Here is a 72,089-nt window from a genome sequence, read left to right on the forward strand (position 1 = left end):
ACTAGTACTAGTCGGATGGAGCGTGGTCCTCGATGACATGGAGACTCGTTATTAATGTAGTACTGTAGGATGAGGAGTTAATTATCTGGTTCTGGTGGTGGTGGCTATATAAGGAAGTGGCCGCTGAGCTCTGAATGCATTGCAGTCTACATGATACACTCTTTCTGATCATCTGATCAGTGCAGCTGCATTGCAGTCTACATGTATAGAAGAGAGCTTATATATCTCGTCCGCCAGCTCATGTGTTGCGTGCTCATGTGTTGCTCGCGGCTTACGTTAACATAGTCTTAACGGATGGCGCTCGCGTGATCAACTCTATCGCCAACAGCGGCATGATCGGTAATTACTTGCCGCCGTTAACATAATTCAATAACATCATATGCTTTAATGTCGTAATTACTGGCCGCCGTTAACATAATTCAATCACATCATATGCTTTGATGTCGTAATTACTGGCCGCCGTTAACATAATTCAATCACATCATATGCTTTGATGTCGTAATTACTGGCCGCCGTTAACATAATTCAATAACATCATATGCTTTAATGTCGTAATTACTGGCCGCCGGTAACATAATTCAATCACATCATATGCTTTGATGTCGTAATTACTTGCCGCCGTTAACATAATTCAATAACATCATATGCTTTAATGTCCTAAATTTTTATTTATTTTTAGTCTCTACATTGAATCTTGTTGTGTCCGCCGCCGCTACACAACACGCGACTGTGTACGTCTCTAGAGGGCCAACCTTGCTCAGTCACATTTCTCATTACTCCCATGAATTAATTTGTGATGCACACAAGGGCCGGCCAGTTGTGGTTAATTCATGCAAGCCCCTTGCTAGCGTTGGCACAACGGACAAAGAGTGTTGCAGCGAGGGACAGTTGCCTTCTATTTCTCTGCGTCTTGCTGCTGCCAGCCCTTATATGAGAAGAAGGAAATGGAGGGCCTCATGGGGAACGCAGCGCAAATGAGCAAGGAAATAGCAGTCCAAGGATAATTACCCAATCTTCAGGATAGTGATGCGATTCTACTGACAGCTTAAACAAACTGATCATGCGTGCATATTGCTCATTAATCTCTACATCTTTATTGATTCATGCAGACATGACGAAGAAGGCACCAACACCTTGCAAAGCCCTCGCTACTGTGTGCGTATCGGACAACGAATGTTGCAGTGAGAGCTGCCTTCTATTTGTGTGTGTTTTGCCTTACGAGAAAAAGGAAGTAGAGGGATTGGTGGCAATGGCTAGTACGAAGCTAGCCCTCGTCCAAGGTGAGAAATTAAGACATATAAAACCATTTCGAATGTTTTCAAAATTTGTTATGGTTCGTAGAGTTGAAATATATTTCTACACACACCAGTGTTGTCTCCGTGCACAGAAGGCTCCTATAGCTTCCTCCAAGTACCATGACACATTTACTGTGCCATGTCTATATCGTGCCTAGAATTATCGATGTAGATTAATAGGAGCCCAATATTATTATTCCACAAGAGTTTGCGTGCTTACAAGCAATGTTGTGCTCTCTGTGTGTGTGTGTGTGGTTGTGTCATGTGCATGTACACACGAAAACTCCAATCAGAGGGAGGCCCTACTTCTTGTTTACCCATCGGAGGAGTTTGTTCAAAGGACAAAGACTGCTGCAGTGACAGCTGCCTTCTATTCCTATGCACTTTGCCTTACAATAATGAGGACTACAAACTCGAGGCGGTTCCAATTATAATGGACAACAACAAGAAGGTAGCCATTGCAGGTAAATCCTTACACCATGACCATGATAGTGGTGGTCCTTACACCATGACCATGATAGTGCTAGAAAAAAAAGATGAAAGCCATCGGCATGGGCAAGAATTACAGCAACACTATGATCATTTATAGTATTGAAGGGTCATAATATTAGTTCGCATCATTCCCACATGTATTCGGTATTGTTAAAGTATTATTTCATCAAAAAATAATAATAATAAACAATACTAATGGTGATGACGTCATTTGTAATAACGTCCAAGGAACAAGCGTCCATCCGTATTATTAGGACTTGTTAAGTGTTTATTCAAAGCCCGTGGTGAGATAATTTTGCACCTTCAAAGCCAAGCCGCCTTCTTTTCCTTATGTGTGAAATGCAGAGAAAGCCCCTACTTGTCTGCCCATTGGTGGTGTTTGCTCCAAGGATAGAGATTGCTGCAGTGACAGTTGCCTTCTGTTCCTATGCTCTTTGCCTTATGAGGAGAAGTACGGCCCCAAGGCTCCCATGATAGTGGATACAAAGAAGGTAGCAATTCCAGGTAATATAAATATAACCATCCTAATTAGTAGTTGTACGGTTGTGTGCTGCAAATTCAAGCCCACTTATACTTTCTTCTTCGATAGCTTTTGAATTTAATAACATGCTATCTTTACTGTTGTACAATATGGAAGCACATGAATCATGACATGCCTTTGTGGGCACCTACTTGCAACAAAGACTAAGCTAAGCTATAGGTGCGGTATGCTAAGTTGTTTAATTTTCTATTATCTACATGTGCACCTATATATAATGTGGATATCAACACGAAACTCCGTAATGATCAAGGTTGAGCTTAGCTAAGGGAGTTTGCTGAGCTTTCTATTTTGATGATTATATGTGCACCTACATATAATGTGGACAACATTTGTGCAGACAAAGCTGCTCCTTCTTGTTTACCGTTTGGGGGGGTATGCTCAAAAGACAAGGACTGTTGTAGTGATAGTTGCCTTCTATTTGTGTGTACTTTGCCTTATGAAGAGAAGAAACTTAACGATAAACTTGATGCTAGCCAGAAGAGGAAGATAGCCATACCACTAGGTAAGAAGCTCAATGATTAGATACGTCATACAACATTGAATAGTTTCTATTGACATTGTTTCGAGTTTACTGATCATTACATGTTTTTTGTGTGTGCAGAAAAGGCATCAGCCCACTCAAATATGTAGAGTAGGGTTTAGATTTTAAGAATAAGTGTGCAGCATGCACATAACAATAAGCTTCTATTGAGATGATGTCTAGTGTCAATTCAAGTTGAATCTCTAACACCTAGATTATAATTAGAAGCTCACTTCTATTATCAAAGCCCATGGTATCTATGCCATGTAATCGACTTGTTTAGTGGGCTTCAAATACACGGATGAGTATTTAAATTATTTTTCATCTTCTCATATGTTTATGAAGGGTATTTAAATTATTTTTCGTTGTCGTATATGTTAATGAGTATTTAGATTCTTTCTCGTTGTCTGAAATATGTTTAGTTCTTTTTTTCGTTGTCTAATATTTGAAGGGTAAAACTTCCTGCACTTAATTTCACACTAAAATCTCCCCCCCACTTGGAGAGATTAACATCTTATTTTGTACTAGTGTAGTTCCCAATTCTTGATTATCTTAAATTTCCAATCCAAAATTCCTTGGGGATTTTTTATTAGATATTTTTTATTTTTTCAACCCAACTGGTTTTACTAAAAATATAAAGAAAATGTTTTCAATGTCTTGGGAGTCCTTTGTGGATAGGTCCATATGAAATTTTTGATGGAGTAAAGATACGCTTAAATATGTTGTAGAAATATTGTTTTAATAAGGTTTTTGTGAATATATACATAATAAACAGTCTTTTTTTACAAGACGATCATTTGTAAACATCAAAAGAAAACAGTAGGGTTCACTTTAAATTACAAATCCAATTTTCAAATGGAAAAGAAGAATGGACGTTGTTGCAAACTGTTGTAAGAAAATTGAGCAGAATTTGGAAAATATTAAACATCCCCAAAGTCGTCTAAAATTGTGTGTAAAACCTCACTTATGTGATGTATCATTATTATCATACATGCATAAATCGATTGTAATAGATATGTCTCCACATAAATTACTGCCAACATTATCGAATTGGTCTCAGCACACGCAAGAGGTAGGATCATTTGTTAGCTTAGTAGTAGGAGGACTACATGTGGGTAGGAAAGCATAGAGCCTTTGATTTACATCAATTTTGATTGCAAAGGTATATATTTATTCATAATTAAAGGTTATGGTTGTATGGAAGTTGATTATTTTGAGTTGATATCTATCTTTAGATAGAAAATATGGACATGTAAGTGGATGGCCTCTTTTACTCGCTCATTCATAGCATCACTTCAAGTTATGAGCCCCATGTTGTTACATTAATACATGAGCTAATTGGGAGTAGATCTTGGTTAGCTTGTTTCTCCTATATCTACTACAACAACATCTCCTCCTCCTCTTTGTACTTGATATAGGAGCTAACAAGAGAATTAAGGCTTAGTCATATCCACAACTACGACTCAATAAAGGAATTTGGGAGTTTTGAAATTATGTTATCTAGCTTTGGTCAGGTTAGGGGAACGTGGCACATATAGCCACAATCATAACTGTGTGCCTAGTGGTGATGGAGTCTATGTAAAAAAAAATGGGGAGGATAGAACATGAGAGAGCAACATATATCAGATCTAATTTCTCTCTGTCCCATTATCTCCCCCCCATTTACATAGTCAAGTCTATAAAATATGAAAAAAACCACACATTTATATGAGAAAATTACACATTTACAATATATTATAAAAAGTTAGTGCTGTGCCTACAACCATGATAGGAGCCCCCTATGCTCGTTGTAGTTTTCTACAATGCATACAAGGGGAGCCCCCTGTTTCTTACTTGTGCATGTGTAAGTGAACGTGAAGATAATCATAGTAATGTATAAACATTAAGAGGTGAAAGACAATGAATCTTACACAAGATTGAGTCTAAATATAGTGTTCACTTCTTAATCACTAAAGAAGTACATCTTGAATTACGGGCAGCAGAAAGTAATCCCCTTATCATAGGCAAAAAGGACTAAAGGAAAAATAAAAGGATAACAAAAAAAGTATAGGGAGTTGGGCTCTCTCATCATCATCTTTAATAAACACACTCTCACACATTCTGATTGTTGTCGCTTCTTACAGCTTCAACCTCTACTCTCACATTTTTTGCTTTTGAGTTGCACATGGGCACACTTTGTAGTAACATGATCCTAAAACACAACAAAACTAATACAATTGAAACCCAATTTAGAAAAAACAAAGTGGTTATGGGTTTAGGAATGTACGTACTTTGCCATACTTCCCAAGTAGGGCCTTCAAAATAATAATCCATCCTTCTTCTTACACCCTTTTGAACAGAGCTTCCAAACCTCATTGTAATGCAAAACCATATTCATCCTCCATAGAGGGTGGTCCACCGCTTCAAGATACAGACATACAAACAAGTAAAATTTGATTTTATATTGTGATAGGGAAATCTTTCTTTTGTAAATAATAAGGTATAACTCAAGGTTATATACTTACAAAGAATACCATGATATCTATTCATCCTTCACATGTAACATCGCGCTACAAGTTGTTTGCCATCTATCCATGCACAAACATAAATACTTAAAACTCCTATACATAAGACTATGCATAAAAGACTCTATGCATAAAAGACTCTATGTATAAGACTATGTAATAGACTCTATGCATAATACTATGCTAAAGAGTCTATACGTCATAGACTCTATGTATAAGACTATGTAATAGACTCTATGCATAATGCTATACAAAAGACATAAGACTATGCAAAAGACTCTTATCTATAAGACTATGCAATAGACTCTATACATAGAGTCTTATGGATGAGAGACTATGTGTAATAGACTCTATGCATATAGTCTTATGCATAGAGTCATATAGTCTTCTAGGCTTTAACAAAGATTATGAAATAAACTTTATGTATAAAGACTATGCATAGAGCCTATGAATAATATGTGTAAGAATGGAATATTGGATAGAGATGGAGATTGTACTCATGAAGGGAGTACCAGCATAGATCCACTGCATCATATGGAATAGGACCTAGACATGGGAAGTCTACCATGACATAATACATCCTTGTACTCATTAGCATGAAGTACACACATGTGCTACTCATATGAGCAGCAATCACCATAGAATCTTGGGCCATAGTCTCTAAGAAATATAAAGTGTATCTTATTAAAAGAAATTAAAAAGTACAAAGTACATAGGCCATGTTCCTTTTATGGTCCCAAGGCCACATGTACCCTAGTCTCATATGCATAAAGATGCCCTAAGTTCCAGGTGCTCAGGCCCATGACCCATGTGCACGTGCATAGTAAAAATCCTCCCCTCCTACAATGATTTCATCCCCAAAATCAAAGGGTGGTCATGCACAAACAACATATAGAAGAGGCTACATGCAAAAGCCAAATGTTGACCGTAACTTAGTGTCAAACGATGTCAAGGAAAATGGATGCCAAAATTATGATTTGCATGATGGCACTACCAAGGTTGCATGATCCCCTAGATCAAATAGAAGGGAAGGTGAAATGATGTTACAAGGATGTTGGGTGATAGCCTCTATAACACCACCAGCAGACACACAAGATGGCCCTTATAACACCACTAGTAGAAGGGAAGGTGGAATGATGTTGTGAGGATGCTAGGTGATGGCCTCCATAACACCACCAATAGACACACAAGAAGAAAACATAAAGGAACGAGAATCATGGGATACTAAAATCCCAGCTCCAAGGGCACCAATCAACTCTATTCCTATCCTCACCCCTTCAGCTCACAAAATCGCACACCTCAACACTCCCCAATTCGACTCAACTGATTCCTCCAATTGTCCTCCCTAGTATTATCTGGCTCCAATACCTTTGATCTCCAACTGGAATGATGTTGTGAGGATGCTAGGTGATGGCCTCCATAACACCACCAACAGACACACAAGAAGAAAACATAAAGGAATGAGAATCACAGGATACTAAAATCCCAGCTCCAAGGGCACCAGTCAACTCTATTCCTATCCTCAGCCCTTCAGCTCACAGAATTGCACACCTCAACACTCCCCAATCTGACTCAACTAATTCCTCCAACTGTCCTCCCCAGTATGATCTGGCTCCAACACCTTTGATCTCCACTCACCTCCTCTAACACTTAGTTGACTAGAATCCTTTACGAGCTCACAAATAGCTTACTGTAAATTTATTCAAAAGATTGACGCTGACCCCTGTCCGATATGAGTCCTCTCTACTCCTTAATTATGAGTCCGATATGAGTCCTCTAGCATTAGCTAACCTAAAACCTATAACCTGGCTAGAATCTTACCTACTGACCTTCAACTAACCTCAAAAGCTGATAATTTGTTGATTAGTCATTGACTATAACCTGAGTTAGATGCTTGCTCTACTGATTCCAATCAGATATATGTCCGCTAAGCTCCCTAAGTGTCCTCCAAGCTCCAAAAAGTGTTCTAGTATTAGCGAACTTCAAATTCCCTGCTTCAGAACTTCACTGACCTTATTAGCTCTCCCTTGCTGCCTTCTTGCTGATCACCAACCTGAAGTAGCAGACCCAGCTAATTTAGATGATTCAAATCTGACTCACTATACATCAACCTCAGTGTCCTCTAACACCACTACACTATCAAAAACCTCAGAAAACACGAAGAACCAACACAACAAACCTAAGACTCACAACTAATTGTGTGCTAACCTTGAGACACCTGTCAGGGCCGAGTTTGCCTTAAATTGACTCAACTATCTAAAATAGACTCAACTGATTTAACTGAATCATACATCCTCTCCTATGTGTCCTCTAACAAATGAAGACCCTCAAAAAACTCAAACCTCGCATGGATCCAACACTCTCGACTCTCAATTGATTGTAACTAACTCATAGCTGACTCTAAATCACCATTAAGTTCATTAACCAGTCTATCTGACTACTAGCAGCCCTCTGACCGTCAGACTTGACTTAGAACTAATTCCCTTCAACCCAAAAAGATCATATCTACCCTTCGATCTCTCCAAGTACTGTAGCTGACACCCTTTTGACCCTATCTAACACCAAATCCTCTCAACTGAAGGTGATTGATTCAGCAATGAGTTAGCTCTAATTCCTAGGACAATTATACACCCATAGTTGTTCTATCTCAACAACTGAACAAAATAACAAAAATAAAATTGTATATCATAAAATCATAGTAATCTCAACAATAGATTCAAGCTCTGAACTCTCAGCCTTCTTCATGAAAACAAAACTAGACCTTGTCTCAACATCCCTAAGACATGGGCTTAAATGTAAGAGTAGAAAAAACCAAAAACCTAAAGGATCCTCCCTAGGGAGATCCCATCAACAACTTATCAAGGCAACATTTTCACTCACGACTTAGAAGACCATTGAATTCAATATAACAAAACATCATGTCTTTCTCAAACACATACAAATCATCTTTCATCTTATATAGCTGAAAAGATATGAGGTTAAGCCAAGTCTCTAATGGAGTTGCCACTTAGAGATACTCGACAGCAGCAACATCGAGAGCAACATCCTAGCTGATACTCTAGTCCTCAGCACTCCCTGAGCTCTAACTCAACCAATTCCACTCCCACTGGGTTGATCTTCATTCTGCAACCTTCAAGATTTGTAAGACCTCTCATCTGCTACATGTAACCTCCTCTTCATAGTCCCTCTACTCTCTCTCCTCTCAAAAACTTCAAAAAATTCCCTCTTCAACTCGTCGCCACCTTGTTTTCTTCCAAAAAGTTGCACCGCCTGCTTCCCTTGACTTCCCATGCCCTTGTTCTTTTGCACCTGCACATATCCGGATACTTGCCTGCCACACGTCGCTTTTTGGACACCAAGCATCTTCTATATATTATCCTATACATATTTCTTTTATCTATTCATCATGTTTGAACTCGGCTCCGGATTCCTCTCACATATTGCCCCAACCCATTAGTGAAACAGTTTCAAGTGTTTCACTCTATGTTTCCTACCTTACATGATTCTAATATGGTATGGCCTTAACCTCAAGCCATTGACCTTGCTAGAATGCATCTGACCTTCAAGATCTTGCAATTTATATGCTCCATTAGGAAAAAGCTTCATGCATAATGAAAGGATCTTCCCATCTAATCCTGAATTTGGTCTGAAATGGTGTATCAAGAGCATTGTTGTTTCTAAAAACCAACATTCCCTTCTTTAGATCCTTACTTCCCAACTTATCATTAAATGCCTCAAACCTCCTCTTACCAGTCTCTTCATACCATTTGATGACATCTTGTTGATCATAAATTAGAGAGTATAAATTGGACCATCTCTTGTTCCTTGTAGGTCATATTATGCTACAATAGAAATCAAGTGAAGGAAGCCAATGATATGGGGTAAAACCTGTTGCATTCTTCTCAGACACTCTTAATGCCCACACAACTCTATCCAAGTACAAGTCCCAATCATTGGGGTGGTCCTCTACAATTTTTGCAGCACCACATTAAAACTTTCAACCAGTCCATTGCATTGGGGATGATACGGTGTGGTAAAACTATGTGTTATCCCCAACTTCTTGGTAATACTTTTGACCACATTAGCCTATGAACTCTCTTCCTTGGTCATTGACTAGCTCCAAAGGGACACCAAAATGATAACAAACAATCACATAAATAAATTTGAAAAACTTGTTGTGTTGTGGCACTGGTTGTTGCTCTAGCTTCTAGCCACCTAGTTAGGTGGAGTGATAATACAATACTTTTTGTTTCTAGTTATTGGAAGAGGCCCAATAACATCTATTCCCCATTTTTCAAAGGCTCCATAGCTCATAATGTGATGCATGGGCTCAGGAACTAGCACCCTTTTCTAAAATGCTTGGACCTCATGATGATAACTTTTGCACCAATGATGGATGTCTTTGTTCATACTAGGCCACATAAGTTTTGATGTTAATACTTTTCTTTTTGTGATGTCAGATTCATAGTGACCTCCACGTCCTTCTTCATGGCAAGCTTTTGAAGAAATGTTAAATCTTGTTCTGACACAAAACCCTTCTCGTAACACCATCAACTCGTTTATGATAAAGTATGTCACCAATCTACACATACCTTATGGCTCTCTTGAAAATTGCCCTCCTCTTTGAAGAATCCAATCCTTTTCTTGCAAAACCTATAAGGACATGCTCTTTCTCAAAGAGATATTCTCTGCCGCCTTGATATAATGGTTTTTGGACTATCATAGCATGATGAAGACTTGCTCTACTAACTCATGTGCTCTTATGTTGTCTTCCTTAGATACATACCAAATCTAAACGGCTTGAAACAAATTAAGGAGATTTCTCACCTTGAAAAACCGAATTCTCATCTCATCTTTATTAACCCTCCAAGTGCCTTGTACTTGCCTTATGATCAGCTGAGAATCACTGTTTATAACCAGTCTCTTAACCTTCCTTTGTCTACATTCCTCAAGACCCAAACTAAGGCTATAATACTCAACCTCTATATCCAACCTCTTTAATGGGTTTGGGTTTAACCTCAACCTCCTTTTAGGTTAGCATGTCTGCCATGTGAGAGCTCACACTATTTGTCTCATGCATGCTATGATTAGACTTGTTTTTCAACATCTTTAATGGGTTTGGGTTTAACTTGAACCTCCTTTTAGGTTATCATGTCTGCCATGTGAGCCCTCACACTATTTGTCTTTATGAGACTCATGTAATGTCATAATCCATTTTTGTACGTTTGGGTTGTCACCTTCAACCCAAAAAGAGCATATCTACCCTTGTATCTCTCCAGGTAATCACCTTCGATGCACAACTAATTGTACTTAACACCCTTTTGACCCTATCTGACACCAGATCCTCTCAACTGAAGGTGATTGATTCAGCAATGAGTTAGCTCTAATTCCTAGGACAATAATACACCCATAATTGTTCTTTCTCAAACAAACATGAACAAAATAACAAAAATAAAACTCTATATCATAAAATCACATCAATCCCAACAATAGATTCAAGCTCTGAACTCTTAGCCTTCTTTAAAAACAAAACCAGACCTTGACTCAACATCCTTGAGACATGGGCTCAAACATAAGAATAGAAAACACCGAAAACCTAAAGGATCCTCCCTAGGTAGAGCTTATCAACAACTCATCAAGGCAACATATTTACTCACGACTTAGAAAACCATTGAATTCACTGTCACAAACATTATGTCTTTCTCAAAGACATACAAATCAGCTTTCATCTTAAATTGATTTGTATCTACAGAGAAAGCTTTGTGTTCTGCTCTAATGGCACTGAAATAGTCTTAATGCCTATCATACCATACTTGGACAGCATGTCTGCCATATTGGCTTTGTAAGAACAAAATGCCATGAGGTGAGCTCACCACATCTATACCCATGAAATACCACAGCTCACCCAAATCCTTCATCTCAAACTTTTTATTCAAAAGCCTCCTGACATCATGTATGTCAAAATCACTATCACCAATAATAATCAAGTCATCCACATAAATGACTAATAGCATGATCCCTCTATTTGTCTTTTTCAGATAAAGTGAAAATCTACATTGGATATTTGAAATCCAATGGTAACAAGATACTCCCTGATCTTGTTTGACCATGCTCTGGGTGCCTGTGTTAAGCCATATAAGTCTTTGTCTAACTTGCACACAAAATTTGATTGTGCATCACTCTCATGACCTATTGGGGCTACATCATGTAAACATCTTCTTGCAAATAACAATGCAAGAAGATATTCTTTACATCCATCTGATGTAAATACCAACCCTTTGCTACAACCATAGCAATGATAGCTCTCACAGTTGCCATTCTTGTAGCCGAGATGAATGTATGTTAATAGTTAATGCCACAAGTCTATGCATAGCCTTTGGCTACCAATCTTTCCTTATACCTACTCATTGAACCATCAGCATTATGCAGGAATTTATACACCCACTTACATCCAATTGCCTTCTTTTCCTTAGGCAAAGGCACTAACTCCCATGTTGCATTTTTATCCAATGCTGCCATCTTCTCATGCATTGCATCTTCCCATTTCTTATTTCCAAGTGCCTTCTCAAAACAAGTGGGCTCCAATTCTTGTATTGGTTTGACCATGTAAGCATAATGATGGGCTCTATATCCATCATATGGCAACCTGTCAACAGGGTATGTAACCCTCGTACACCTGCATACACCTGGATCACTCTCAAAATAGTCCTCGTACACCTGCAAACACCTGGATCACTCTCAAAATAGTCCTCTGTTGCATGACGAATGAAGATCAATACAAGGATGCAACAAAAAAGACACTTAGGGCTCTTGAAAAGAGTTCCAAGTTGTGGATGAGTGTGGGAGTGGGTTTGACAATAATCCCACATAGGAACTTTTGGGAGTTTTAGAGTTTTTGTATAAAAAGTGGCTCATTTAAGAGCTTATGGACACATTGGGCAAACTCATGTTTGAGCTCTCTTGAGACTAGCTCTCCCTCTTCTTCCATAGAGGTGCAAGCTCTTCTCTCTCCCCATCTACATTGTTGTAAGTTCTATTCTTTTGTTAATTCAATGCAATGAGTTGATATTTGTCTCTCTTCTCATGTCAATTCTCTAGTGTGCATATTTCTTATTGATAGCTTCAAGGGTTGTGTGCATGCTAGGGAAATGAGTATTTGAGAATGAAGAATGCTTTGATCTTGTGTAAGCAATAGCTAAGCTTTCTTCTTGTTTGTATGTATGGATGAGTGGAATGTGGAGTTGAGTGCGCAATAGCAAGATTGAGCTTGAGTGTGTGTTGAGTCTATGTCATTAGTAGTAGTTTTCTTAGCATTCTCTCCATCAAATGGATAAGCTTTTGTGCACCGGTACGGGTTGAATCCCTAGCTCCGAAAGGGATGCAAATCCCATTGGATTGAGCTAAGTGTGGATCATACTACTCTTGCTACAAGTGAGAGAGTTATTCCGTCTCTCCATTGGCGCCGCTGCCGGGGAGAAGACTCAAATCCGGTTGAGAGTGTGTGGAAACCACCACTATTTCCTCTTTTGGTTGCAAAACCATTGAGTGATTAGGTTAAGTTCGGGTGTGTGATCTCGGTGTGAGTGGATATGGTTAGGATAAGAAAAAAAAACCATTGAAGGTTGAGGTTTCTCCCGCATTGTTTTTTATGTTTTATTGCTTTTCAAGTACCGTCAGTATGCTTACATTCATTGTTTTTTTTTTAATGTCATTTCATGCTTTCAAGCTTTTCTCGCTAAACATGTAATTAGTAGTAAAAATAAAAATAAAAATAAAAAAGATGCGTTGCTAAGCTCTTCCATAGCTTATGCAAGCTCCATAGGTGTCCAAGTATAGGCGTCCAAGTGAGAGAGTTTTTATATGTACAGAGAGGCGGCCAGCTGAAAAAAGAAAATTACAAATCTATATATATATATATATATTTTTGCAGTGATGTGAGGGCTGCATAGTGGAAAGGCGGCTGAAAGCAACTGCAGCAGACGGCTTTAAAAAAAAACAATTATATATATATATATATAATCGTTTCTTTACGTTGGCGTAGGCTGGTGGAAATGCTGGCGAAGGCTGGTAGAAGTCGGCGTAGAAGGCGCAGCAACTTCAGCAGACGGGGTCTGCAGTAGGCGAAGCTGACGGCGGCTGGAAGATGAGTAGGCGACCGGCAGCAGCAGCAGCAGCGACAGCAAAGCAGTGTTGGCCGGCGGCGTTGGCATAGGCGAGTAGAAGCCTGCAGCCGACAGCAGAGGACACGGCGGAGTTGGCATAGCCGACAGCAGAGCAGAGGCGGCCGGCGGAAGAAGGCGAGCAAGCAGTGTTGGCTGGTGCGGAGCTGTAGTGGGCGCAGCCTGCAGCAGCACAGACGGCGACTGGAGGAAGCGAAAGAAGGCGAGCCTGCAGAGGAAGAGAAAGCAGCGCATGAGGTCGGCAGCAAGAGCTGGAGGCAGCGTGGGGCCCTGTAGTGGGAAGCGAAGGCGAGCAAGCGGTGGCAAGCATTGAAGGCAACCCACGTCTGCGCCAGCGAGACGAATCCGGAAGCGAGCGGCGAGCGGTGGATAAGGTAGGTGGAATTTTCATTTTTTTATTTTTTTTATTTTTATTAATTTTTCATGTTTTTTTGTATTTTTAAATAAAAAAACAAAAAAATAATATTTTTTTATTATTTAAAAAAAAGAAAAAGAGATTAAAAAATTAAAAAGAAAAAAGAAAGATAGAAAAAAAAGGAATAGAAAAAAATTAAAAATAAAAAACAAAGAAAAACAATTAAATTTAAAAAAGAAAAAAAATAATTTTTATTTTTTGAATCCATTGTCCATATTTAAATTTTTGCATACGTAAAGTAGCGTGCATTTTTTACTTTTATTTTTGTAATTACGTGCATAATTAGTAGATTTATATTTTTGGTAATTAGGCACGAAATTTATTAGTTTTAAAAAAAAAATAAACAAAAACAAAACAAAACAAAAGGAGAAAAAACAAAAGAAAACTAAAGAAAATTAAAAAAAAAACAACAAAAAATAAAAAGAAAAAAAATTCTATAAATTATGTGTTTTTTTAGGAGTCTATTTTTTTGCATATTTTGTAATTCTTCATTTAAATTTTTTGCATAATTAGTATTTTCTTGTATTTTTTAATTTTTATAACTTTATGCATAATTAGTATTTTTTTAGTGTGATTCATAATTTTTGTGTAAATTTAAAAAAATAAATAAAAAAAACATAAAAACATAAAATCATTAAAAAAAATCATTTAAAAAAATATATAATAATTAAAAAAAAGGATAGATAGTTATGCCACACACATACTTCTTTTAGTTGCATTTAGTGATTAGGTAGGTTAAAATATATATATATATATACATATATATATATATATATTTTTTATTTAAAAAAAACAAAACAAAACAAAACAAAAACACATAAAAAAACCAAAAAAATTTGACCTTATGCACTTGCGGTCAGGACGTCTTGTAGATTCTGCCATAAGACCTAGGGCACCTTCTAGAGTACCTACGCAAGAAAGTGGGACCCAATCGGTAGGAAATTTGGCAGATATTGCTGAAACCCTTTCTGAATCCCAATCCGATACCCTTTCCTCCAGAACAACTAGTTCATTGTCCATGGACAATCATCTAGGGCCGACAAATAGTCATCCCGTAGCCCCAAATAGGACACCCTCAAGATCCTTTAATCCATTTGAAGCCGACACCATGGGGTTAACACTCAATGTGAGACTCCAATATGTCTACACAAATGCTCAAGGAGCTGAGATCTTTAGGGATCCACAACAACGGTATCTTGTTAAGATCGCAGACATTTTCTCAGAACTTGATAGAGCACCTCTAGTCAATGACCAGGGTAACATGTACATGGGTGGAGATGGTGTTCGCTACGAAGTCACCTACCATCCAGAAAAGGTAGACAAATCAGGGGAGCTCTCTAGAACCGAATTCTTAGACTTATCAGAACTTTCCAGAGCAAGGGAGTCTAGAGATGATTGGCTCATTGAGCCGGACATGCCTGGACCATCCAATGCCCAGTCCTCAAAGCCATCCATAGATGATTTACTTCTTGTAGATCTAAATTTGGAAAGGGATAGGAAAGGCAAGAGTAAAATGGATCAGGGGGGCGGAAAACCAATGGGAGTTGGTACGACAAATTCCAGTGACAAAGGTCTTACAGGATGACCCACTTCAAGAGGTCTATAAGGACTCGTTAGAGGGATATTATGCCACAACTAGATTGCCACAGCTGGATCTTCCTCTAGCTCATGTGGTGGTAGTTGAGAGGCTTGCAGGACACATGAACAGAATAATTGATAAATGGACCAATGAATACCGAACCTTAGATTGGAAAGAGATTCGAGAACTCACGTGGAAAGGGCAACCATTATTCATGGAAGTGTTCTCAACAAATACAGCCAAACCAGGAGAGACAGCCTTTCTTGGAGAAACTGTTGCTCCTCCCCTACGAGAGTTCACTAGAGAGGGACCCTCAACATCTAAGTGGACCACTGCTAGTAGCCCAACTCTAGCACCAAGATATCGTCCTACACCAAATGTGCGACCACAGGTCACACCACACCATCTTTCTCACTATAACAATCGGAGGGTAGGGGAGCCAACTCGACCTCCCATTAATGCACCTACTGAAATGCGGGTGACAAGATCTTTGGAGGGGTTTGGTGAGGCTGGTAATAGGGTACCCACACCAATTTTGGAAACATGTGGACCATCTTTCCAAAGAGAGGAACAATTTCCACTGAGAGTGAGAGGCCGTAGGCCCTATGATGAGTATTCAAGACAAGTAAGGCCATCAACTCTTCAGAAACTGGTAAAGAAGTATGAAGGGTCGGGAGATCCATACGATCATGTAGCAGCATTTAGGCAAGCAGTTCGAGCTGAGCAAGTGGCTGATAAGCATACTCAAATTGAAGGATTTGGACTCACTCTTGAGGGAAAAGCCCTGGCTTGGTTTCAGGCATTAGAGGCTTCAGACAAATCTTCTTTACGAGTTTTGGAAGAGAGATTCATTGCTGCTTTTTCCTTGATGGGAATTCAACATGACACAATAGCACACATCTACTCTTTCAAGCAAGGCGAGAACGAGAGTGTTAGAGACTGTGTAAATAGAATGAAGCAGTACATTAATCGTTGCCCAGAGGATGAGAAGCCCGCCCAAAGTCGATTAATTTCTCTCTTCTTAAAAGGACTCAAAAATTCAACACTGCATACACATCTCTATGCGAAGAAGCATACAAATTTCAATGAGTGTTGCCATGATGCTATGGATTTCACCAATAACTTCAAATTCCAAGATGGTTCTGGCCCAGAGGTGAAACCTAGAGATCAGTGGGGTGATGACCAAAGTTCAGGGTCTAGCGTGCTAGTAAATCCAGACTAGATAGCTAACCTAGTACTACGGAGATTGGGATAGACCTATCGTCCACCCTTGCAACCACAACAACAGCAGCAGAGAATGAGGAGTGTACTTCCTACAGGTCCTCATCTTTGTGGAGCATGTGGCGGTAACCATAAAACAGAGGATTGTAACACCTTTTCTCCTCTAGTCACAAACCAACCCACAAAAAAGTGGTGCCAAGCCTGTGCTTGGAACTTTACCCATACCACACAGGAATGTACTCGCCTTGCGAGAATGAGACAGAAACGGGAGCAGCCAAGGGGTGGAGTGGCTCCACAAATGTATCAACAATATACTAATTTTTAACGTAAGCCACCGATGGCACAAGAGCAAGCACGACCTATTCTTGGTGCTCAACCTCCTGCTCCAGGGACTGCTCCTGTGAGGGTTGTCGACTACGACAATTCAAATATGTGTAGAGACTTAATAAACCCAGGCTATGTGGAGGAAGAATATGTATCATATTCATCCAAAGAAAATATCTTTGAAAGTCCCGCATACCCAAGCCCAGCACTAGACGCTCAACCAGGGGAACAAAACTCTTTAATGTTGCTAGGCGGCTACCAACCTAGGACTCCAGGCCCCTCAGGTCAATGGCGGCCAAGGAAAGTAGAGGCCAAACCAATGGGCCCCTGTTATGAGTGCGGAGAACCCCATTGGGCTCATGATTGTCCACATCGCTCTAGGCAAGCATCTCGGTCCAATACAACAGTACAACAGTTTCCACCAATTGAAAGATATTGTCTAGGGTGTTGTGTAGAACACTTCCCAAAAGACTGTCTGTTGAAACCACATGAGGAAGGCACCTCTCAACCAAAGGTCTCACTCAACCTTGTAGGGGCAGTTCCATCGCCACCTTCATCTGAGAATGAGGATGTCGTGCCACTTAGAGTCATGACTAGATCACAGACACGAAATGCAGAAATGCAAACTGATGAGACACCTCGAACTAGGGATGCAAAAACAAATCTAGTGGACAAGACCCTACAGTCCAGTAGAAAAAAAACCACTCGCGGAGGAAGAAGAACCGAAACAAACAAACTAAAAGTACATCCACTAGTTCTCAAGAAGCCTCTAAACAAAACATGAGGGATAAAACTTTTACTTCCCAAGAAGTGCATGAGGAACATCAACCTTAACCTGAGCCTAGTGTTAAACAAAATGAGGCTAGTACGACTGAGGATAGTTCTGGGGGTTCTGTTTTTGTGGATAAAGTGAATGAGACTCTAGAGGCCATCATTGATGCTCATAGAAGTCGCATTGCAGCTTTATCTGAGCTACCCAAGAAGCTTCAAGAATACCCAAACCCTCGTGAGGAGAAGATCAATCACGCTGTACATCAGCAACTCATTAGGGAAGCTCAGTCAATACTTGAGGGACCACCACCACCTATTCCTCGGGGCCCAACCTCTCTTAAGCCAACATTAGAAACCATACCAGAAGTGTCATCAAGTCGGGAAATGAAAAGTGAGCTCATTTCACAAGCTCATAGTGAAAGGTCTGCACCAATTGACACCCAATTGACAGGGGGTAATCTGCCACCACCTAGCCTTGTCTTCCCATGCAATGATGAAGTTATTGATGCTAATGAGGACATGGCAAATGAGATGTGGGCCGCAGTTCATGAGAAAGTTCATGAGAACATGTCTTCTATTAGTTCGCCTCCATTCTCTGAGGTGGATTTTACCAGAGGCACGGAAAACAAATTTAGACACCCAAGCATCCAGGAGGAAGTTCAAACAATTGTTTCTCCTAGAAGTAAGCATACAATGAAAACCTTACCATCATATCTGGGAGAATATGAGAACTGTTCTCAAACCTTGAGGATACCCTCCATGCATAAAAGGTTGACAAAGGAGAAAGATATAAGTATGGTGCAAGCTATTTTGTCAGCACCAGTGGCTTGTACCTTACCTTTGCTCGATTTGATAAAAATTCGACCTGAGTTGTGGAATGATATTGCCACATGTTTGTCAGAGCAGGTATTGCTACAAAAGGGTCACCATGAGTGTACTATACACCCTGAGACAAAGCATGTAATGCCAGTTCCTATCAACAAAGTAGGAAAATTTTGTGAGGACGATCAGGGAAATGCTACCCTCCCATTAGAAGTGCGAAAAGTATCTTGAACTGCAATACTTGATAGTGGTGCAGGAGTGGGCATTGTGACAAGGTCCATTTGGGAAAAGTGGGGCAAACCAGCTATTAGGAGTACCAGGATGCGCTTGCAGCTAGCAGATGGAAGCTTAGAACATCCCCTTGGGCTGCTTGAGAACATATTGGTCACCACATGTGGGATTGAATATGAGCACACCTTTGCAGTAGTGGATTTCGGAAAACATCCAAACTACGAAGTGATATTGGGTAGACCATTCATGCAACAATTTCAAATGATTCAAGATTGGGGATACAATTATTTGTACCTCCGACGTGATTCTGTCATCACAAGGGTCAACCTAAGGAATCACTCATATCGTGATGTAACAAGGTCTCCAATAGATGAGTTTGATTCTGCTTCATCTGAGGTCTCAAAAGTTACATTGTCAGATGGGCGAGAAGATCTGTGGATGTGTGGAGCCTCATGTAGGATTTCAACACTGAGAGACTTAAGGGTAATCGAAGTGTATCAGATGAGGCATACATTCCACAACCCTTCCCTGAGCATTTAATTGATCCATTAGAATGGAGTCATGTCCTTGCAACATTATCGACATGTGCTTTACCGAAGCCAATTCAATTTTGTGACTGAGATGGATATGATATTATTCCTATACGAATGGTACAACCACGTGCCCTTCTAGATGATTTGTACTATAGAGATACATCCACAACAGCTATGCATGTCGAGGAAGTCTCAGTAGAGGACTTAACACTCGAATCTGCTAATGATGCTGATAAGGAAGATGGATGGGACTCTGATTTAAATAATGATGTGACAATCCCTGAGGAAGAGTTAGGAAAGGCATGCCTACTCTTGAGAGGAAGGGAGGTTCAGGTAGAGATCCCTAGAAGCCGACCTAAACGTAAATGCTGTAAGAGCCATAAAAGAATCCGTAGACAAGATGAGCGTGAACAACGTGAGAGACTACAAAAAGAAAAGGAGGAGTCTAAGAGTGAAAAATCTCGACCACCACCTCACTTCTCAGGAAAGAACGAATATCTATACTATGTCCAAGCACAAGATAGTATCAAAGACCAAGTCAAACGATCAGATGGATTCCAAGCAGGGGAAAAGCTAACAACTGTTAGCAAAAATCGTAAAAAAACGAAGAAACAAAAACCAAAACTCAAGTCTAAAACCGATTCAAAAAAGAGTGTGGGAAGTGCAAAGACAACGGTTGAACAAAAAAATCCGATGCAAGATAGCAAAGGAGAGCTCAAAACCGCATGGTCTTCAATGAGTGAAGACTCAAGTGGACAAGAACAGGGTCTCAATGTTCCTCCCAATTTCACACAGTACACTCTTCAAGATCGGAAGATTGTTCTTCAACAGCCCATGCGACAAAAACCAAGCCTGCCAGGGGTTTCATACGATGGTCCAGAGGATGCAAAAAAGATTGATATTGCTAAGCCAGGAGAAGAGCCTCGCTATGTGTGGATTGCCACAGACTTGTCCTTAGATGAGGAGAAGTTATTATTACAAACAATAAAGGAGTATCGCGATGTTTTTGCTTGGAGTTATAAAGACCTCAAAGGAGTTGATCCAAGCATATGTCAGCATACAATTCCATTGCGAGAGGATGCAAAACCCTCCAAGCAACGTCCTTATACCTACAATGAAAATTTTGCACGGAAGATAAAGGAAGAAATAGACAAGCTCTTAGAGGCAGAATTTATCTATGAGATTGAACACACTGAATGGGTCTCCCCTATTGTAGCGGTGCCCAAGAAAAATGGAAAACTTCGAGTATGTGTAAACCTCAAGAAGGTAAATGCAGCTACTGTGCGTGATCATTACCCACTTCCAATCACGGATCATGTTCTGGAACGAGTTGCAGGGAAAAAGGCATATAGTTTCTTGGATGGATTCTCCGGGTACAATCAAGTGTCAATTGATCCAAAGGATCAACACAAGACAGCCTTTGCTACTGAAGATGACATCTTTGCCTATCGTGTTATGCCATTTGGTCTAACAAATGCACCAGCAACCTTTCAGCGGTTAATGAGTCATGTATTCAAGGAGTACCTTAGGCAATTTCTTGAGATTTTCATGGATGATTTATGTGTTCACTCACAAGAGCGTGATGATCATATAGAACACCTGAGACTTGTGTTTCAAAAGTGTCAACTTTATCGTATATGCTTGAATCCTGACAAGTGCAAATTCATGGTAAGACAAGGGAAAATTTTGGGCCATATTGTTTCTCGTAATGGGATTTCAACAGATATGCATAAAATTGATGTCATTGTCTCATTACCTCGGCCTATCAACCCTAAAGGGGTACAAACTTTCATGGGACATTGTGGCTATTACCGTAGATTCATCTACATGTATGCTGTCCTAGCCAGACCGTTATATGCTCTTCTTGTAAAGTTTAATTGGACTGATGAGTGTGAGGAATCCTTTGAAAAGTTGAAGCAAGCATTAGTGACTGCACCCATTTTACGGGCACCAGATTGGAATCAAATCTTTCATGTCCATATTGATGCTTCAAACTTTGCAATTGGATGTATTTTGGCTCAGTCGGGAGAACACAATAAGGATTTCCCAATCTCATATGCTAGTCGACAGTTGAACAATGCTGAGAGGAATTACACCACAACAGAAAGAGAAAGATTGTCCATGATATATGCAGTGAAAAATTTTCGCCATTACCTTTTGGCAAACAAATTCATATTTTTTGTGGACCATCAAGCATTGCTATATTTGGTGAATAAGCCTTGTGCAACTGGAAGGATTGTAAGGTGGTTTATCATCCTTCTTGAGTTTGATTTTGAAGTGGCAGTTCAAAAAGGAACAACTCATCTAAGGGCAGATCATTTGTCTCGAATCACCTCTGGCGAAGCTCCTGTGGGTGTGGATGATGATATGTTAGATTCAACACTTTTCCTTGTAGAGACAGCTCCTAGATGGTCTAAATCCATTTTAGAAATTTTGACAAGTGGGCAAATACAACTAGTGGGTCCTAATGTGGACCTATGGCGACCATTCACATTAATCTCAGGGAGATTATATCGTCAGGGTAATGATGGAGTGTTGAGGCTTATACCTAACCCCGACCAATATGAGGAGTTCTTGGAATGGGCACATGCGGGTATCGATGGAATCCATGCATCAGCTACTACTTGTGTGCGACGTATATCTCAAGATGGGCAATGGTGGCCTACCATGCATGCAGATGCTGAAACATTTGTTCGTAACTGTGCTTCATGTAAAATTCAGAAGCCAATTCATAATGTCACATTATTCCAAATTTCAACTACACCAAGTTGGAGTAAGTATATTGTGGACTACCTTCAGCATGGTCATACGGATCAAACAATTCCTAAACATCGAAAGCAGGCTATTAAAATTGAAGCGGCAAACTATATGCTGATAGAGGAACAACTCTACAAGAGGGGCAAGGATGGCAACTTACGCATGTGTGTATGTGAAGCTGACTATCTGAAAATCTTAACTCATGCACATGCAGGTGTTGGTGGTGGACACTTTTCTGGCAATACCACAGCTAAGTTGATTAGGTGGTCTGGGCTTTGGTGGCCAACCTTACAAATGGATGCCGAAGAATATGTGAAACGTTGTGACGATTGTCAAAGGACCAAACCTCCCATCACAAAGGACAATATGCCATTGCGGCCTATGTTAAGCACACGTGCTTTTGCAAAATGGGGTATTGATTTTGTCGGTCCCATTAAACCTCCAGCTCGTAACACGCATGCAGAATATATTATAGTCGCAACCGACTATTTGACCAAATGGGTTGAGGCAAAGGCAACAGTCAAAAATGATGCCAGAACCACAGCCAAGTTCTTGTATGAGTACGTGTTTACACGCTATGGCTTACCTATTGAGATCGTTAGTGATCAAGGTGTACACTTTGTAAATGAAGTCATAGAATTTTTGCTTCAAGAATTTATGGTAATTCACAAGCGTTCTGCACCCTATCATCCCCAGACCAATGGATAAGCCGAGAGTACTAACAAGATTCTCTGCACAGCACTCACAAAGATTGTTGAGGGACATAGGACTGATTGGGAGCAAAAGTTGCACTCAGTTATCTGGGCATATAGGATAGCCTATAAAACATTTGTGGGCACAACCCCATTTGAACTTGCTTTTGGGCTAGATGCAATTCTTCCCATTGAATTTCTTGTACCTACTCTACGAGTAGCTAAACAATTGGATTGGACTGGTCATGAGCTTTCACAACGCGTTGACGAATTGGAAAAGCTTGATGAGACCCGCTTATTGGCGGTAATGGGGATGTATGCCGAGAAGAGGAGACAAAAGCGATGGTATGATAGAAATGTAACAACTGGCCGATTCAAAAAAGGAGACCTGGTGCTCTTGTACACACTTAAGAAGCATAAGAGAAAGCTCAAAAAACGTGGCCTAGGACCGTTTGTGATTAATGAGCTTACCCCAAGTGCTGCAGTGCGTTTAGAGACACTAGAAGGTGAGCAAATGCCTAACTTCATTAATGGAAGTCGTCTCAAGAAATACAATAAACCATTAACTGAAGCCATGCTTCAACAGATGCATGTTGCACAAACATGAAAAGAAGCACTTGACCTACTTAAACGTCAGGCTCAAGAGGAGGCTAAAGTTAGAGTTGCAAAAGCCAAGGAGCGTCGCAAAGCTTCTATGTTGGCCATACAGTTGGCTACTGATGAGCCATATGTCGAACCATTCAATATTCAAGTGTGCTTTCATCTTCATGAGACTACCTACTTTGTCTCTGCCTTAATTGACTCTGGTGCAGATTATAATGTTCTCTCGTTTGACACCTGGATAGCCTTGGGTCAACCACCACTTGTGCAAATTCCTGTGGACCTACGAAGCTTCTCCGGAGAAGATAACCCTATAGAGGGAAAATGTGTCATTATGATGACCATTCAGGATCACCAGATGTCAGTGCCCTTTTATGTGGCACGTAAGTCCAAGGTAGTAGTAGAGGTTGTTCTCGGTAGATCGTGGTTAAGTGCTACCAATTGCTCATTAGATTGGAAGAATAGACAATACAAGTTGCAAATTGATTCTGATTGCATCTTGGGATCTGCTACTCCAAGAGCTTTATCGTGTCAAAGGGGTAATGTTTCTACCTTACCCAACCCACAATCAAAATCTGCTCTTGAAGCTCCAAAACAAATGATGTGGATAATTGAGTACTCAAGTGAGGGCCATGGTTGGCATGTTCCAATTGCTGCTCAAAGAAGGCCAGGCAAGAAGGAATTATCAATGTGGCTACCCAAAGATGCGTACAAACTTGTACCATCTAGTCCAGTTGCTAAGCCTCCTAAGAAGCACATCATTTCCAAGCCTGAACCTCGAATTGTTAATCGATGGGTCCCAAAACATGTTCTTAAAGCACAAGGCTATTATGAGGGTGCAACAGCAATTTGGCTTCCAAAATGCCATGCTTTGACAGGGGTAAAAGAGTGTTTCAGAAAGATTCCAAAAGCCACCCTTGATTGTCCATATCAGTGGGTGCAAAAGAAATCAACACAAACTCTTCAAGAAAGGAAAGGTGGCTGTGATAGCACCTACAAAACTACTTGTGTTGATCTTCCTAAAACATGTATTGAAACACCGGTTGTCCCGATTTCTCCTTGTTACACAATTCAACCATCAACTTGTGTACCTACGACATGTCCAAATGAGTCTCATTTGAGCATAGATTCTAGCATTTCAATGCCTAAAACCTCTTACCTTGCTCAAATTCCAAGACAATTGCTAAAGTTTCCATCGCTTAAAAGGTTATACCAAAAACTAAAGATAAGGCATTAACACTACAATTAAAGCTCTTTGGTAAATCAATGTTTGAATAATGTAGTTCCTTATGCCTTTAGAAGATGTGTTCTTTTTGAGATAATCTTGTTTTTTGATTGGAATTGTCATGATGGATATGAGTGTTCTAAATTTCATTGTTCTACGTCCAGATAACTCCTGATGGATATTTGGCGAGATACATGTCTACCATGCATTGACCCTGATAGTACTCGACCAGATCATCGCGGGGGTTATAGTGCTCCTCCGTTTCAAACACATTCTAGGTACTTTTATGCTCCCTTAGGTGAAAATTGCTGTGGGCATCACTTTGTCACATTATTCTATCAACAGCATCACCCATTTCCACATTGTCAAGAGTGTGCACGGCTTGTATTAGAAGAAGCTTCACATATTTGTTGGATATGCCGCTCTTACTTTAGACGATATGGCACGGGCTTAATGAAGTAAATTGTGGGAGTTACACCCCAACGCCATAATCTTCTTAATGTGAGAATACCAGAGAGAGGACCAAATCAACGTAGATTACCTGAGGAGGTTCAAGCACAACAATGGAGGGATACAAGCCTAAATGACTTGCAACCACCGATCTTGCAAGCCCTCCTTCCCCAAGCCTCCACATGTCAATATTGGATCAATATGAGTACCTACATTGCACAGTTCCAAAATCGAAACTGTCTGATTAACCTTCCCATAGAACCAATGCCATACTTTAGTGAGGAAGCACTCCTTCCTCTACCACCTTCTCCAGCGTCCGGTTTTTGTGAGGGGTTGTCTCTGCATCCTGAGGAAATTGATACCATCTTTCCAGCAGACGAGGACACGGATCCACCACCAGTGCAAGGGTAAGTTCAACGACTCCACAATAAGATCGACAAGCCAGGGCACTTTTCTCCCACTCGGTTTTTCCCCTCGGCTATATTCGGTGTTTGGCACCAATGGCAAATTTTATTCTTTTCTTTTCTTTTCTTGTTTGTTAATAACAATTTTGCAGAGATCTTCGTAAAAAAAACAAGAGCATCAAACACGCCCCAATAGTCCACCTATCGTGCAAACAAATTAGGAAGGGGGGAGACATGCTACGCCTACAAAGATCAAGGAGGAGCAATCTGCACAAAATCAGCAATGCATCAATGCAAACGAACAACATCAACAGGGCACTACAACAGGTGTATTCAAATCTTAATCTTTATTTCTTTATGTGCTCTTATCTTTCGAATATATGGTTTGCATGTTCACACAATGTTGGCTGGTTTAAGTTTTTGATTAGTTGTTAAAATATGGTGAGTGGATTCTAGAGTCTTAGAAGACTTAGTAAAAGATATTTCTATTTAAAGACAGTGTAGGATATATACCAACGGAATATGCCAAGTTCTTATGCTTTCAAGGTATATTAGTTATCCCTAGTGGTAGCTACCTCTTAGATATGAGCTAGGTGCTAGGAGTAATAATAATTTATAAAAACATTATACCCTAAAAATATATATATCCAAAGTAAATTGAGACATGACGTGTCTACAGCCATGAGAAATGCTTGGTAGGACCTGGGGTTGTCTTAGCACCTTGGGGCCGATGCCTTGGTTTCCACTGATGTCGAAAAGCTTCAGAAAAAGACCTTTGAGGAATCTATCGCCTTGATGGATGTTGGTAGGACTCTGGGGTACACTATGGGCCCTCGAGACCGATTCCCTCATCTTCATGGGGTACTCCTTAGGTCATAAAAGAAAGAAAAAGGGTCTGTCGCCCTTGAGATACTTAGCGGTCTTTAGATTCTCTTGGCGGAGGTCTCTTGGCCATTGCTTGGGTCTCTTTGGGATGGAACCTTAATCTTTATCACCTTCTACGCACACATCAAAGAAAAAAAAAAAGAAGAAGAAGAAAAAAAAAAAGAGTTCCAATCACCTTTGCTCATATTTAGGAGTAGGTTTGCCACTTAGGAATAACTTACATACTTGTAGGACATTGAGACTGCGGTCATAACCGGCGGTGTACAAAGCACACTTGCCTTTGCATAGCATTATCTACCACTTAAGTCTCACTTTGACTAGTCTTTACTTACCTATTTTAGTACTCATTAAAACTTTAATCAGCCTTGCACTTGTATGCTCATGTGTGAAATTATCATTGCTGGTTTTTCTTTTCTTTTCTTTTTTTCAATAAGAGACTTTACTTGTATCCATTGTTTTTTTGTTGCAGCTCTTGCTACTACCGCGCTCGAGGACGTGCCCAAAATAGGAAGGGGGGAGTGTTGCATGACGAATGAAGATCAATACAAGGATGCAACAAAAAAGACACTTAGGGCTCTTGAAAAGAGTTCCAAGTTGTGGATGAGTGTGGGAGTGGGTTTGACAATAATCCCACATGGGAACTTTTGGGAGTTTTAGAGTTTTTGTATAAAAAGTGGCTCATTTGAGAGCTTATGGACACATTGGGCAAACTCATGTTTGAGCTCTCTTGAGACTAGCTCTCCCTCTTCTTCCATAGAGGTGCAAGCTCTTCTCTCTCCCCATCTACATTGTTGTAAGTTCTATTCTTTTGTTAATTCAATGCAATGAGTTGATATTTGTCTCTCTTCTCATATCAATTCTCTAGTGTGCATGTTTCTTATTGATAGCTTCAAGGGTTGTGTGCATGCTAGGGAAATGAGTATTTGAGAATGAAGAATGCTTTGATCTTGTGTAAGCAATAGCTAAGCTTTCTTCTTGTTTGTATGTATGGATGAGTGGAATGTGGAGTTGAGTGAGCAATAGCAAGATTGAGCTTGAGTGTGTGTTGAGTCTATGTCATTAGTAGTAGTTTTCTTAGCATTCTCTCCATCAAATGGATAAGCTTTTGTGCACCGGTACGGGTTGAATCCCTAGCTCCGAAAGGGATGCAAATCCCATTGGATTGAGCTAAGTGTGGATCATACTACTCTTGCTACAAGTGAGAGAGTTATTCCGTCTCTCCATCCTCGTTCTCCTTACACGAGGAGTAACCACAAATGAAATGCCAAGCTCCTCATCAAGGATTTGTTTAGATCTGCTAGAGTCACCATCCACATACGAGTGACCTACTGATAGATCCACATATGAGTGACCTACTAACAGATCAGGTACAAAAGGTTGTTCTACCTTTTCCTTCTCTTTACATGTTACATGTGTACCTACATTTGTCCTCAACCTTCCTACCATGGACTAACATTGGATCCACTGCTAGAGGACTCTCTAGGTCCACTAAGCACCTATGATTGTTGCTCTACATGTGGTGCAAAATCAACACTTCTTACATCTCCATATTTTGTTGCCTTCACTCTTGGTGCATACCAGCTACTCATCTCGTCAAAAACATCTCTATTTACTCACATCTCACAAGTGGTAGGGTTATAACATCTATAAGCATAACCAATAAAGAAGCATTTCTCTGCCTTTGGATCCAACTTTTTTCTCACTTCATTTAGGAACATGCACATATGCAATACACCTAAATACTAGGGAGACACATTCGGTATTGTGCCTCTAAACTTCTATTCAGGTATCATACCATGAACAGTTCAGTCGTTGTCTTGTTCATAATATACACAGCAGTTGCAGTGGTTGTCCTCTGCTCATAATGTACATAGCAGTTGCTACTGGTGTTGCCCAAAAATAATGTGGCATATTCTTTTCAGCCATTAAGGCACCTGCGACTTTTGCAATGTACCTTTTTTTTCTTTTTGCAACACCATTATGTTGCAGAGTGTACCTACATGTAAACTATCTCTAGATTCCCTGCTTCCTCTTACAACAAATCATTGAACTCATTGGAAAAAATTTCTCCCCCACCATCTGATCTTAGGCATTTTATTTGCATGCCTTTTTCCTTCTCGACCAAGGCTTTAAATCTCTGAAAGTGAGCAAACACCTCACTTTTCTCCTTCATGAAGTAAACCCACAGTTTCCTAGTGTGGTCCATCAATGAATGTAACATAATACCTCCAACCTGCAATTGTTAGAGTCTTGCTCGGCCCCCATACATTTGAATGTATGACATCTAATGGCGCTCCATTGACATGCTTTTCATGTGGGAAAGCGTGTTTTTCTTGATTACCAAGTTGGCATGCTTCACATCCTTTGTGCATACCATCAACCTTAAACTTTGGCAAACCTGCAACAATATTTTGGGTATGTATATAGACTTCACTCATCACTGTACATTCACATGACCAATGCTTTACTTCAGGCATGTTCACATCCAATGTAAACATCCTACCATTTTTGTTACCCTTTGCAACCAAGCGACATTGATTTTTGAAGTTTTCCACAAAACATCCCTGAGGATTAAATCTCACTTAGCGCAAAGCCTTCTCAACAATGTGCCCAATAGAAACCAAGTTCTTTGTAATATTTGGAACATGAAGTACATCTCGCAAGTACTTCATTTTGCCATCCTCCATAGACAATGGAACTTTACCAACATGCACAATGGGATGCGTAGTATCATTACCTGTTTCTACATAACCTAGTTTTTCCATTTTTTACATGTCTCTAAACCACTCAGCATGACTGGTCATGTGGTTAGCGGCACCAAAATCCACATACCATGTATCTTGAGATCTTGAAACATCTCTTGTTATGGAACTGAGCATGTTTTGCATCACAAACAGTTTCTTACTTCTGTCCTCACCTCTCTGTTCCCTAGATGATACATAGTTGCCTTGCTACAACTTTTTACTTTTATGTCATTCTGCTTTTTATAGAAGTCCTTTATCATGTTCCCTAGATTGCCATAATAATAGCACTCTATGCTATTTTCATTCTGATTTCTTTGCCAACCACCTCGGCCTCTTTGGCTCCCCCTGCTTCTAGACTGGCCTCTTCCACCTGTGTATGATTGTTACTGTGAATCGTTGGACTGTTGTCGAGAATTTTGATTTCCTTCTCAGTCACCAACTTGGCCTCGACCACAACCTCTACCTCTGCCTCTACCCCAAGTAGAGTACAAGGTCTATTCTAATGTGTTCTTGGTTTGTGAAGAGTCCTCACACCTAGTGACTTTTCTTCTATTATCACCATGGTCACCAAGTCCTGAAAGTTAGGAATATTATCCCTGATTGCAATGGAGGTTGAATGGCTTGTACTCTTTGCCAAGCCCATTCAAACGGACACTTACTAAATCATCATCTTCCACTGATACATTAATGGACCCAAGGGATTCAACAATTCTTTTGATCTTTAAAGCATACTCATTGATAGACATGCTTTTCTTTCCCACAGTATGTAGCTCTTGCTTTAGCTGCAATTTCCTTGCCTTTGTGTTGGTCTGGAACATCTACACCAAATTTTGCCACGCAACTACTGGAGTGTTGGCATCCTGTATGTGTTGTATCATCGTGTCTATGACACTAAATGGAAAGCCGTTACATGACTTTCCTTGCAACCTGGTTCCAATCCTTGAATGACTTTATGTCTGTTGGAGAGGCATTCTCTTCAAACAACTCAAGAGGCTCCTCATTGTCTCCTTCAACATAGTCCCAAAATCCTTTACCCACCATAAGGAAATTATTTATTCTGAACTTCTAGGCATGGAAGTTTTTCTTGTCTAGATTCTCACGGCTAACATTTGATTAATTTCGTCACTAGACATGTTTTCCTACAATAATCAAAAACTGCAACACATAATTTCTGTATGCAACTTGTAACATAGCAATATCTTCTGAGACTACTCCACACAATGGTACTTCAACACAACCTGTAGATCACCAGATCTGACCAAAGTACATGTACATACACCCTATGTTAGTAATACATGTGCAAACACTATATACACTCCCAAAATGCACTGCTGCACTGCAATAACCAGATTTCGAGCGGAGATAATTCATAATTAAAACTTCCTGAAACTGTCGAAAATACCTTGTCGTGACAGAACGGAGATCGAGACACGCTCGGAACGTATTTTGGGCCGTAAAATTGTAGTTTAAAGTACTATGTATCATACAAGTACCTCCAAGCCTGCGAAGATAGCTTCTCAATTAGAGATGTGTAGCTCTAGGAGCTACCAAGGGGTGTTGTACCTAAACCAAGAAGGGAAATAGATGATGATGCTCTTACCTGTGTACCGCTTCCTGCCTTGCTTGTTCTTACCGTCTTCTTACCTCTTGCTTGCCTCCTCATCTCTCACACAAACCAAAGATCTGATACCATAAAGATAATGTGGGGGAGAGAGAGAGAGAGCTTGAGTTCCTTGCAAGTAAATACACACACACAAAAGAGAGTGCAAGGCACAAGAGAAGTGGATGGCTGAATTTTCTTCTATTTTCTTCTCTTCTCGAAAATCATATAACTAAAAGATAAGAGTACATACATTAAGGGAAAGCACTCTCCTACAACATACATAGTGGTCGGTCTATAGTGTGAACCCGACTATATGAGCTGGCTCTATAACTATGCCATAACTCTAGTACTCCAAAGTGGCTATCACACAACGTGTCATCCCCACTGGCAGCATATCGACCATAATCGCATCAACCATGCCAGTGACATAAGTGCAGAAGCTATCACCCAAGCGGGTCCTCGATATCTCAATAATACCTAGTGTCACCTTACACACGAGCCCCATGCATGTGGAAATCCTTGTCCACATGGGACCAATCTTGATCGAAAATCCCATGCTTATAGACCAAAACCTTGCCCAAACATTACTTCTATATGGTAGGACTAAAGAGTAGGTGCAAGAAGTAGAAGCCCTAATCCAAGCTGCTATAGTGAGAAAGAGGAAGAGACCTTATGTCGAGCCCAATAGCGATTTTTAGCAGCCCAAACTGCACCAATTAGGCAAGCCACCTAAGCTTCACCCATTTCCCACGTGACTGATAGCCTAGAGAGTGCGAGGCCACATGAATTCATATCTCAGGTGGATCTAGGTAGAAGATTCTTAAACACATTACTACAAAACGAGAGTTGGGAATTCAATGCAACCCAAGAAACCTTGATGGACCTAGCTATAGGCCATATTTATGCTATTATCCTGGGAGGAAGTTAAGCAAGTTATCTCTACTTCCAAAACAAGGAAGAGTGACTTTAGATGGTCTTGGAATGTATTTAGGCTATGTAGACTAAGAGAGGCTTAGACAAGGAGCCACCATGCCCATGTGACTTCCCGTGATGACACAGGTTGGGACAAGCAATGTGTGAGGCCCTACCTTGAGTGAGATGGAGATACCATCAATAAGCCCTATTTATCCCACATATGTGGTGATTCTTGGCTACGCGATGGACCAAGCCACGATTGCTGCTTCTACTGTTCTTGAAGGCTACATGGGAATCCAAGAATCTACTGGCATGGGCTTCACATTCCGAGACCGTAGAGAGGTATCCACTCAAGATGCTGTTAGCACAATTCTCGACTTTGTGGTATTGGGTATTACACCACTTGTAACCAACTACATAGCATTGAGAAACCCTATGTATCACACCCTATCCTATGTATCACGTGTGCTCAAGGAGTATTTAAGAAACCCCTTACCTATAAATTTTTCATGATTGAAATGACCCCTTTTTCTTTATGGACTTACGTGTTTTTTTTCAAAATGGATTAAAAAAACCCCTTTTGTAAATGTATTTCTATAAGTTTACTCTTAATTTTTGAATTAAAAAACCCCTTCATTTGAACTCACGTGTTATACTTACATATTTTTAGATGAACCCCCTGATCAATAAGGGCTCCAGGCCTAGTTACCACATCCATATCATCTGCTAGGACCACATAAGGAGGAAAATTCACCCAAAATTCTCGATTCCTCACGTCTTCCTCTACTTTAACAATGCAGCCTAGAGCAAGGGGGACATCCTCCATAAATTACTAGACTAGTGGCACCCTCGGCTCATGTGTCATCGGTACCTATGAATTTCTCTACGACCCCACCTATTAGACTCATGTTACTCCCATTGGATTTATGCCATTATGCTATTGACCCCTCAATTGGGTGCAAATTTAGGCGCTATTTTTGGGCTTCATGGACAAATTATTTCCCTCATAATCATTATCACAATGTAATTTCATTGTAAAATCCTATCATTTAATATTGTATTTGGCATGGCTAGATCTATAAAGTCATAGTCTCAGTGTGTGTTTCATCTTTTGAGGAGGGCGACAAAGGTCTGAGAGACCTTGATACTTTGTAATATTTAAAAAAATTAATAAAAATCAAGAAAAAAGAGATAGTTGGGGAGTCGTTTGATTTGGGAGGTTGGAGGGTGGTTGTGCCTCTCACTATATCTTTCATGCACCTGATTTTGTATCTCTCTTGGTTGGCACAAACTCTTTCTCTCCTGCTTCTTGTGCTTTCTTGTTTTCTTGCCACTATGGAGGATGAGGGAGAGAGTGAGGATGGGGATGATGATGATATTTTTCTATGCTGCTCGAGCTTTTTTGTGTGTCGGTGCTATTTTCTTGGCAAGAGAGGCATTCTTGTAGGTTTTGGGATTAGGGGCTAAGCCCTATGCAGATATCTTGCAGCCTCAACTTGGTTTTGTGTGACTAAAAAGGAACCGTGGTAGGGTATGTCATTTTTTCGTAAGAAGTGCCGTTCGGACCCCATGCTCCCCTACTATACTAGTACTTCCAGCAATAGCCTTTCTAACTAATCTAATAGCCTTCGCACAAGCATTGGGGAGGGCAGTGGCCAAGTTCAATGGAGAGGGAGATCCTAGAAGACACTTTGATCAAGTTTGTGAGGCTTTAGGTGAGAGGATTAAGCTCACAAAGATCAATAACTTTAGCCTTACACTATATGGCATGGTTAGTGATTGGTATCGGACCCTAAGAGTTGAAGAACATCTAAAATTTACCAGGCTTTGATAGTTATTCCTGAGCATTTTGTGTATGAGGGAGATTTATGGAGTGTGGCTTCATAATTTCACAAAGACAAGAGAGAAGAAGATGAGTCAGTGAGAGATTTTATAAGTCATCTCAAGCAATTGAACTCCTATTAGTGCTCTACATGAGTGTTTCTCTAACAATCAACTTCTTGATCGATTTATCTATGGGCTTAAACATGAAGATATCCATAATAGCTTGGTCATTAGAGGTATCACCACCGAGGAGGATGTCAGAGCTAATGACATCCATCTTGAGGATAACTTGATGAGTGATAAGAAGAATTAGAGCTTTAGATTCTAAGTCTGTTACTTTAGCAGAGCCAAAAGTCATACCACAACCATTGTGAAACCTATAGCTAAAGAGAATACCTTAGCAAAAATGACTTGGACTGACTTGCAAAAGCTCCCCTAAGAGGAAAGAAGACTAGTAAAGCTTCGGGCAATGTGCACATGTACCCAAGGAGAGAGATTCATTATTGTTCCATTTGTTGTCATAGGATGTACCACTAGAAAAATGTCCAATTTTAAGATCTCGTTACAATGGTAATTTTAGCTTTTTGTGGGCACTATGGTCACGAAGCTTGAGATTTCCAAACACACCAGCTATTGCCAAAACAAGGACACCATAGCTAGCCTTGCTAGAATTGGCACAAAAACTAGCCCTTGGCCTTGGCTATAGAGCAAATCAAGAAATGGTTGGGCATCCAACACAATAACTGCTATTAAAGGACATGTACAATACACCCAATATGCCATTACCTCCACGAGTCTTAGGATTGCAACTACCCCCACCCAGAGTGAAACCTCTTAATCAAGCTAGCTTCAAGGAGCCTACTGAGATTACCAAGACTATAAGGTGGATGTCAAACCCATTCTAGACCTCTTTGAGGATGCCATGGAGCTTCATATTGACAATTATGTAGTGGTTGGATGGGAGAGGTGAATTCAAGCCAGTTTACCAGCTTGTTTTTATGGAAAGGGAACGGGACATCAATGCACCAAGAAGGAGAATGCCTCTTGAATGTTACCCATTGTCAAGGTTCCCATCGAGTTTTCGGATTCCCTATAAGGTTTCCTCAACTCAACCAAGATGTGTCCTCAAGCATGCCACTAGCTACTTTGTAACCATTGTGGCATAGATCATTGGATTAAGGACTACCACCCCAACAAGTCTCTGGTGAGACAAGGCCACTAATGGGATCCATCATCACACTGCTAAACATGATTGAGGCAAGTAATTGTTTCTCGCTGATTTCCCTCTCAGTGGAATGGCAAGACAACAGTCTGTGGTGACAGAACAATCAAGCAATGCCATGGGATACGTCCACCAGAGTTTTGGGGTCTGAACGCCAACTCTTATATGGTCATGGGGATACACAGAACACCAAAGAAAACATATTTAGTAGAATAGAGATACTAAGGACTCAATCTACACAATGCAGAGAACAACCGAGAATAACAATGAGATCGCAAGCTTGCTCTTAGTTATATTCTCGAAGCATTACAGACTAGTACAAACTAACATTCCCTTAGTATTAGCATTATAACAAGCATCATGACACAACTGTCAACTATTTGTTGAGAGCATACACTCACTACTACTACCTTCATACATTCCTTCTCAAACTAAGTATTCATCTCTTCTCCTGCCTAACACAGTGTTAACCCTCATCACACTCTCTAGAAACCAACTTCCCTTTTATGCTGAGTCTTCTTGTTCTTAACAACTGCTCTCTAGTAGTTACAATTTGCCACCTCCACAATGTGATACCGAGGTGATGCTCATGACATGGGGAGTGGGTTGTCGGTGCCTTCTGACACCAGTGAGGTTCTAGGCGCAACACTTGACATGCTTGCTGCTTGAGCTTCTGCTCCTCTGAGCCCATTGCCCTGACAAATTTCTCCTTGAATCTTATGAACATCTTCGGGGGAATATGGTCCAAGATGTATATGTCATCTGAGTAAATGGTGAATTTTTGCATTCTTTTAGTTTTTCTACTTGCTCTTTTGAGCAACCCATAACTTTGTTGTCGGTTTGAGACATCTTTTGATCAAATAAATTTATTACTAGTTTGAGTGGGGCTCGCCCTAGAATCTTCTTTTCTACAATTGGTATCGGTCTCCACTGAACCTGTACCGCTTCTTCATACTTTTCTTGATCATTTGTAGGAAAGCCTTGTACCTTTTCCACTTTTGAGTCTCCAATACCCCACCTCCAGTCATTAACACTTGTGGGTGGTTGCATTCTAGATGGGAGCATTCTCCTTCTCTCCAGCGTCTGTGAGAATAAGAATTGTCAGCATGGGTGTTTTGGGGGAAGAGGCTTCTTGGTGAGAATCGACCTTATTTTGTTTTCATTCTAGAAATATGGTGGTAGTTCTTTGTTGGCCCTTAGCAGCTTAGAGAACATTACATGTGAATAGGGTGTGTGCGGGAACAAGCCCTTACCAAGAGGCTGTAAAAGAGAATCTGTAAATGTGAGAGAAGCTGTGAAAGGTGAGAAGTATCTACTAGGAGAGAATAAAGGGTAGCATGAGGAGATTTAGGAGGTATGGAGATATTTTGGGAAGAGGTGGAGAGAATCAAGCAAAAGAGGTGGAGTGAGTCAGGGAGAGATTAGTGGGATTAGATGCTTGGATGTAAACCCTATAAATTGAGGCATTGGCCTAATGAGAATTTGCTGGTTTTTATTATCCATGCCTTAGGCTACATTAATCTATCAGTTAATTGCTCACTAATCATGTCTTAATTATCATCCAAGTTCACGAGAGTCATGAGATTCCACGACTTCCCCGTACAACCTAGGGTGTCTGGTTGAGGGGCTTCTCCTGTGTGTGCTAACTCCCCTACCTATGAGCTGCATTAGACTTTTTTCTCCACACTGTCATCCAATGGGTTCATAAAATGTGCGATATCATTCCAGAGAACGGTTGTACGACCCCCGCTTGTTTAGCATCTTGGATTAAACTCCTCATGTGTCTGAGCGTCTCTTTTTGGAAGTCTGTGCTTCTTTGCCCCTTCTCTTCTCGCAGCCTTTGCTTTCTAATTCACCAATACAATAGGCCAAGTAGACCATGTTGTGGATTTGAAGACAAATGGGTTAAGACCGTCCTCTTCCTCCTCATGTGGCAATGGTGAAGGCACCTCATTAATTAGTTGGTGAAGATGAGTCTGAGCCATGCTTTCCATATGAAGTCTTGCCTCCTTCCGCACTCTACCTGATGTCACCAAATGGTGTGGCATGTTGACCTGCATTTGAAGCCACCATCGGCATGCACCCGGAGCACCCAATGCATGCCGGTAGCTACTAACATACTTAGGTAACACGCAGCATGCATTGGGTGCTCAGGGTGCATGCCGGTACCTCCTAGTGCATGTCACTAGTTATCGACATGCATTGGAAGCTACCGCCATGCACCTAGAGCTCTCGGTGCATGATGCCGGAATGCCCCAACCGTGTTTATGATTACTCTAAGGTTCATGCAATAATGGCAGCTCACTTAAATAAGTATAGGTTTTTGTGTATAGCTTTGGATATTTTGAAATAAAAAATCTCACAAAAAGAAAATCGCACAAAAAATAAATATAGCGAATGTGAAAGTTATGGTGTTTACGAACACCACTAAGGTTCACGAGATGATGCTCTATGAATTGACTTTGGGAGTTGTACAACTCCCCCCCAAATGTAAGCTTGGGAGTTGGTGCAATAATTGCCTCAAAGTCATGATTATATTTACTCTCAAAACCTTTGTAATTGCAAATTTCACTACAAGACAATGCTGCCATACACGCGTTTCATACACGCGATAAATTACGAACGCGTGTATGGTCGCGCCTGTATTTGAATAGAATCGGGCGCGTGTATTTTTGCATTTAAATTCGCGTGTATATTTGCATTAATAAACGCGTGTATAAAAGCGTCTATATACACGCAGTAATACACGCACCTATACACGATAATATTCACGGGGTAATACTCGCTATTATACACGGATAAATACACGCTACTATACACGGATTAATACACGCATGGTAGAGAAAAACTAAAAAAAAACTGAATTCCTTTACAAAATTAAAAACTATTTTCCTTAAACCATCTCATAGTACATTACAGTATACATCATTACACAATCCCACTACATGCATTTACAACAATGAAATATATTCAAGAATAAATCATATTGCATATGAGATGATGGAAATGTCATCAATTTAGAACATACAGTGACGGATTGGTTAGGGTTCGATCTCATCTTCAATAAGATCCATCCTTGCCAAACGATCAACATCAATATCCATTTGATCAATTGGTAAGGCTACGATTAAATTTATTCCACTATCGATATTCTGTACTCCATTGATAATGGTATCGATGTCCTGATCATCCTCATCAACATCACCATCATCCTCAATGGTAGGGTCATTCTCATGATCATGAGAAATGGCATGCTCATCCTCATTATCACGATCATCTCTTATTTCTTGATCATCGATCACAACATCTTCAATGGCATGTTCGACGTCATCTTCATTGCGGCTTGTTACATCCTCCATATGCTCCATATCAGTGAATGTATTATACATCACTTTGGAACGTGGTGCAATAGGGATGACGTACCACCATTTGATGTCATGCACCATTGGTAGATAGATAACCTACTCAAATACACACAGTACAGTAATTAATTAGCATATCAAAAGTCAAGGGGTACGCGAGCTTAGATATATATGTACATGAAACACATTAGTAAAAAAATGCATACCTGCTCACATTGTTGTGGCAATACGAGCCTATCTTTCTTTGTTTGCCAGAACTTTGTAGAGTCAATAGTTACATATCCACTTGCATGGCGTTTTATCGTTGCATCAGGCCCTTTTTCCACCACGTTCATTTGCCATTTGACATCCAAAACATACACAAAGAAGCGACGAAAGTCAAGCCTAAATATGTCTTGGATTATGCCACAATAATCATCCATTTTTCCATTAGCTCCCTCAAAGCTACTAATGACACCGCAATCTTGTGTATTTCTCTTTTCATCAATTCTTTGTGTTCGAAAATGCTTGCCTTCACACCATATAGCATTGAACATAGTGCACTGGACCAAAATAGAAACAATATTTGTGTAAGCAATGTGAATAAATATTAAAAGAAAATCACTTACAACTAATGCAAAACATTAGTTCTATGTACCTTTGACATGCATCCTCGTGCATACTCCCATTCTTCCGCCGTGATATGCAGCCCCTCGTCACTCTCTGCTCTCTCCATTTCCTCATGCAACCAATCAACATGGATATCATTCGAAAGTGTTGCTAGATGCTTAGGGTACGCCTTCCGAGAGCCATGTTGCCTCCGAAAGAGAGCTCTTTCTGCTTGCCTTTTTGTCTTTGCATCCTCATATCTTGTAACCCATCTGCTCATCACATCACTATTAAGGATACAAGTGAAATTGAGATCATCAATCAACGTTCTGTCAATTACTTTACTCTGTCCTTTTCCTTGAGGCACAATAGAGGTCATCCTCAAGTCCTCTTCATTGCTCCATAGTCGTGGCAAAGAGCTGTCCACCTGACCAAGAAATTCTGAAATATATACAAGCGACTCTTGTATCAACCAACCCTCGGCCATGCTTCCTTCAGGCCTTGCACTTTGCCTCACAAAGTCTTTTAAGGTCTTCATGAAGCGCTCTAGGAAGAACATCCAACGTGCATGCACAGTACCACATAAAGCAATTTCGTCCACTAAATGCACAATGAGATGTAGTTGACTTGTGAGAATGGTTCGCGGAAAAGTCTCCTCTACCAAACAAACCACCTCCACTGCCATAACACGCGCATCATCCAACGTGGCTGGATCAATTGCTTTGGAACTAACATATCTGAAAAATAAATAAATAGTACGTTATACCTCATGCACGTTCATTTTGCAAGGTATAATGAAGGGTGATCTGAGCATGGGTTTTACATACCTCACAAGCTCGCCCATCTTATAAATACATTTTTTCAAACTCTTATTCGCACAATGGTCGATGCTAGTAGGTAGTATGAACTGCGCACATAAGAGCACATTTATGGTTTATGGCATTACAAAATTTAATTTCAACGTACGTACAAGACTTGGAAAACACTTACTTGAAGCATCTTGTGCCAATCGTGGGACTTCAACCCATATAGTTGCTCAACGCCTCTTTTCTTAGTGGTTGTAAAGGCTCCCTTCAATGATCTCATGCATCCAGTGGGAGTACGCAAAGTGGTGATGGCCTGCTTTACCTGCTTCTCCTCTTTCTTTGATATAATCCATGGTGCAGGCGAAAGACGAACGTGCCCACCCACCTCTCGTGGCCAAGCTTGACGCATACGTCTGGTGGGGGAGGTGGGGGAGGTGGGGGAGGTAGTAGGGCACGGGGTGAGAGAGGAGATAGAGCGAGAAGAGTTAGAGGAGACAGTTCGGAAGAGGAGGAGATGAGAGAGATGGAGAGAGTGGTTTGCTATGATGTGACGGATAGGGGCGGGATAGTGATGGATGCGAGGGGGAGGGAGGTAATGGAATACATGCGTGGGGTAGTATCAAACTCATATAGAAATTATTTTATTAAATTTAAAGATCAAAATAGCCGATTAGTTGGGGAGGTGATAGAGGCTGTACACAGTCGGTACCCCAATCCCCCACATGCTACATTCTCGGATGTATGGGGAAGGACGCGAATAAGGGAGATCTTAAGTAATAAAAGATCTCACCTTAAAAAACTCGCGTACGATGACCGGCTAAATGTAGCTGCGGGTGGCTATCCTGCCGAGAAACCTGCCACTGCGCACAAACGCGAGTGGAAGGAGGCAAAGAAACGAGCAGAGGGTGGCGTGAAGAGCAGGCAGCATGTGGAGGCACGACGGATCCAGATGGAGACCGTTGGATCTTCGCATTTCGGATCTGGCGGCGTCGAGTCATGGGAGGCAGAGTTCGTAAGTATCCTGTCACTTTATTTGATTGTTTACTTAATTCATTGATTCTATGAATTGTTTTAATCTTACAAATTGTGTTGATTATGATACAGCGACGGGTTACGGGGAGGAAGCCCACAACCCACGATACTGCGTATGCTCGCCGGCATAGCAGACGTGACACGTGGGCCATCTTCAGAGCCGAGGGACGTATTACGGACGCGCAGTTTGAGTTGGCCATGAGACCATACGGTCGACAGGTACTTGAAAATTCGTAACGAATGGTTTTGGTTTATTGAATTGCATATATATATATATATATACTTATATACTATATATTACTTGAACAGGCACAAGCTGCTGATGATCCACCGGCCGCCGCTGCAGAGGGTGGACGTGAGCACTACTCCTCGGACATTCCGACCGATGCGAGCTCATCTGAGCATGAGGGGAGCACCGAGTCATCATCTGGGTCTGAGTAGTACTCAGATTTGTAGTATCACATTCCATATTTAGGATGTGATTGTATATATTTTTTTGTAAACTCAAGCCATGGGCTACTTCGAGATATGGACTCCCTTGTATACATGTATGAAATTTTGATAGTAATATTGAATTGATTGATCGATAGTATTACATTCATGGCTGTCTTGAATCGTGTAATGACAATGTATGCATTCATGTCGTTCTTGTCTTAATCTCCCTCGTGCATATGTTCTTCGTGGATGGTCTAATGCACCAAAAACCCTAAACCAAAGAGTGCTATTGGGTGCTGGAATGCTGGAACAGTATTCAGGCACCAAATAGCACTCTCTGGATTTTTTTTTTTGCTCTCTGTTCGCGTGTATAAACGCGTCAAAACTGCTAAAACTTGCGTGTATATGCGCGGATACACTGAAAATAACGCGTGTATACACGCGTAAAAACTGGCAGTAACGCGTGTATAAGCGCATCTAAATAAAAGAAACGCGTGTAAAGACGCAAGTAAAAACGCGGCTGGGACATTGGAACTGAACAGGATGCGGCTATACACCCGTGTATAACCGCGTCTAATAGAATAAGACGCGTGTATACTGGCGTGTATTAACGCGTCTGAAAAAAAAAACGCGGCTAAACACCCGTGTATACGCGCGTCTGAGAGGCACTGTACACGCGTTTTTACACGCATGTCTCTGGCCGCGAGAATACACGCGCTGATACACGGGCCCGCTACTTTTTTTCACAAGTCATTTTTAGCGGCTAAGAGCGCGGGTATGAGCCCAATCCCTTGTAGTGTTTTCCATACTTTGTGAATGAGAATGTAGTTTTTTTGCCTATTTCTCTTGATTTTTAATAGAAAAAGACCATAATTTCCCCCAACACAACAATGGTCAATTATATATAAAGTAGAAGAGGGATGTGAAATGCACACATAAATGCATGGGTGGTGAGTCAATATATATGTTTGTCTAAGATTACATCCTTTGGGCTAAGTCATAGTGGTGGTAATCAGTTACCTTAACTTAATACGTCGCAAACAAATAAGACTTCTAAGGGATGCTGCACCCATAGGTAGGATAAAACGTTTGAAAGCTATATGTTTGGATGGAGAGCTAGGATACAAAGGTCACTTTTTCAAGCCACATAATGCTAAGGACTACCTAAAGCGACTACAAAATGCCTATGGCACTATGGCAGCATAGGTTAGTTATAAAATTATCATATATTTTTTTATTATTAGCATGTTTTAATAGACTAAAAGATTTAACAATGAGTAGTTTATTTAGTACAAATGCTATTTGAATCATCTCAACTAAAACATTTTTGCAAAGAGTAGTTTATTTAGTACAAATGCTTATTGAATCATGACTATTGACGAGTACTAGAGTATTATGTACTCCTAAAGTTTCATTATTTATGTTTCAAGTTACTGTGTTTTTAAACATGATTAAGGTTCATTGAATCATCTCAACTAAAACATTTTTGCAAAGAGTAGTTTATTTAGTTCAAATGCTTATTGAATGATCATGAGTACTAGAGTTTTATGTACTCCCAAAGTTTCATTATTTTTGTTTCAAGTTACTATGCTTATGAACATGATTAAGGTTCATGAGATGATGCTCACGTGATTGATGAGTTTGGGAGTTGGTACAACTTCCCTCCTCTTATGTGAGCTTAGGAGTTGGTACAAATTGGCCCAAAGCCATGACTAAGCCATTGTGACAACCTTTGTAAAGGAGGATGTGCTTTATTTTGCCTATTTCTCTTTGCTTTTTAATGGAAAAAGACTATAATTTCTCCCAACAGGTGCATTATGGAAATTAATTTTTTCGGAGTTATTTAATATTGTTTTAGGTCATCCATCCCAATTATGTTCTTCAACATGCACACTTAACCTCGGAGTTTTTTTTATAAATACTTTGTGCACGTCCACATTTTTGTCAAGAAACTTCTCCTTGTCTCCACAAGTGTACTTTCAAGTAATGAAATGTTTTCTGCTGTTGTGAACACTGGTCTGAATAAAGCTTTTGGGGTCACAGGGTGAGACACGAAACGTTTTGGCGCTTGAATCCACGTCGTGGGTAATGCTCTTCTCTTTAAGCGCGGTGCGCTGCGCTGCGCGTGGTGGAGGACCGCCCGGCTGCCGAGGAGTACGAACTGACCGAAAGCTTCTTTTGGTCTAATAGAGAGAGAGAGAGAGAGAGACACGATGAATGAGGCAGAGGAGGCAGCTACAGCTTTTGACAAGGAATTAAAGAACCAAGTATGCAGATTCCAATCCTTGAAAAAGGTTGCGCAGGGAAAAGAATTAAGTTGAATTGGCTGGCTCTTGCAAAAATTGGATTGATTCAGCGGCCTATCTATCCTGAGGTAGGTTTGCTGAGCTTTCTATTTTGATGATTATATGTGCACCTACATATAATGTGGACAATAGCAAACAAAGCTGCTCCTTCTTGTTTACCCTTTGGGGGGGTATGTTCAAAAGACAAGGACTGCCGTAGTGATAGTTGCCTTCTATTTGTGTGTGCTTTGCCTTATGAAGAGAAGAAACTTGACGATAAACTTGATGCTAGCCAGAAGAAGAAGATAGCCATACCACTAGGTAAGAAGCTCAATGATATACTTTGTATCAACATTGAATAGTTTCTATTGACATTGTTTCGAGTTTAGTGATCACTACATGTTTTTTGTGTGTGCAGAAAAGGCATCAGCCCACTCAAATATGTAGAGTAGGGTTTAGATTTTAAGAATAAGTGTGCAGCATGCACATAACAATAAGCTTCTGTTGAGATGATGTCCAGTGTCAATTCAAGTTGAATCTCTAACACCTAGATTATAATTAGAAGCTCACTTCTATTATCAAAGCCCATGGTATCTATGCCATGTAATCGACTTGTTTAGTGGGCTTCAAATACACGGATGAGTATTTAAATTATTTTGCATCTTCTCATATGTTTATGAAGGGTATTTAAATTATTTTTCGTTGTCGTGTATGTTAATGAGTATTTAAATTCTTTCTCGTTGTCTGAAATATGTTCAGTTCTTTTTTTCATTGTCTAATATTTGAAGGGTAAAACTTCCTGCACTTAATTTCACACTAAAATTTTCCCCCCACTTGGAGAGATCAACATCTTATTTTGTACTAGTGTAGTTCCCAATTCTTGATTATCTTAAATTTCCAATCCAAAATTCCTTGGGGATTTTTTATTAGATATTTTTTATTTCTTCAACCCAACTGGTTTTACTAAAAATATAAAGAAAATGTTTTCAATGTCTTGGGAGTCCTTTGTGGATAGGTCCATATGAAATTTTTGATGGAGTAAAGATACGCTTAAATATGTTGTAGAAATATTGTTTTAATAAGGGTTTTGTGAATATATACATAATAAACAGTCTTTTTTTACAAGACGATCATTTGTAAACATCAAAGGAAAACAGTAGGGTTCACTTTAAATTACGAATCCAATTTTCAAATGTAAAAGAAGAATGGATGTTGTTGCAAACTGTTGTAAGAAAATTGAGCAAAATTTGGAAAATATTAAACATCCCCAAAGTTGTCTAAAATTGTGTATAAAACCTCACTTACGTGATGTATCATTATTATCATACATGCATAAATCGATTGTAATAGATATGTCTCCACATAAATGACTGCCAACATTATCGAATTGGTCTCAGCACATGCAAGAGGTAGGCTCGTTTGTTAGCTCGGTAGTAGGAGGACTACACGTGGGTAGGAAAGCATAGAGCCTTTGATTTACATCAATTTTGATTGCAAAGGTATATATTTATTCATAATTAAAGGTTATTGTTGTATGGAAGTTGATTATTTTGAGTTGATATCTATCTTTAGATTCTTCAACACACCCTAAAGGCTAAGTAGAAAATATGGACATGTAAGTGGATGGCCTATTTTACTCGCTCATTCATAGCATCACTTCAAGTTATGAGCCGCATGTTGTTACATTAATACATGAGCTAATTGGGAGTAGATCTTGGTTAGCTTGTTTCTCCTATATCTACTACAACAGCATCTCCTCCTCCTCTTTGTACTTGATATAGGAGCTAACAAGAGAATTAAGGCTTAGTCATATCCACAACTACAACTCAATAAAGGAATTTGGGAGTTTTGAAATTATGTTATCTAGCTTTGGTCGGCGGGTTAGGGGAACGTGGCACATATAGCCACAATCATAACTGTGTGCCTAGTGATGATGCAGTCCATGTAAAAAAAATGGGGAGGATAGAACATGAGAGAGCAACATAGATCAGATCTAATTTCTCTCTATCCCATTATCTCCCCCCCATTCACATAGTCAAGTCTATAAAATATGAAAAATACACATTTATATGAAAAAACCACACATTTATATGAGAAAATTAGTTGAGGTCCTCTCTTCATCATCTTTAATAAACACACTCTCACACATTCTGATTGTTGTCGCTTCTTACAGCTTCAACCTCTACTCTCACATTTTTTGCTTTTGAGTTGCACATGGGCACACTTTGTAGTAACATGATCCTAAAACACAACAAAACTAATACAATTGAAACCCAGTTTAGAAAAAACATTAAAGTGGTTATGGGTTTAGGAATGTACGTACTTTGCCATACTTCCCAAGTAGGGCCTTCAAAATAATAATCCATCCTTCTTCTTACACCCTTTTGAAGAGAGCTTCCAAACCTCATTGTAATGCAAAACCATATTCATCCTCCATAGAGGGTGGTCCACCGCTTCAAGATACAGACATACAAACAAGTAAAATTTGATTTTATATTGTGATAGGGAAATCTTTCTTTTGTAAATAATAAGATATAATTCAAGGTAATATACTTACAAAGAATACAATGATATCTATACCTCCTTCACATGTAACATCGCGCTGCAAGTTGTTTGCCATCTACCCATGCACAAACATAAATACTTAAAACTCCTATACATAAGACTATGCATAAAAGACTCTATGTAATAGACTCTATGCATAATACTATGCTAAAGAGTCTATACGTCATAGACTCTATGTATAAGACTATGTAATAGACTCTATGCATAATGCTATACAAAAGACATAAGACTATGCAAAAGACTCTTATCTATAAGACTATGCAATAGACTCTATACATAGAGTCTTATGGATGAGAGACTATGTGTAATAGACTCTATGCATATAGTCTTATGCATAGAGTCATATAGTCTTCTAGGCTTTAACAAAGATTATGAAATAAACTTTATGTATAAAGACTATGCATAGAGCCTATGAATAATATGTGTAAGAATGGAATATTGGATAGAGATGGAGATTGTACTCATGAAGGGAGTACCAGCATAGATCCACTGCATCATATGGAATAGGACCTAGACATGGGAAGTCTACCATGACATAATACATCCTTGTACTCATTAGCATGAAGTACACACATGTGCTACTCATATGAGCAGCAATCACCATAGAATCTTGGGCCATAGTCTCTAAGAAATATAAAGTGTATCTTATTAAAAGAAATTAAAAAGTACAAAGTACATAGGCCATGTTCCTTTTATGGTACCAAGGCCACATGTACCCTAGTCTCATATGCATAAAGATGCCCTAAGTTCCAGGTGCTCAGGCCCATGCCCCATGTGCACGTGCATACTAAAAATCCTCCCCTCCTACAATGATTTCATCCCCAAAATCAAAGGGTGGTCATGCACAAACAACATATACAAGAGGCTACATGCAAAATCCAAATGTTGACCGTAACTTAGTGTCAAACGATGTCAAGGAAAATGGATGCCAAAATTATGATTTGCATGATGGCACTACCAAGGTTGCATGATCCCCTAGATCAAATAGAAGGGAAGGTAAAATGATGTTACAAGGATGCTGGGTGATGGCCTCCACCACCAGCAGACACACAAGATGGCCCTTATAACACCACTAGTAGAAGGGAAGGTGGAATAATGTTGTGAGGATGCTAGGTGATGGCCTCCATAACACCACCAATAGACACACAAGAAGAAAACATAAAGGAACCAGAATCACGGGATACTAAAATCCCAGCTCCAAGGGCACCAATCAACTCTATTCCTATCCTCAGCCCTTCAGCTCACAAAATCGCACACCTCAACACTCCCCAATTTGACTCAATTGATTCCTCCAACTGTCCTCCCCAGTATGATCTGGCTCCAACATCTTTGATCTCCAACCTCTATGCCACAACTCACCTCCTCTAACACTCGGTTGACTAGAATCCTTACGAGCTCACAAATAGCTTACTGTAAATTTATTCAAAAGATTGATGCTGACCCCTGTCCGATATGAGTCCTCTCTACTCCTTAATTATCCTCTAGCATTAGCTAACCTAAAACCTAAAACCTGGCCAGAATCTTACCACCTGATTTTTGACTAACCTCAAAAGCTGGTAATCTGTTGATTAGTCATTGACTATAACCTAAGTTAGATGCTTGCTCTAATGATTCTAATCAGATATATGTCCCCTAAGCTCCCTAAGTGTCCTCCAAGCTCCAAAAAGTGTTCTAGTATCAGCGAACTTCAAATTCCCTACTTGAGAACTTCACCGACCTTATTAGCTCTCCCTTGTTGTTGCTGATTTCTTGCTGATCACCAACCTGAAGTAGCAGACCCAGCTAATTCAGATGATTCAAATCTGACTCACTATACATCAACCTTAGTGTCCTCTAACACCACTACACTATCAAAAACCTTAGAAAACACGAAGAACCAACACAACAAACCTAAGACTCACAACTAATTGTGTGCTAACCTTGAGACACCTGTCAGGGCTAAGTTTGCCTTAAATTGACTCAACTATCTAAAATAGACTCAGCTGATTTAACTGAATCATACATCCTCTCCTATGCGTCCTCTCTAACAAATGAATCATACATCCTCTCCTATGCGTCCTCTAACAAATGAAGACCATAAAAAAACTCAAACCTCACATGGATCCAACACTCTCGACTCTCAATTGATTGTAACTAACTCATAGCTGACTCTAAATCACCATTAAGTTCATTAACCAGTCTATCTGACTACTAACAGCCCTCTGACTATCAGACTTAGAACTAATTCCCTTCAACCCAAAAATATCATATCTACCCTTCGATCTCTCCAGGTACTGTAGCTGACACCCTTTTGACCCTATCTCACACCAAATCCTCTCAACTGAAGGTGATTGATTCAGCAATGAGTTAGCTCTATTTCCCAGGACAATTATACACCCATAGTTGTTCTATCTCAACTGAACAAAATAACAAAATTAAAACTCTATATCATAAAATCACAGTAATCTGAACAATAGATTCAAGCTCTGAACTCTCAGCCTTCTTCATGAAAATAGAACTAGACCTTGTCTCAACATCCCTAAGACATGGGCTTAAATGTAAGAGTAGAAAACACCAAAAACCTAAAGGATCCTCCCTAGGGAGATCCCATCAACAACTTATCAAGGCAACATTTTCACTCACGACTTAGAAGACCATTGAATTCAATATAACAAAACATCATGTCTTTCTCAAACAGATACAAATCATCTTTCATCTTACAGACATCAGAGTTATAGCTGAAAAGATATGAGGTTAAGCCAAGTCTCTAACAGAGTTGCCCTTAGAGATACTCGACAGCAGCAACATCCTAGATGATACTCTAGTCCTCAGCACTCCTCTTGAGCTCTAACTCAACCAATTCCACTCCCACTGGGTTGATCTTCATTCTGCAACCTTCAAGATTTGTAAGACCTCTCATCTGCTACATGTAACCTCCTCTTCATAGTCCCTCTACTCTCTCTCCTCTCAAAAACTTCAAAAAAATCCTTCTTCAACTCGTCGCTCGCCACCTTGTTTTCTTCCAAAAAGTTGCACCACCCGCTTCCCTTGACTTCCCATGCCCTTGTTCTTTTGCACCTGCACATATCCGGATACTTGCCTGCCACATGTCGCTTTTTATACTACTGCAATTTTAAGGCCAAAAATACGTTTCAAGTGCATTTCGGTCTCCGTTCTCTCACTGCAAGGTATTTTTGACAATTTCGGGAAGTTTTAGTTAAGAATTATCTTCGGTCAAAATCGGGTTATTGCAGTGCAGCAGTGCATTTTGGGAGTGTAGATAGTATTTGCACATGTATTACTAACATAGGGTGTATGTACATGTACTTTGGTCAGATCTGGTGATCTACAAGTTGTGTTGAAGTACCATTGTGTGCAGTAAGTCTCAGAAGATATTGCTATGTTACAAGTTGCATATAGAAATTATCTGTTGATTATTATAGGAAAACATGTCTAGTGACGGAATTAATCAAATGTCAACAGTGAGAATCTAGACAAGAAAAACTTCCATGCCTAGGAGTTCAGAATGAACAATTTCCTTATGGGTAAAGGAATTTGAGACTATGTCAGAGAAGACAATGAGGAGCCTCTTGAGTTGTCTGAAGAGAATGCCCCTCTAGCACACACAGAGGCATTCAAGGATTGGAACCAAGTTGCAAGGAAAGTCATGTATCGGCTTTCCATTTAGTGTCATAGACACAATGATACAACACATACATGATGCCAACACACCACAGCAGTTGCGTGGCAAAATCTCGTGTAGATGTTCCAGACCAACACAAAGGCAAGGAAATTGTAGCTAAAGCAAGAGCTACATACTGTGGGAAAGAAAAGCACGTCTATCAATGAGTATGCTTTAAAGATCAAGGGAATTGTTGAATCCCTTGGGTCCATTATTGTATCGATGGAAGATGATGATTTAGTAAGTGTCTGTTTGAATTGGCTTGGCAAAGAGTACGAACCATTCAACCCCCATTGCAGTCACGGATAATATTTCCAACTTTCTGGACTTGGTGACCCTGCTGATAATAGAAGAAAAGTCACTAGGTGAGGACTCCTCTTCACAAACCAAGAACACATTACCAAAAACACATTAGAACAAACCTTCTACTCTACTTAAGGTAGAGGTAGAGGTAGAGGTTGTGGTCAAGGCCAAGGTGGTGGCCAAGAAGGAAATCAAAATTCTGGACAACAGTCCAGTGATTCACAACAATAATCATACATAGGTGGAAGAGGCCAATCTAGAAGTAGGGGGAGCCAAAGAGGCCGAGGTGGTTGGCAACGAAATTAGAATGCAAATAGCACAGAGTGCTTTTATTATGGCAATCTAGGGAACATGGTAAATGACTTCTATAAAAAGCATAATGACTTCTATAAAAAGCAGAATGACATTAAAATTAGAAAGTTGCAACAAGGCAACTATGCATCATCTAGTAAATAGGGAGGTGAGGACAGAAGTGAGAAATTGTTTGTGATGCAGAACATGCTCAGTTCCATAACAAGAGATGTGTCAAGATCTCAAGATACATGGTATGTGGATTCTGGTGCTGCTAACCACATTTCAGTCATGTTGAGTGGTTTAGAGACATGCAAAAAACGAAAAAACTAGGTTATGTAGAAATAGGTAATGATACTACGCATCCCATTGTGCATGTTGGTAAAGTATTGACTGTAACCTGAGTTAGATGCTTGCTCTATTGATTCCAATCAGATATATGTCCGCTAAGCTCCCTAAGTGTCCTCCAAGCTCCAAAAAGTGTTCTAGTATCAGTGAACTTCAAATTCCCTGCTTCAGAACTTCACCGACCTTATTAGCTCTCCCTTGCTGATCACCAACCTGAAGTAGCAGACTCGGCTAATTCAGATGATTCAAATCTGACTCGCTATACATCAACCTCAGTGTCCTCTAACACCACTACACTATCAAAAACCTCAGAAAACACGAAGAACCAACACAACAAACCTAAGATGCACAACTAATTGTGTGCTAACCTTGAGACACCTGTTAGGGCTGAGTTTGCCTTAAATTGACTCAACTATCTGAAATAGACTCAGCTGATTTAACTGAATCATACATCCTCTCCTATGCGTCCTCTAACAAATGAAGACCCTCAAAAAACTCAAACCTCGCATGGATCCAACACTCTTGACTCTCAATTAGCATGTACATTTTTGATGATGAAGACCTGCTCTACTAACTCATGTGCTCTTATGTTGTCTTCCCTAGGCTTGAAACAATTACGGAGATTTCTCACCTTGAAAAACCAAATTTTCATCTCATCTTTATTAACCCTCCAAGTGCCTTGTACCTGCCGTATAATCAGCTGAGAATCACTGTTTATAGCCACTCTCTTAACCTTACTTTTTCTACATTCCTCAAGACCCAAACTAAGGCTATAATACTCAACCTCTATATCCAACAATTTCTCATGCATGCTATGATTAGACTTGTTTTTCAACATCTTTAATGGGTTTGGGTTTAACCTGGACCTCCTTTTAGGTTAGCATGTCTGCCATGTGAGCCCTCACACTATTTGTCTCATGCATGCTATGATTAGACTTGTTTTTCAAAATCTTTAATGGGTTTGGGTTTAACCTGAACCTCCTTGTAGGTTAGCATGTCTGCCATGTGAGCCCTCACACTATTTGTCTCTATGAGACTCATGTAATGTCATAATCCAATTTTGTACGTTTGGGTTGTCACCTTCAATCCAAAAAGAGCATATCTACCCTTTGTATCTCTCCTGATAATCACCTTTGATGCACAACTAACTGTACCTAACACCCTTTTGACCCTATCTGACACCAGATCCTCTTAACTGAAGGTGATTGATTCAGCAATGAGTTAGCTCTAATTCCTAGGACAATAATACACCCATAATTATTCTTTCTCAAACAAACATGAATAAAATAACAAAAATAAAACTCTATATCATAAAATCACATCAATCCCAACAATAGATTCAAGCTCTAAACTCTTAGCCTTCTTCATGAAAACAAAACCAGACCTTGACTCAACATCCTTGAGACATGGACTCAAATGTAAGAATAGAAAACACCAAAAACCTAAAGGATCCTCCCTAGGTAGATCTTATCAACAACTCATCAAGGCAACATCTTCACTCACGACTTAGAAAACCATTGAATTCACTCACAAACATTATGTCTTTCTCAAAGACGTACAAATCAACTTTCATCTTAAATTGATTTGTATCTACAGAGAAAGCTTTGTGTTTTGCTCTAATGGCACTGAAATAGGCTTAATGCCTATCATACCATACTTGGACAGCATGTCTGCCATATTGGCTTTGCAAGAACAAAATGCCATGAGGTGAGCTCACCACATCTATACCCATGAAATACCACAGCTCACCCAAATCCTTCATCTCAAACTTTTTATTCAAAAGCCTCCTGACATCATGTATGTCAAAATCACTATCACCAATAATAATCAAGTCATCCACATAAATGACTAATAGCATGATCCCTCTATTCGTCTTTTTCAGATAAAGTGAAAAATCTACATTGAATATTTGAAATCCAATGGTAACAAGATACTCCTTGATCTTGTTTGACCATGCTCTGTGTTAAGCCATATAAGTCTTTGTCTAACTTGCACACAAAATTTGATTGTGCATCACTCTCATAACCTATTGGGGCTACATCATGTAAACATCTTCTTGCAAATAACAATGCAAGAAAACATTCTTTACATCCATTTGATGTAAATACCAACCCTTTGCTACAACCATAGCAATGATAGCTCTCACAGTTGCCATTCTTGTAGCCGAGATGAATGTATGTTAATAGTTAATTCCACAAGTCTATGCATAGCCTTTGGCTACCAATCTTTCCTTATACCTACTCATTGAACCATCAGCATTATGCAGGAATTTATACACCCACTTACATCCAATTGCCTTCTTTTCCTTAGGCAAAGGCACTAACTCCCATGTTGCATTTTTATCCAATGCTACCATCTTCTCATGCATGGCATCTTCCCATTTCTTATTTCTAAGTGCCTTCTCAAAACAAGTGGGCTCCAATTCCTGTATTGGTTTGACCATGTAAGCATAATGATGGGCTGTATATCCATCATATCTCAACCTGTCAACAGGGTACCTAACCCTCGTAGACCTGCATACACCTAGATCACTCTCAAAATAGTCCTCGTTCTCCTTACACGAGGAGTAACCACAAATGAAATGCCAAGCTCCTCATCAAGGATTTGTTTAGAGCTGCTAGAGTCACCATCCACATACGAGTGACCTATTGACAGATCCACATATGAGTGACCTATTGACAGATCAGGCACAAAAGGTTGTTCTACCTTTTCCTTCTCTTTACATGTTACATGTGTATCTACATTTGTCCTCAACCTCTCTACCATGGACTAACATAGGATCCACTGCTAGAGGACTCTCTAGGTCCACTAAGCACCTATGATTGTTGCTCTACATGTGGTGCAAAATCAACACTTCTTACATCTCCATATTTTGTTGCCTTCACTCTTGGTGCATACCAGCTACTCATCTCATCAAAAACATCTCTATTTACTCACATCTCACAAGTGGTAGGGTTATAACATCTATAAGCATAACCAATAAAGAAGCATTTCTCTGCCTTTGGATATAACTTTTTTCTCACTTCATTAGCAACATGCACATATGAAATACACCTAAACACTTTCAAGGGAGACACATCCCGTATTGTGCCTCTAAACTTCTATTCAGGTGTCATACCATGAACAGTTACAGTCATTGTCTTGTTCATAATATACATAGCAGTTACAGTGGTTGTCCTCTACTCATAATGTACATAGCAGTTGCTACTGGTGTTGCTCAAAAATAATGTGGCATATTCTTTTCAGCCATTAAGGCACGTGTGACTTTTGCAATGTACCTTTTTTTTTCTTTTTGCAACACCATTATGTTGCAGAGTGTACCTATATATAAACTATCTCTAGATTCCCTGCTTCCTCTCACAACAAATCATTGAACTTATTGGAGAAATATTCTCCCCCGCCATCTGATCTTAGGCATTTTATTTGCATGCCTTTTTCCTTCTCGACCAAGGCTTTAAATCTCTGAAAGTGAGCAAACACCTCACTTTTCTCCTTCATGAAGTAAACCCACAGTTTCCTAGTGTGGTCCATCAATGAATGTAACATAATACCTCCAACCTGCAAAATTGTTAGAGTCTTGCTCGGCCCCCATACATTTGAATGTATGACATCTAATGGCTCTCCATTGACATGCTTTTTATGTGGGAAAGCATGTTTTTCTTGATTACTAAGCTGGCATGCTTCACATACTTTGTGCATACCATCAACCTTAAACTTTGGCAAACCTGCAACAATATTTTGGGTATGTATATAGACTTCACTCATCACTGTACATTCACATGACCAATGCTTTACTTTAAGCATGTTCACATCGAATGTAAACATCCTACCATTTTTGTTACCCTTTGCAACCAAGCGGCATTGATTTTTGAAGTTTTCCACAAAACATCCCTCAGGATTAAATCTCACTTAGCGCAAAGCCTTCTCAATGATGTGCCCAATAGAAACCAAGTTCTTTGTAATATTTGGAACATGAAGTACATCTCGCAAGTACTTCATTTTACCATCCTCCATAGACAATGGAACTTTACCAACATGCACAATGGGATGCGTAGTATCATCACCTGTTTCTACATAACCTAGTTTTTCCATTTTTTGCATGTCTCTAAACCACTCAGCATGACTGGTCATGTGGTTAGCGGCACAAAAATCCACATACCATGTATCTTGAGATCTTGAAACATCTCTTGTTATGGAACAACTGAGCATGTTCTGCATCACAAACAATTTCTTACTTTTGTCCTCACCTCTTTGTCCCTAGATGATGCATAGTTGCCTTGCTACAACTTTTTACTTTTGTCATTCTGCTTTTTATGGAAGTCCTTTACCATGTTCCCTAGATTGCCATAATAATAGCACTCTATGCTATTTTCATTTTGATTTCTTTGCCAACCACCTTGGCCTGTTTGGCTTCCCCTGCTTCTAGACTGGTCTCTTCCACCTGTGTATGATTGTTACTGTGAATCATTGGACTGTTGTCGAGAATTTTGATTTCCTTCTCAGTCACCACCTAGGCCTTGACCACAACCTCTACCTCTGCCTCTACCCCAAGTAGAGTAGAAGGTCTTTTCTAATGTGTTCTTGGTTTGTGAAGACGAGTCCTCACACCTAGTGACTTTTCTTCTATTATCAGCATGGTCACCAAGTCCCGAAAGTTAGGAATATTTTCCCTGATTGCAATGGAGGTTGAATGGCTTGTACTCTTTGCCAAGCCCATTCAAACGGACACTTACTAAATCATCATCTTCCACCGATACATCAATGGACCCAAGGGATTCAACAATTATTTTGATCTTTAAAGCATACTCATTGATAGACATGCTTTTCTTTCCCATAGTATGTAGCTCTTGCTTTAGCTGCAATTTCCTTGCCTTTGTGTTGGTCTGGAACATCTACACCAAATTTTGTCACGCAACTTCTGGAGTGTTGGCATCCTGTATATGTCGTATCATCGTGTCTATGAAACTAAATGGAAACCCGATACATAACTTTCCTTACAACCTAGTTCCAATCCTTGAATGACTTTATGTCTGTTTGGAGGGGCATTCTCTTCAGACAACTCAAGAGGCTCCTCATTGTCTCCTTCAACATAGTCCCAAAATCCTTTACCCACCATAAGGAAATTATTCATTCTGAACTTCTAAGCATGGAAGTTTTTCTTGTCTAGATTCTCACAGCTGACATTTGATTAATTCTGTCGCTAGACATGTTTTTCTACAATAATCAAAAACTGTAACACATAATTTCTGTATGCAACTTGTAACATAGCAATATCTTCTGAGACTACTCCACACAATGGTACTTTAGCACAACCTGTAGATCACCAAATCTGACCAAAGTATTGTACATACACCCTATGTTAGTAATACATGTGCAAACACTATCTACACTCCCAAAATGCACTACTGCACTGCAATAACCAGATTTCGATCGAAAATAATTCATAATTAAAACTTCTTGAAACTGTCGAAAATACCTTGCCGTGACAGAACGGAGATCGAGACATGCTCGGAACGTATTTTTGGCCGTAAAATTGTAGTATAAAGTACTATGTATCACACAAGCACCTCCAAGCCTGCGAAGATAGCTTCTCAAGTAGAGATGTGTAGCTCCAGGGGGCTACCAAGGGGTGTTGTACCTAAACCAAGAAGGGAAATAGATGATGATGCTCTTACCCGTGTACCGCTTCCTTCCTTGCTTGTTCTTACCCTTTTCTTACCTCTTGCTTGCCTCCTTATCTCTCACACAAACCAACGATCTGATACCATAAAGATAATGTGGGGAGAGAGAGAGAGCTTGAGTTCCTTGCAAGTAAACACACACACACAAAAGAGAGTGCAAGGCACAAGACAAATGGATGGCTAAATTTTCTTCTATTTTCTTCTCTTCTCGAAAATCATATAACTAAAAGATAAGAGTACATACATAAAGGGAAAGTACTCTCCTACAACATACATAGTGGTCGATCTATAGTGTGAACCCGACTATATGAGTTGGCTCTATAACTATGCCATAACTCTAGTACTCCAAAGTGGCTATCACACAACCTGTCATCCACCCCGGCAGCATATCGACCATAATCGCATCAACCATGCTAGTGACATAAGTGCAGAAGCTATCATCCAAGCGGGTCCTCGATATCTCAATAACACCTAGTGTCACCTTACACACCAACCCCATGCATGTGGAAATCCTTGTCCACATGGGACCAATCTTGATCGGAAATCCCATGCTTATAGACCAAAACCTTGCCCAAACGTTACTTCTATATGGTAGGACTAAAGAGGAGGTGCAAGAAGTAGAAGCCCTAATCCAAGCTGCTAGGAAGAAAGAGGAAGAGACTGTTCCACAGGAACACGGATTATGGAAGGAGGCCGGAAGCAATTAATGCAAGAGAGCGGGATTGTAGCCATGGGAACATAAAGATGCACATAATTTTCCCATATTTTTGTGCCGAAGTGCAATGTAAATTGTTTTAGGCCAATGTGGGTTCTAAATGAGAGTTCTAAGTGTATTAAGCAAGGCTCACTTATGGGGTTGTCCGTCCATGTGTGAAAGAGGCCTAGGGTTAGGGTTAGTGACATCTCTATAAAAGAGATGTTAGCTAAAGAAAGAGGACGTTTTTTGGCCATTCTCACAAGCTATTGAGTGAAGCTCTTGAGCTCTCAAGCTATGGCAACTATCTAACTCTCTCTCTATTGTACTCTAATGAGCATCAAGCTCCAATGAGTATAGCTCCACTTCTTTCTCTTAATCTATTTTAGCATCATTGAAGTAGATTAATCTATGATTAGTTGAATGCTTCTTTCTTTCTCTTGTGTATGCATGCTTGTAGTGTGTGTGTGTGTGTAGTCTCCATTGATGCAAGCTCTTGCCCACTTCATTTTGGCAATGAGTTATTCATGGATAGACTCTCTCTATGAGCTTGTGGGTTTGTGAATGTTACATTCTATGCTTGCTTAAGCTTGTGGGTTAGTAGATGCACGCTTATGGGTTTGCTGGCATTAGGGAAAGCTAAGATTTAATCAATGTTTGAATGGGATTAAGAGATTGCCATGCATTGCTTATTCTCTTGATTAGTGAAGTGGGTTTAAGGGATTGAGAGATTGATTGAGGTATTTGAATGGTTGAATCGTCAAGTGGTGGTTCGTGTATGTGAGCTCTCCCTCAAGGGACAAGCCTTCATGCACTAATCGGGTCGAGTCCTCGGATTGACATTGTGTTTCTTAACACATTTGTTGATCGGTAGTACTCTATGAGCACTATATTGCACGGTAGAGAGAACCGCTCTACAATGGCTCCGCTGTCAGGAAACGAGTGCCTACATTAGTTGAGCACCATACACACACTAGCACTCCTTGTTAAGCTCCAATCGGTTGCAAAACTGTTAGATAGGAGAGCAGGCTTTGGGACTGATTTTGATACTTATTTAAGACTAATCTGTTGTTAAATTCTCTTTATTGTCTTGCAATTTGAGTGCGATTGGCTAGCTATGCCTCTCCCTTGAGGTCAGGACAAGGATTCAACACACGGGAAGGATTAAAGGTAGGCGCTAAACCTGCCAATTTCAATTTGTGTGCGAAAGAGAGAGGCCTGATTTGCATTTCTGTCATTCTGTTTGAGGATAATTTTTGGTGTCTGAGGTTAATTTTTACAGTTTCAATTTTTTATATGTTCATTTTATTTTTTGTTCTTAGCTTAGTTTTTTGCATCTTTAATTTTGTGCATTTTAGTTCTCTGTTAAACCTGCACCTGTAGAGAAACTGAAATCTGTACACACACATGAAGATTGAACATTTTGAATTCTCTATAAATCTCATAGCTGCACACGCATTGAGTTCCCTACCACACGCATTGCATTCGCTGCAAATCTCGCAGCTGCACACGCACTTCAAAAAAGAAAATAATAATAATAATAAAAGAAGGCGGCTGTGCGTGAACAGTGCACCGCACGGAGAGACCCACATACCGCACCATAAATATCCCCACCGCACCGGGTAAAGGGGTGCCAAAAAAAACAAGTCTGGAAAATTTTTCATTTTTTGGCGCAAAAAAATTGGGAGGTTATCTAACTTTTCGAGAGGAGTTAGAAAACACCCATCATCGAAATTTCGGTCCCGGAACCATTTTCCGATATGGGAAACTGGTAAATTTTAGGCGATTTTGGATCCTGAAAAATATGCTATTTTTTTTGCCTAATGTGTTCGAGGGGTTAAAATGGGTTTTGGCAAAGTTCGAGGCAACTTGAAAATTTTTGGATTTTTCTGAAAAAAAAACCTTAAAATTTGACCTTATGCACTTGCGGTCGGGACGTCATATAGACACTACCATAGGGTTTAGGGAACCTTCTAGAGTACCTATGCAGGAAAGTGGGACCCAATCAGTAGGAAATTTGGCAGATATTGCTGAAACCTTTTCTGAATCCCAATCTGATACCCTTTCCAGGACAACTAGCTCATTGTCTATGGACAATATAGGGCCATCAAATAGTCATCCCTTAGCCCCAAATAGGACACCCATAAGATCTTTTAATCCATTTGAAGCCGACATCATGGGGTTACACTTCAATGAGACTTCAATATGTCTACACGAATGCTCAAGGAGCTGAGATCTTTAGGGATCCACAACAACGGTATCTCGTTAAGATTGCAGACTTTTTCTCAGAGCTTGATAGAGCACCTCTAGTCAATGACCAGGGTAACATGTACATGGGCGGAGATGGTGTTCGCTACGAAGTCACCTATCATCCAGAGAATGTAGACAAATTAGGAGAGCTCTCTAAGAGTGAGTTTCTAGATTTATCAAAGCCTTCCAGAGCAAGGGAGTCTAGAGATGACTCGCTCATTGAGCCGGACATGCCTGGACCATCCAATGCCCAGTCCTCAAAGCCATCCATAGATGATTTACTTTTTGTAGATCTAAATTTGGAAAGGGACAGGAAAGGCAAGAGCAAAATGGATCAGGGGGCTGAGAGCCAATGGGAGTTTGTACGTCAAATTCCAGTGATAAAGGTCTTTCAGGATGACCCACTTCAAGAGGTCTTTAAGGACTCTTTAGAAGGATACTATGCCACAACTAGATTGCCAGAGCTAGATCTTCCTCTAGCACTTGTGGTGGTAGTCGAGAAGCTTGCAGGATACAAGAACCGAATCGTTGATAAATGGGCCAATGAATACCAAACCTTAGGTTGGAAGGAGATTCGTGAGCTCACGTGAAGAGGACAACCATTATTCATGTAAGTGTTCTCAACTAATACAGCTAAACCAGGAGAGACAGCCTTTCTTGGAGAGACAGCCTTTCTTGGAGAAACTGTTGCTCCTCCCCTACGAGAGTTCACTAGAGAGGGACCCTCAACATCAAAGTGGACCACTGCAAGTAGCCCAACTCTAGCACCAAGATATTATCCTACACCAAAAGTGCGACCACAGATCACACCACAACGATGTTTCTCTCACTATGACAATCGGAGGGTAGGGGAGCCAACTCGGCCTCCCATAAATGCACCTCCTGAAATGCGGGAAACAGGATCTTTGGAGAGGGTTGCTGAGGCAGGTAATAGGGGACCCACACCAATTCGGGATGTATATGGACCACCTTACCAAAGAGAGAAACCACTGAGAGTGAGAGGCCGTAGGCCTGATGATGAGTATTCAAGACGAGTAAGGCCATCAACTCTTCAAAAACTAGTAAAGAAGTACGAAGGGTCGGGAGATCCATATGACCATGTAGCAGCATTTAGGCAAGCAGTTCGAGCTGAGCAAGTGACTGACAAGCATACGCAAATTGAAGGATTTGGGCTCACTCTTGAGAGAAAGGCCCTTGCTTGGTTTCAGGCACTAGAGGCTTCAGACAAATCTTCTTTACGAGTTTTGGAAGAGAGATTCATTGCTGCTTTTTCTTTGATGGGGATTCAGCATGACACAGTAGCAAACATCTACTCTTTCAAGCAAGGCGAGACTGAGAGTGTTAGAGACTGTGTAAATAGGATGAAGCAATACATTAATCATTGCCCAAAAGATGAGAAGCCCAGAGTCGATTAATTTCTCTCTTCTTAAAAGGACTCAAAAATTCAACACTGCACACACATCTCTATGCAAAGAAGCATACAAATTTCAACGGAGTGTTGCCATGATGCTATGGATTTCACAGATAACTTCAAATTCCAAGATGGTTCTGGCCCTGAGGTGCAACCTGGAGATCAGTGGGGTGATGACCAAAGTTCAAGGTCTAGCGCACTAGTAAATCCAGACCAGATAGCTAATCTAGTACTAAGGAGATTGGGACAAACCTATCGCCCACCCATGCAGCCACAACAATAGCAGCAGCGAATGAGGAGTGTACTACCTACAGGTCCTCATCTTTGTAGAGCATGTGGCGGCAACCATAAAACCGAAGAATGCAATACCTTTTCTCGTCTAGTCACAAACCAACCCACAAAGAAGTGGTGCCAGGCCTGTGCTTGGAATTATACCCACACCACACAGGAATGTACTCGCATTGCAAGAATGAGACAAGAGCATGAGCAGCAAAGGGGTGCAGTGGCTCCACAAATGCATCAACAGTATACTAATTTTGAACGTAAGCCACCGATGGCACAAGAGCAAGCATGACCTATACTTGGAGCTCAACCTCCTGCTCTTGGGACTGCTCCTGTGAGGTTTGTTGACTACGACAATTCAAATATGTGTAGAGACTTGGTAAACCCAAGCTATGTGGAGGAGGAATATGCATACATTATATTCATCCAAGGAAAATCTCTTTGAAAGTCCCGCATATCCAAGCCAAGCACTGGAGCCTCGACCGGGGGAATAAAATTCTTTGATGTTGCTAGGCGGCTACCAACCTAGGACTCCAGGCCCCTCAGGTCAATGGCAGCAGAGGAAAGTAGAAGCCAAACTAATGGGCCCCTGTTATGAGTGCGGAGAACCCCATTGGGCTCATGATTGTCCACATCGCCCAAGGCAAGCAGCTCGGTCCAATACAACAGTACCACAGTTTCCACCAATTGAAAGATATTGTCTAGGGTGTTGTGTAGAACACTGTCCAAAGGATTGTTTGCTGAAACCACATGAGGTAGGCACCTCTCAACCAAATGTCTTACTCAACTTTGTAGGGGCAATTCCATTGCCACCTTCATCAGAGAATGAGGATGTCGTGCCACTTAGAGTCATGACTAGATCACAGACACGAAATGCCAAAATGCAGACTGATGAGACACCTCAAACTAGGGATGCAAAGGCAAATCTAGTGGACAAGACCCTACATTCCAATAGAAAAAGGACCACTAGGAGGAAAAAGAACCGCAACAAGCAAACTAAGAGTGCATCCAGTAGTTCTCAAGAAGTCTCTTAACAAAACATGAAGAATCAAGCTTTTATATCCCAAGAAGTGTATGAGGAGCATCAACCTCAACCTAGGCCTAGTGCTAAACAAGATGAGGCTAGTACAACCGAGGATAGTTCAGGGGGTTCTGTTTTTGTGGATAAGGTGAACGAGACTCTAGATGCCATCATTGATGCTCATAGAAGTCGCATTGCAGCTTTATCTGAGCTTCCCAAGAAGCTTCAAGAATACCCAAACCCTCGTGAGGAGAAGATCACTCTAGCTGTACATCAGCAACTCATTAGGGAAGCTCAATCAATACTTGAGGGCCCACCTCCACCTATCTCTCGGGGCCCCACCTCTCTTAAGCCAACGTTAGAAACCATACCAGAAGTGTCATCAAGTTGGGAAATGAAAAGTGAGCTGATCTCACAAGCTCATAGCGAGAAGTCTGCACCAATTGACACCCCATTGAAAGAAGGCATTCGGCCACCACCTACTCTTGCCTTCCCATGCAATGATGAAGTTATTGATGCTAATGAGGACATGGCAAATGAGATGTGGGCAGCAGTTCGTGAGAAAATGAGAATATGTCCTCTATTATTTCACCTCCATTCTCTGAAGTGGATTTTACCAAGGGCATAGAAAACAACTTTAGACGCCCAAGCATCCAGGAGGAAGTTCAAACAATTGTTTCTCCTAGAAGTAAGCATACAATGAAAACCTTACCATCTTATTTGGGAGAATATGAGAACTGTTCTCAAACCTTGAGGATACCCTCCATGCATAGAAGGTTGACAAAGGAGATGGATATGGGTATCGTGCAAGCTATTTTGTCTCAGCACTAGTGGCTTGTACCTTACCTTTGCTTGATTTGATAAAGCTTTGACCAGAGTTGTGGAATGATAATACCACATGTTTGTTAGAGCAGGGATTGCTACAAAAGGGTCACCATCAATGTACTATACACCCTCAGACAAAGCATGTTATGCCAGTTCCTATCGACAAAGTAGGAAAATTTTGTGAGGACGATCAAGGAAACGCTACCCTCCCACCGTAAACAAGATGAGAGGGAACGATGTGAAAGAATACAGAAAGAAAACGAGGAGTTTAAGAATGAAAACTCTCGATGACCACCACCTCACTTCTTAGGAAAGAATGAATACCTATACTATGTCCAAGCACAAGATAGTATCAAAGACCAAGTAAAACAATAAGATGGATTCCAACCAAGAGAAAAGCTAAAAATTGTTAGCAAAAATTGTAAAAAAAACAGAGACCAAAACAAAAACTCAAGTCTCAAACAGATTCAAAGGAGAGTGTCGGAAGTGCAAAGATAAAGGTTGAACAAAAAACTCTGATGCAAGATTACAAAAGAGAGCTCAAAATTGCATGGTCTTCAATTAGTGATGACTCAAGTGGACAAGAACAAGGTCTCAATGTTCCCCCCAACTTCACACAGTACACTCTTCAAGATCGGAAGATTGTTCTTCAACAGCCCATGCGACAAAAGCCAAGCATGCAAGGGGTTTTATATGATGGTCCAGAAGATGCAAAAAAAATTGATATCGCTGAGCCAGGAAAAGAGCCTTGCTATGTGTGGATTGCCATAGACTTGTCCTTAGATGAGGAGAAGTTATTAATTCAAACAATAAAGGAGTATCGCGATGTTTTTGCTTGGAGTTATAAAGACCTCAAAGGAGTTGATCCAAGCATATGTCAGCATACAATTCCATTGCGAGAGGATGCAAAGCCTTCCAAGCAACGTCTTTATACTTATCATGAGAATTCTGCACGAAAGATAAAAGAAGAAATAGACAAGCTCTTAGAGGCAAAATTTATCTATGAGATTGAACACACTGAATGGGTCTCCCCTATTGTAGTGGTGCCCAAGAAAAATGGAAAACTTCGAGTATGTGTAAACCTCAAGAAGGTAAATGCAGCTACTGTACGTGATCATTACCCACTTCCAATCAACGGATCATGTTTTGGAACGTGTTGCAGAAAAAAGGCATATAGTTTCTTGGATGGATTCTCCAGTTACAATCAAGTGTCAATTGATCCAAAGGATCAACACAAGACAGCCTTTGCTACTGAAGATGGCATCTTTGCCTATCGTGTTATGCCATTTGGTCTAACAAATGCACCTGCAACCTTTCAACAGTTAATGAGTCATGTATTCAAGGAGTACCTTAGGCTATTTCTTGAGATCTTCATGGATGATTTATGTGTTCACTCACAAGAGCGTGATGATCATATAGAACACCTCAGACTTGTGTTTCAAAAGTGTCAAGTTTATCGTATATGCTTGAATCCTGACAAGTGCAAATTCATGGTAAGACAAGGGGGAAGATTTTGGGCCATATTGTTTCTCGCAATGGTATTTCAAAAGATATGGATAAAATTGATGTCATTGTCTCATTACCTTGGCCTATCAACCCTAAAGGGGTACAAATATTCATGGGACATTGTAGCTATTATCGTCGATTCATCTATATGTACGTTGTCCTAGCCAGACCATTATATGCTCTTCTTGTAAAGTTTAATTGGACTGACGAGTGTGAGGAATCCTTTGAAAAGTTGAAGCAAGCATTAGTGTCTGCACCCATCTTACGGGCACCAGATTGGAACCAAATCTTTCATGTCCATATTGATGCTTCAAACTTTGCGATTGGATGTATTTTGGCTCAATCGGGAGAACATAATAAGGATTTCCCAATCTCAATGATGCTAGTCGGGACAGTTAACTACTCTCTAGTAGTTACAATTTGCCACCTCCACAATGTGATACTGAGGTGATGCTCATGACATGGGGAGTGGGTTGTCGGTGCCTTCTGCCACCAGTGAGGTTCTAGGCGCAACACCTGACATGCTTGCTGCTTGAGCTTTTGCTCCTCTAAACCCGTTGCCCTGACAAATTTCTCCTTGAATCTTATGAACATCTTCGGGGGAGTATGGTCCAAGATGTATATGTCATCCGAGTAAATGGTGCATTTTTGCATTCTTTTTAGTTTTTCTACTTGCTCTTTTGAGCAACCCATAACTTTGTTGTCGGTTTGAGACATCTTTTGATCAAATAAATTTATTACTAGTTTGAGTGAGGTTCGCCCTAGAATCTTCTTTTCTACAATTGGTATCGGTCTCCACTCAACCTGTACGGCTTCTTCATACTTTGCTAGATCATTTGCAGGAAAGCCTTGTACCTTTTCCACTTCTGAGTCTCCAATACCCCACCTCCAGACATTAACACTTGTGGGTGGTTGCATTCTAGGTGGGGTCATTCTCCTTCCCTCCGGCGTCTGTGAGAATAAGAATTGTGAGCATGGGTGTTTTGGGGGAAGAGGCTTCTTGGTGAGAATCGACCTTATTTTGTTTTCATTCTAGAAATATGGTGGTAGTTCTTTGTTGGCCCTTAGCAGCTCAGAGAACATTACATGTGAATAGGGTGTGTGCGGGAACAAGCCCTTAGCAAGAGGCTGTAAAAGAGAATCTGTAAATGTGAGAGAAGCTGTGAAAGGTGAGAAGTATCTATTGGGAGAGAATAAAGGGTAGCATGAGGAGATTTAGGAGGTGTGGAGATATTTTGGGAAGAGGTGGAGAGAATCAAGCAAAAGAGGTGGAGTGAATCAGGGAGAGATTAGTGGGATTAGATGCTTGGATGTAAACCCTATAAATTGAGGCATTGGCCTAATGAGAATTTGCCGGTTTTTGATTACCCATGCCTACATTAAGCTATCAGTTAATTGCTCACTAATCATGTCTTAATTATCATCTAATCTCTTTGTTAATGATGTTGATTCTAGCATTTGATCCACCATAGCTCATCACATTGTAGCAAATTTATTATTAAAGCATTCTCACTGTCTTCTTGTCTTACCATTGTGAGTGGGGTTTTAATGATGTTGTTACACTTGTCCTCCATACAGCTTCTTGTGGCATCATCGTAGCCTTTTGCGTTTTTGACATAGATTGGGTTGGCACACACCTAGTCACTTGCTTTTTTACTATCTTGGATTTGATTGGTTGCAGAGATCTAAGGATTTGCAGTTTGGCCACCCTTGAAGACTGGACATCCTTCCCCAGTTTTTGTGGTTTTTTGATTTTTCCACATCCACCTCCACTAGTGAGATCATGCCACAACATATGTTCGAGACCGGCTCCTGGTTCTCTGCTTCCGCTTCTTTTCATGTAATCATCACTACTAGCTGGCCTTTGTATTTCCTCATCCAGAAGCCATTTACTAGGTGTTCGGTCGAGACCCGGCACTTGTGTGGCTCTAAACCACCTAGTTGGCTCTGGAGGAGACGCGACTAATACAGTTGTGCCCAACATGATAAGTTAATGCTAGCGCATTTCACCACCGATCTAAGGTTCACGAGATGATGCTCTATGAATTGACTTTGGGAGTTGTACAACTCTCCCCCAAATGTAAGCTTGGGAGTTGGTGCAATAATTGCCTCAAAGTCACGATTATATTTACTCTCAAAACCTTTGTAAATGCAAATTTTCCATACTTTGTGAATGAGAATGTAGTTTATTTTGCATATTTCTCTTAATTTTTAATAGAAAAGGACCATAATTTTCCCCAACACAACAATGGTTAATTATATATAAAGTAGAAGAGGGATGTGAAATGCACACATAAATGCATGGGTGGTGAGTCATATATGTCTGTCTAAGATTACATCCTTTGGGCTAAGTCATAGTGGTGGTAATCAGTTACCTTAACTTAATACATCGCAAATAAGACTTTTAAGGGATGCTGCACCCATAGGTAGGATAAAACATATGAAAGCTATATGCTTGGATGGAGAGCTAGGATACAAAGGTCACTTTTTCAAGCCACATAATGCTAAGGACTACCTAAAGCGACTACAAAATGCCTATGGCTATGTGGCAACATAGGTTAGCTATAAAATTGTTAAAAAAAATTATTAGCATGTTTTTATAGACTAAAAGATTTTACAATGAGTAGTTTATTTAGTACAAATTCTAATTAAATCATCTCAACTCAAACATTTTTGCAAAGAGTAGTTTATTTAGTGCAAATGCTTATTGAATCATCATGAGTACTATATTGAGTTCTAGAGTTTTATGTACTCCCAAAGTTTCATTATTTTTGTTTCAAGTTATTGTGTTTATGAACACAATTAAGGTTCATGAGATGATGCTCACGCAATTGATGAGTTTGGGAGTTGGTACAACTCCCCCTCTAATGTGAGCTTGGGAGTTGGTACAAATTGGCCCAAAGTCGACTAGATTTATTGTGAAAACCTTTGTAGATGAGGATGTGCTTTATTTTGCCTATTTCTCTTTGTTTTTTAATGTAAAAAGACCCAACAGGTCCATTTTGGAAATTGAATTTTTCGGAGTTATTTAATATTGTTTCAGGTCATCCATTCCTATTATGTTCTTGAACATGCACACTTAACCTCGGAGTCTCTATCGATCATTTACATTAAAACATGGAGTTGTTTCTGTAAATACTTTGTGCAAGACTTTGACGTCCACATTTTTGTCAAAAAACTTCTCCCTTGTCTCCACAAGTATACGTTCAAGTGGTATATTAATTTGTTTCCTCATCGTATCTTCTAGACTTCTAGAGAGTTAGTGCTGTGCCTACAACCATAATAGTGTTGAAAATACAAGTGAATAGGGTGTGTGTGGGAACAAGCTCTTGGATAGAGACTGTAAAAGAGGAGATGTAATTGTGAAAGAACCTGTGAAAAGGTGAGAAGAATCTACTGGGAGAGAATAATGGGTAGCACGAGGGAATTTAGGAGTGTGGAGATATTCTGGGAGATATTCAGGGAAAAGAGAAGAGGTGGAGAGAATGAGGCAAAAGGTGGAGATATTCTGGGAGTGAATCATGGAGAAATCAATGGGATTTGATACTTGATGTAAACTCTATAAATTGAGGCATAGCCCTAATGAGAATTTGCTGGTTTTTGAGTATCCATGCCTACATTAATCTATTTGCTAATTATTCACTAATTACATCTTAATCATTTCTTAATCACTTTGTTAATGATATTGATTCTAGTGTATGATCCACCATAGCTCATCATTTTGCTCAAATTTCAACATGGTATCAAAGCCATGCCTAGAATCAACCAGGTTTATGAGCCCATTAGTTAATTAATTAGGATTAGTAGGTAATTAGCAAAAAAAATCAATTTTTAGTGACTTTTCACTTCTCCCCTTCACCCCCAGCCAGTGGAGGATCTCTAGCACCTTGTACACATAAAATTAGGGCACAAGCTTTATACACAAGCTAGCTAACATCATTGGCTTCAAGCCCATCCAAAGGGAGCAGCAAACCGCCGGCGGATGCACCCAGATTTACGAATTCAGCAGGCGCCATTTTTCTGAGATGAATTGGTGATTTCTACTTCCACAGATCAAAGATTTCTAATTCCTCTTAGCCCAAGGGATAATCAAGCATGCTCTACAAGCTGGTGAAGACAAAAATCAATTTCATCAAGTCTACAGTGAGATCCAAGCTCTTCATTAAATCTGCAGGTGACTTTGGTAAAACAGAGATTAAGCTTTCATTATTTGGTCAAATCTTGTGTTTCTTGGCTTAATCCTCTACTAGACTCATTGCTATTGATGCCTTTGAAAGAATTTGAGCTCATTTGAAGTGGAAGGCACCAGATCTGGACTCCCCGCATACTCTGTTTTTTGCACACAAAATAGAGCATTAATTTACTAATCAGTGATTAATCAGTGCTAATCACTGTATTTTGGTGCAATTGAGGGTTCAAATTAACCATTAGGTATCTGATACAGATCCCTATAACTTCAGATTTCAAATCGGAGTTGGTTTGATACTCCAACCATCCCGTACAAATTGGTTACCCTTGATTTAATGTAATTTCTGGTAAAATTGTGCTGATAAAATTGTGAAAATCATCATTTTGCATTTAACCCTTGGTTAATACCTATAAATCTCACTCAAATTCAAGATTATTCACAGCCAGAGTTGCATTTGGGAATGTGCATAAGAATGAATGCTATACGCATTATGTATTGGGCACATTGCATTAGTGTAAAAATGGGAACAGACACTGCCCTTGTCCAGAATAAGGCAAGAGGTAAGACCTCCCTTATAAATTTGGGTTTGCATTGCATAATGATACAAAATAAACATAGAAAACCCAAAGGAACTGTCAGCAAAACATTGAAACATGTTGCTCACATGGAGCAAAAAGACCTGACGGACAAGCTCATGGCCCCAGCCATGAAAGAAGAAGAATATCTCTTTCCAAGAAGAGGATCCACACCGAGAAGAAGATCTAAAGGAAGACATGGACACGAGAAGAGAAGCTGCCACGAGAAGAGAAGCTGCCCTAAGAAGACTGAAAGAAGAGATAGACGCGTGGAGAGATGCTGCCACAACAAGAAGACTGAAGAAAAGAGAAGATGTGAGGCTCCAAAGAGTGAGGAGCCATGTGAAAATCTCTGAGAGAGAGAGAGAGAGAGAGACCCCACAACCCAATGTAACTTGCCCCAACAAAGTAAAACCACCTCTGAGCCACCGATGATGTAGGCCACATGGTAGATGTATGTGTGAGCACTTTAGTCAAGGTCGCGGGCACTTATAGTAGCCTTGGACACATTGAGAGAGAGAGTGTCAAGGACTATGGAGTTTAGGGACTTGAGGCACTGGTCGCGGACTGTCAAGTAAGAAAGAAACTTGATATAGGGTCCAGGTGTGCTGAGATAACTTGAGGGGAGGAGTAGACACTGGTCGCGGACTACCAAGTAAAGGGAGGCAAACTTGGTATAGGGTCTAGGTGTACTAGGAGTATTCACTTGAGGGGAGGTGTTGAAAATACAAGTGAATAGGGTGTGTGTGGGAACAAGCTCTTGGATAGAGGCTGTAAAAGAGAAGATGTAATTGTGAAAGAACCTGTGAAAAGGTGAGAAGAATCTACTGGGAGAGAATAATGGGTAGCATGAGGGAATTTAGGAGTGTGGAGATATTCTGGGAGATATTCAGGGAAAAGAGAAGAGGTGGAGAGAATCAGGCAAAAGGTGGAGATATTGTGGGAGTGAATCATGGAGAAATCAATGGGATTTGATGCTTGATGTAAACTCTATAAATTGAGGCATAGCCCTAATGAGAATTTGCTGGTTTTTGAGTATCCATGCCTACATTAATCTATTTGCTAATTATTCACTAATTACATCTTAATCATTTCTTAATCACTTTGTTAATGATGTTGATTCTAGTGTATGATCCACCATAGCTCATCATTTTGCTCAAATTTCAACAAATAGGAGCCCCCTATGCTTGTGGTAGTTTTCTACAATGCATGCAAGGGGAGCCCCTTGTTTCTTACTTGTGCATGTGTAAGTGAACGTGAAGATAATCATAGTAATGTATAAACATTAAGAGGTGAAAGACAATGAATCTTACACAAGATTGAGGCTAAATATAGTGTTCACTTCTTAATCACTAAAGAAGTACATCTTGAATTATGGCAACAGAAAGTAATCCCCTTATCATAGGCAAAAAGGACTAAAGGAAAAATAAAAGGATTAAAAAAAAAGTATAGGGAGTTGGGCTTACGTTGAGGTCCTCTCATCATCATCTTTAATAAACACACTCTCACACATTCTGATTTTTGTCGCCTCTTACAGCTTCAACCTCTACTCTCACATTTTCATTGCTTTGAGTTGCACATGGGCACACTTTGTAGTAACATGATCCTAAAACACAACAAAACTAATACAATTGATTCCCAGTTTAGAAAAAACAGTGGTTATGGGTTTAGGAACGTACGTACTTTGCCATACTTTCCAAGTAGGGCCTTCAAAATAATAATCCATCATTCTTCTTACACCCTTTTAAAGAGAGCTTCCAAACCTTATTGTAATGCAAAACCATAAACATCCTCCATAGAGGGTGGTCCACTGCTTTAAGATACAGACATACAAACAAGTAAAATTTGATTTTATATTGTGATAGGGAAATCTTTCTTTTGTAAATAATAAGATATAACTCAAGGTAATATACTTACAAAGAATACCATGATATCTATTCCTCCTTCACATGTAACATCGCGCTACAAGTTGTTTGCCATCTACCCATGCACAAACATAAGTACTTAAAACTCCTATACATAAGACTATGCGTAATAGACTCTATGTAATATACTCTATGCATAATACTATGCTAAAGAGTCTATACATCATAGACTCTTTGTATAAGACTATGTAATAGACTCTATGCATAATGCTATACAAAAGACATAAGACTATGCAAAAGACTTATCTATAAGACTATGCAATAGACTCTATACATAGAGTCTTATGGATGAGAGACTATGTGTAATAGACTCTATGCATATAGTCTTATGCATAGAGTCATATAGTCTTCTAGGCTTTAACAAAGATTATGAAATAAACTTTATGTATAATGACTATGCATAGAGCCTATGAATAATATGTGTAAGAATGGAATATTGGATAGAGATGGAGATTGTACTCATGAAGGGAGTACCAGCATAGATCCACTGCATCATATGGAGTAGGACCTAGACATGGGAAGTCTACCATGACATAATACATCCTTGTACTCTCATTAGCATGAAGTACACACATGTGCTACTCATATGAGCGGCAGTCACCATAGAAGCTTGGGCCATAGTCTCTAAGATAGTCTCTAAGAAATATAAAGTGTATATGATTAAAAGAAATTAAAAAGTATAAAAGTACATAGGCCATGTTCCTTTTATGGTCCCAAGGCCACATGTAGCCTAGTCTCATATGCGTAAAGATGCCCTAAGTTCCAAGTGCTCAGGCCCATGTCCCATTTGCACGTGTGTTGCGTGACGAGTGGTGATCAATGCAAGGATGCAACACAAAGATGGAAGCAAGAAAACAAGAGACTTGACATTCTTATTTAGGGCTCTTGTAGAGAGTTCCAAGTTGTAGGTGAGTGTGGGAGTGGGCTTGAGAATAATCCCACATGGGAAGTTTTGGGAGTTTTAGGAGTTTTAGTATAAATAGTGGCTCATTTGAGAGCTCACATACACTTTGGGCTAAGTTCATGCAAGAGCTCCTTTGAGAGAACTACTCTCCCTCTTCTCCATAGAGGTGAAGACTCTTCTCTCACCCCATTTACATCTTGTATGAGATAAATCTCTTTAGCAATGTCATGAGTCTTTCTCATCCTCTTCTGTAATCATTTTACTCTTATGCATGCTTTTAGTATTTCGTTTTTGTGTATGTGGGCTGATTTGAAGCTTTCATGGAAGCTTGATGCTTGAGTGTGTGCATGCTTGTAGGAAGATAGGAGTGGAGCGAGGTCTTTCTCTTTGCTTGTGTGCAT

At 40.1% G+C, this 72,089-nt stretch overlaps 1 long non-coding RNA gene across 1 annotated transcript; it reads left to right on the top strand.

Moving 5' to 3' along the window:
- The first annotated feature begins 1,234 nt into the window (after positions 1-1,234).
- Positions 1,235-40,957, top strand: LOC147618192 (uncharacterized). Its single transcript, XR_015262149.1, has 3 exons — positions 1,235-1,280; positions 40,610-40,756; positions 40,847-40,957. It is a non-coding gene; the product is annotated as an uncharacterized LOC147618192 (long non-coding RNA).
- Positions 40,958-72,089: the final 31,132 nt, after the last annotated feature.

The sequence above is a fragment of the Cibotium barometz genome, chromosome 35 (assembly GCF_041138505.1).
Source record: "Cibotium barometz isolate CiBa-2024 chromosome 35, ASM4113850v1, whole genome shotgun sequence".
Taxonomy (NCBI): Eukaryota; Viridiplantae; Streptophyta; class Polypodiopsida; order Cyatheales; family Cibotiaceae; genus Cibotium; species Cibotium barometz.